General features: G+C 40.3%; 5 protein-coding genes and 1 pseudogene across 5 annotated transcripts; 1 reads left to right on the top strand and 5 right to left on the bottom strand.

Moving 5' to 3' along the window:
* Positions 1-19,542: 19,542 nt before the first annotated feature.
* Positions 19,543-20,367, top strand: LOC133742249 (uncharacterized). The gene is made up of 3 exons (XM_062169924.1): positions 19,543-19,699; positions 19,801-19,938; positions 20,054-20,367. Exons 1-3 carry the CDS (start codon positions 19,665-19,667, stop codon positions 20,217-20,219), a joined length of 339 nt encoding a protein of 112 aa, XP_062025908.1. The 5' UTR covers positions 19,543-19,664; the 3' UTR covers positions 20,220-20,367.
* Positions 20,368-21,393: 1,026 nt separating this feature from the next.
* LOC133742247 (putative RING-H2 finger protein ATL36) lies at positions 21,394-23,466 on the bottom strand. The gene has a single exon (XM_062169921.1). It carries the CDS (start codon positions 23,258-23,260, stop codon positions 22,379-22,381), a length of 882 nt encoding a protein of 293 aa, XP_062025905.1. The 5' UTR covers positions 23,261-23,466; the 3' UTR covers positions 21,394-22,378.
* Positions 23,467-33,675: 10,209 nt separating this feature from the next.
* LOC133744349 (uncharacterized) lies at positions 33,676-37,004 on the bottom strand (annotated as a pseudogene).
* LOC133742246 (uncharacterized) lies at positions 36,914-48,630 on the bottom strand. The gene is made up of 5 exons (XM_062169920.1): positions 47,059-48,630; positions 46,536-46,657; positions 45,670-46,387; positions 44,977-45,318; positions 36,914-42,947 (listed from the first exon to the last, which is right to left on the bottom strand). Exon 5 carries the CDS (start codon positions 38,507-38,509, stop codon positions 37,559-37,561), a length of 951 nt encoding a protein of 316 aa, XP_062025904.1. The 5' UTR covers positions 38,510-42,947; positions 44,977-45,318; positions 45,670-46,387; positions 46,536-46,657; positions 47,059-48,630; the 3' UTR covers positions 36,914-37,558.
* Positions 45,761-47,819, bottom strand: LOC133744348 (ABC transporter C family member 2-like). Its single transcript, XM_062172472.1, has 5 exons — positions 47,472-47,819; positions 47,059-47,404; positions 46,536-46,657; positions 46,147-46,387; positions 45,761-46,092 (listed from the first exon to the last, which is right to left on the bottom strand). The coding sequence occupies exons 1-5, from the start codon at positions 47,817-47,819 to the stop codon at positions 45,761-45,763; spliced, it is 1,389 nt and encodes a 462-aa protein (XP_062028456.1).
* A 59-nt stretch (positions 48,631-48,689) lies between the features above and the next one.
* LOC133744347 (uncharacterized) lies at positions 48,690-49,697 on the bottom strand. The gene is made up of 3 exons (XM_062172470.1): positions 49,634-49,697; positions 49,389-49,545; positions 48,690-49,312 (listed from the first exon to the last, which is right to left on the bottom strand). Exons 1-3 carry the CDS (start codon positions 49,695-49,697, stop codon positions 48,844-48,846), a joined length of 690 nt encoding a protein of 229 aa, XP_062028454.1. The 3' UTR covers positions 48,690-48,843.
* Between the last annotated feature and the right edge of the window lie 22,392 nt (positions 49,698-72,089).

Here is a 72,089-nt window from a genome sequence, read left to right as displayed (position 1 = left end):
ACCCTCAATCTGGGTATTCCAGGATCATGGTCTCTGCTTCAGGCTACAATCTCGATGAGAATCAGATCTTCGGTATCGATACTCGTGTTCCGGCGACCATTATCACCGGCTTTCTCGGTTCCATAAAGGTGGGTTTGGGTTTCTCTACTTCTCATTGTGTTTATTCAATCTGGGTTTTGTTATGAAAGCTTAAACCACTGGTCAGTAACTTCATATTGCTTCGTCTCACCATTAGGAATAAACATCTTCAGTAGATTTTTTTTTCTTTACTAAGCTTTGGTTTTGTTTACCTATAATCATTGATCATGTTATTGCTGATAGGAAACAAAAATTTGGACCAAAAAGAGCAATTTTTCATGTATTTCAATTAGGAGTGTTGATTATGTATGTATAAGTTGGCATCTAACTTTCATATGCACCCAAGAGTGGTTTAAGCTTTCATATATAAATAAATTGGACGAGTGCAGTAGCAAGATTAGGCGATGACGAGTGCAGTAGCAGAACACGAGTACGAGGGAGTAGCAGAACTGGACGAGTATGAGTGCAGCGAGTGCAGTTGTAGGATTAGGCGATGACGAGTGCAGCAGCAGAACACGAGTACAAGTGCAATAGCAGAACTGGAAGAGTATGAGTGCAGCGAGTGCAGTAGCAGGATTGGACGAGTGTAGTAGCAAGATTAGGCGATGACGAGTGTAGTAGCAGAACACGAGTACAAGTGCAGTAGCAGAACTGAAAGAGTATGAGTGCAGCGAGTGCAGTAGAAGGATTAGGCGATGACGAGTGCAGTAGCAGAACACGAGTACAAGTGCAGTAGCAGAATTGAAAGAGTATGAGTGCAGCGAGTGCAGTAGCAGGATTAGGCGATGACGAGTACAGTAGCAAAACACGAGTACAAGTGCAGTAGCAGAACTGGATGAGTATGAGTACAGCGAGTGCAGTAGCAGGATTAAACTAGTGAAGTAGTAGGATTAGGCGATGACGAGTGCAGCAGCAGAACACAAGTACAAGTGCAGTAGCAGAACTAGAAGAGTATGAGTGCAGCGAGTATAGTAGCAGGATTGGACGAGTGCAGTAACAAAACACGAGTACAAGTGCAGTAGTAGAACTGGACAAGTATGAGTGCAGCAAGTGTAGTAGCATGATTGAACTAATGCAGTAGCAGGATTAGTCGATGACGAGTATAGTATCAGAACACGAGTACAAGTACAGTTGCAGAACTAGACGAGTATGAGTGCAGCGAGTGCAGTAGCAGGATTAGGTGATGTCGAATGCAGTAGCAGAACACGAGTACAAGTGCAGTAGCAGAACTGGACGAGTATGAGTGCAGCGAGTGCAGTAGCAGGATTGAACTAGTGCAGTAGTAGGATTAGGCAACGACGAGTACGGTAGCAGAACATGAGTACAAGTGCAGTAGTAGAACTGGACGAGTATGAGTGCAGCGAGTGCAGTAGCAGGATTGAACTAGTGTTGTAGCAGGATTAGGCGATGAAGAGTGCAGTAGCAAGCAGCAATATTTGAACAAAAAAGAGTATGGATTAAAGAAAATAGTTAAGATTTAGTTATCCATGCATGAAGTTAGAATTGTAAATGTCTTATTGACACATGACAACAAAGTAACATAAAGAGATTATTCTCAGAAAAAAAAAAAAAAAAACAGTAATATAAAGGGATAGAAGTCAAAAGAAATAGTTAAGGGTAAAAAGGTAAATTAACTCATGACATGTGGCAAGTGGAGAGCAGATTGTCCTTGTTTGTAAGATTTAATCCTTATAAAGGAATTTATGAATCAAAAGAAGTAGTTAAGAGTAAAAAAGTAAATTAACTCATGACATATGACAAGTGGAGAGCAAATTGTCCTTATTTGTAAGATTTAGTCCTTATATGTTTAATTCAATTTTTAAAGGATGTATTTGTTAAGTCATCTTTTGTCAATAACTTATGTGTAATTTGTTATAAAAGTTTTTGTTATCCAAAATTGAAAAATTGTATCAAAATAACCCTGAAATATTAATAAGTTTTAATACTTACAAAATACATAGAGATAATATAGTCAAATTACAAGAGAAACAGCAAAATAAGAAAAGAAAAAAATAGAAAAGAAAAAAATAGGGAAAAAACTATCAACTTCATGAATAAACTACCCATTGAATCTATTTCTTTTGCAAACAACTACTCACTCTCTGTAGATAACTATTTTTTTTTTTACAACAATTTTTCTTTTTCTTTTATACTTACAGAGTATGTGATTGCATATTAGTATTGTTATATTTTATGTTGTTTATTAGTTTGCTCACAAGTACGAAGGGGCCAGTGAGAGAGTTGACATTTTAGATGATTAGGTTCCAGTTGGTTGGCATTCTCACAATATAATACTAGCCGGAGCACATGTCAATTGGCTTTTATTTTTTAATTTAAAAATTAAAAAAGTTACAGCAATTTATCTCCTAATTTTGGATAAGCTTCTCTGTTTTTCATGAGATATATATCTTGCAAAATTTTCAAATATGATATAGTATATTAACTATCTTATCCTCATATAGAAATAATTTATTTGTTAGGGAGAATTTTTCAAACAGTACCTGAACTAAAGGTCACTGTGAATTAACGTGCCTCACTTTACACTAACTACACTTTGGTACCTGGACTATAAAACCCGACTACATTTAAATACACACCGTTAATAACACCGTTAACCTCATGTTATTATTCAATTTTATAAAGGGTAGTTTGGTATTTTCACTCTCTCTCTCTCTCTCTCTCTCTCTCTCTGTCATGATCAAATCTCAACTCCAATCTCCTTTTGTGCTCATCCGATCTCCTAATTCAAGACTCACTTAATGATCTGATATCTTCTGGGCCGCCTTCACCTACTGCCTAGAAGCCTAGACAACCCGTAGCTGCCATTCCTCCAAGCCAGGTCGCCGTGAGCCGCCGTAGCCTCTCCGAGGTCCACCTTCTTTGTCAGATACGAAATCGAATCTAGAATGGCAGCAGAAGATCCTACACCTTCTCTATGTGGCCATAACTCAAACAAAGGGGAATCCCACCGATTTCTTCTATCTGGTGTCTCAAATCTCCTTACCAAATCTTCAAAAATGTTATCATCATAAGCATCTTCTCCCTTCTCCCTGTGCTCCTCATTCCATTTTCTACAATGGGTTTCATCAGCATCACAATATACCACACAATACCTTATTCCTGCAGCACAAGACGGACACCACAGCTCATACCTATAACTTTACTGACAAACCCTAACTTGGCGGCGTTGGGGGCGGGGCGGGAGGTGATGAGCTCGCCGTCGGAGCCGCAGAGGCCGATGGCCTTGACTCCTTCCCGGTTGATCAAGGAGACCAAATGCTTGTTGACTTTGCCGGCCAAGACCATGGAGACGATCTCCATGGTGGGCGCGTCGGTGACACGGAGGCCGTCGTGGAAGTTGACCTCGATATTGAGGCGCTTGAGCCAGAGGTTGATCTCGGGGCCGCCGCCGTGGACCAGAATGGGGCGGAGGCTGACGCAAGCGAGGAGGACGAGGTCTTTGATGACGGTGGCCTGGAGGGTCTCGTCTTTCATGGTGGCGCCGCCATACTTGACGACGATGGTTTTGCCTCTTAATTTCTGGATGAAGGGTAGGGATTCGGAGAGAATGTCGACCCGGAGCTGACCTGGAGTGGTATGAGCCGAGTGTTGGGCTTTGATTGAGAGTGAGTGCGAGTGCGAGTGCGAGTGCGGTGGATATTTGGGGCGGAAGAAGGTGAGGGTGTTGGGGAGGTTGCGGGGTTTTGGGGAAGGAGGGAATGAGATCAGGTTTAGACAAGGGTTTACCAGCTGGGTTTTAGAAGCCAACATTTTGAGTTTGATTCTAGGGTTGTTTGGGTCTTCTGATATCTTAGATTGAGAAAGAGAAAATCTAGAAATTGAGAGGGAAAATGGGATTTGGGTTGGTCTTGGAGAATTTGTGGATGATGATGATGGAGGCTTTCCTCCCGGTGGGTTTGTGACTTATTAAACCAGAGAAGAGAGTGAACTCGAGGGTAAAAAAAATTTGACTTTCTAAAGGTGAATAGTCAAGAGACAACTTTACCCTTAAAAGTATGCCAGGTGACATACTAACTAACAGAGTTATTGACGGCAGGTATCAAAAGTGTGTCGGGTTTTATAGTCCAGGTACCAAAGTGTAGTTAGTGTAAAGTGAGGCACGTTAATTCACAGTGACCTTTAGTTCAGGTACTGTTTGAAAAATTCTCCCTTATTTGTTAATATTTATATTATGTGAGGGCATATATGGTAGTTCAAAAATTTAACCATTCCCTTAAGAATTGGCTTAATTAGGGCATCTCCAACAGAATATATATAAGTATTTTTGAAGGAAAACTCAACTCCAACAGACTAGCTATAGCTAAGTTAAATTTAACTTTAGCTAAACTGGAGCTATATTTAGCTAGACAATCAAGAATAGAAAAAGCAAAAGTTAAATTTCTCTCTCTTCTTTTGTCCACATGTCAATTTACAATTCGATAAAATATAATATATGACTTACAAATAACTACTATTGCTAGAGCATCATTGTTAAATCAATAGCTATATTTCTTAATTTTAGCTAAATTTAACTAATAAGTATCTCCTACTATTGAAGATGCTCTTATATAAGATAAGATATAGAATAATATACATTGCCCCCTAAATACGTTTTCTTTTCTTTGGTGATAATATATATAAACCTCATTAACCAAAAGAAAGATAATATATATAAACCTCTCCCTCTCATAATTCAGCATTATGTAATCTGTTAATTTCCAGTCGAACTCCGAAATTTTTCTCGATCTCTAGCAAGTTAGGAGGCCTTCTATCTTTAGATTTTATGTAATTTGATTACAGTCGAACTCTGAAATTGTTCTCTCCAACAAGTTAGGAGGCCTTTATTCCAACAATCAAGATCCTCTTCTTTTGTTTCTGATGGCAGGGAGCAAACACTTGGGGCGGTTGGATGTTGATGTTATTCTCATCCGTAAGGTACATACTCAAAGATACAATATTTTGTTTTTTTGATACTCATCAAGAAGATAGATAAATACTGGAGTTACAGGTTGGTTTTTATTTTGACTTTTGTGTTTTTGATATTTTGTGTATCACTATCATATGCTTTATACATTAATACATATATGTAGAGTTTGAATTAACTTTGAGCATAATGGGTAGTTCAAAAGTTTAGCCATTCTTTCATAAAATTGGCTTGATTAATAAAGATATTAGTAAACGAAAAGATAAAAGTTTAACCATTCTTGGATGGGAAATTGGAGCTTCATCCTGATGGCTATGTTAAGAACAAGCCAGGAACGACGGCGACTAGTGTTCGTGGAGTTTTCGCTGCCGGAGATGCGCAGGACAACAAGTATAGGCAGGTTGTTACTGCTGCCGGTACTAGGTGCATGGCAGCTCTGGAAGCAGAACATTACATGCAAGAGATTGGAAGCAAAGTTTAATGAGTGTTAAGATGAAGAAAAGCTCTCTCTGTGGAAGGAGAGCCATTAAACATCTGTCATTTGGTTGCAAGAAGAGGATAGGAAATATAGAGATATATTTGCAGTCATTCTTTCTACCATTATTGCACTTAGCTTTACAATCCGGCCAAGTGTTGAATTGAACTCGTTCATAAATTTGCAGATGACTACTCATGTCATGGCATCCGCAACCTTATACATCGCGTAGGGCTGGGATTTTTGAATCGAAAACCGGAGGAACCGACTCGAAATGGTCGGTTCGGTGCGGTTCTGATCGGTTCTTGATCTGAGACTTTCGGTTCCATATAGAAACCGACCCGAGGAAGATGGTATCGGTTCGGTCCCGATGTTTGGTGTCTGTCATCCCATATAATCGAATATCCATTAATCGACACGTTGCCTAAATCGACTAAAACCCTAAAGGCCTAAAGTGCTAAACGCCTAAATAGGTCAGAACCCAAACACGCCTCCTCTCATGAGTTCTTCACTTCTTCGCCTCTTCCCCAAAATTCAATTAATCGATTCAAACCATTCCCACTCTCGTTGAGATCGCCATTTCCCATTTCGATTTCAAGTTCGATTTGAATACCCAAACATTTCTTTTTCATTCCCAACTTCCCATTCTTGTTGAGATCACCATTTCGATTTCGATTTGAATACCCAAACATTCCCAAACTCGGTACAAGGATGAAGGGAGCGAGCTTTGATATGTCCAAGGAGCCGCAGAGTGGGAAGAGGTTGAAGAGCTCGGGTGTTGAGAACTTGAGATCAAGTGAAAGCCCATCACTTGGTGCTCGTAGAAATTGATCACCATCTGCCCTATTAGCTTTGCAGGTTTGTAATCTTTGATTCTTTGTTATAAACTTCATTTGTGGTGGTCTAGGAGCCTGATTGCCTTGTTTGCTTTGCAGGTTTGGTGTTTCCTGCTTCCAAATTCATGCTTTGCGGCGACTTCTGAGCTTGGGGAGGAGTTTCCCGCTGATGATTGTTCTGAAGGTATTGTAACTGTTGATGATTCTCAAATTTAATGTAGGACGAAAGAGAGCAGACTCATACAATTCAATCGTGGATTTTGACATGCAAATTCTATACAGGCTCATTCTTTTCCATCATGCCCCAAACTTTCGGTGTCGGACAATCTGGGTCTAACAAGTCTGCTACTTCTGATTCTGAACAATCTGAGCCATCCTCTGCTTGCAATGAAATCATTATTATAAGCAACAACCTGGAAGCAAGCAAGGGTCGAAGCACTGCTCCTGTGAAAAGAAAACGAGGAGAGAAAGGCAAGCAGAGGTCAAATGTCTGGGATCATTTCACGAAGGTGGATCATCCATTAATCGACACTATTGATGGAGTTGAGAAGGTGGTTGGCAATACCAAACGAGCTCAATGTAAGTACTGTCCAATGCATTTGGCATGCAATCCTTATGAACATGGAACTTCCTCTCTTAGGAAACACATAGAGATAGTCTGCAAAGGGTACCCGAGTAGAGTTAAGATTGAATCTGGGCAACAAGTGTTAACCAGTGATGGTAAAAGAGGGCAGGGCAGTTTAGTTTCTGTACGTGAATTGGAGTCAGGATAATTGCATTGAAGATGCTACTCATATGATTGTTGTCGATGAACTTCCTTTTAGTTTCATCAAAAAACCTAGGTTTTAATTACTTTTGTAGTGTTGTTGTGCCTCTTTTTAAAGTCCCTTGTAGAGGAGTGATAATGAAAAACTTTCTTCGCATGTATGATGCGAAGGAGGAGTTGAGGAGGGAATTGAAGTCTCATTGTGTTAGTTTGACAACTGACACTTGGACTTCTTGTCTAAATATAAACTACATGGTAGTTACTACTCATTTTATTGATCGGGGATGGACAATGCATAAGAGAGTGCTTGCATTTTGTGTAGTTCCAAATCATCACGGTTTAACAATTGGTAAACTGTTAGAGTGTTGTCTCATTGATTGGTCAATTGATAAAGTTTTAACTGTTTCTGTTGACAATGCATCTACCAACAAGCATGCTATTGATTATATATCTTAGGAGGAAAATGTGTAGTTGGGATATTAAACCAGTTTGTGGAGGTAGGTTTATGCATGTGAGATGTTTAGCTCACATTGTAAACCTCATTGTGAGGTCTGGTTTGAAGTTGATGGAGAGGTCAGTGGCATGCATAAGGAATGCTGTGAGGTATGTTAGGAGCTCAGGTGCTAGGTTAGATGAATTTAAAAAGGCTGTGGAGAAGGAGAAAGTTGAATGCAATAAAATTTGCATTTTAGATGTTCCAACAAGGTAGAATTCCATATTTCTTATGTTGGACACATCTTTGGAGTTGAAAAAGGCTTTTGAGAGGTTGTCTGATGATGATAAAAGGTATCGTAGCTACTTTGATGAAGATGAAGAAGTTGCTGAAGATGAGGCAGAGACTACAAGTAGGAGGAAAGTGCCTACGAAAAGAGTTGGGCCACCAACTAAAACAGATTGGGACAATGCAGCCATTTTTGTGAAGTTCCTGAAGGTCTTTTATGATGTGACACTTAATGTATGTGCTTCACTTACCCCTACTACACACAAGGCCTTCCATGATGTTGTAACCATTAAAGCTGAGCTTGAAGAACTAAGCTCAATTGGTGTAGGGCCTGATTCAAGTGAATCTGACCTGGTATTATATGACATGGCAGTTCAAATGAAGACCAAGTATGACAAGTATTTTGGTTCCTTGGATGACATGAACCAACTTTTCCTAGTTGCTGTGGTCTTAGATCCTAGGTATAAGTTGAGAAACATTGGTAGAGTGTGTGAGGTGTGGCTGAATTTGCCTAGTGGGGAGATCAAGAAGAAATCGGAGGAAGTGAAGCAACTTATTATAGAACTTTGTGACTTGTACAGTCAGTCTAATGATGCATCAAGTGGAGGACAGAAGAAGAAAGCACCAATTACTAGTGAAACAATAACTAGTAATAGTAGAGGCAGATCGAGGGGGCAAGTGGGAAAAGAGATGTTATGATTGAAGATTGGAATAGGCAGCTGGAACAAAACAATGAAGTTGTTGTGGGACATGAAATGGATCGTTATTTGCTGGACCCTATAGAAAAATCTGAAGTGAAGCAAGGAGAAGAGAATGATTGGAAGATTTTGGATTGGTGGAAGTTGAATGGAGGTAAATATTCCAACTTGCAAGCATTGGCCAAAGATGTATTAGCAATACAAGTGTCTATAGTTGCAAGTGAGTCTAGTTTCAGCACTGGAAAAAGGGTGATAGATCCATATAGAAGCTCTTTAACTCCTAGGACAGTTGAAAAGTTAATATGTCTGCAAAATTGGTTAAAGTCTGATTCAATTATGGGGTTGGAATATGTACCAAGTGTAGAGGAAATGGAGACCTATGAACAACTTGAAGCTGGTATGTGTTTCTGACTTTCTGTGCTTAAAGAATTAAATTTTATTTATTTTTTCTTTGTTAAAATTCCCTTGAACCATACTGATTTGTTCTTTTTCTACAGAACATGAAAAGGAGGACAGAGAGAAGGCCAACAATGTTGGTGGATCTACAGAAGCACCAAATGTGAAAACAACCAAAACCAAAAGTAGTGAGGCTTCAGTTTCAGCGCCTACAACCAAGAAGAAGAAACATAAAACCAATGTTGCTTTGTTAGTTTGCAGTTTGCAGTTTTTTAATTTTTGAAGTTTGCAGTTTTTAATTTTTGGCACACTCCTAGTTTGCAGTTTGCAGTTTTTTAATTTTTGAAGGCTTCAATTGTTTTCTCACTTTTCTGTTTTCATTTAGTTAATGGCAGTTCAGCGAATGGCAGGTTTAGAATTGAACAATATGTCATAATCTTAATTTTTGAATAATGCAGAATTGCTTGTATGCCTATTTGCCTTGGTGATTGCTTATTTGATTCTTGGATTGGTGGAATGGTGTAATGAGGAAGCTGGGAGGAGTCTACATTGCAGCCATTGCTGATGGAGTTGTGCAGATGCTTATTGCTTTAAAATTTTAACCTATTGTGGAGTGTGTCAAACTGCTCATTCTGATTATGTTGGATACTTGGAATGTTGCAGACTTTTCAGAATTTCTGACTTTCTTGTTCTGTTTCATACTTTCAGTCGGAATGTTTAGTTGTTTCAATTGTTTATGCATTATTTTTTTTCCTTCAGATTTCCAGTTTGTAGTTTGTACTTTGCATTTGCAAGTTGGACAGTTTGTAACGTTGTAATGGCATAATGGCATGTGTTTATGACTTTGTATGGTCTTGCCAAGTTTCTGCGATGCTTTATTGAAAGTGATTATGCAAATGCATATTGCAATTTTGTAGAATTTCTGTAGCTTTTATTAATCAGGTCAGTTTTGAAACAGGAACCGAAAAAACCGAGAACCGAACCGTATGTGATCGGTTTGGTCCCATCTCGGTTCCTAAGATGAAAAAATGCAAACCCGAACCGAAAATATACTGATCGGTTCGGTCTCGATTCCAATGAAAAACTGCCAAAATGGGACCGATCCCAGCCCTAACATTGCGTGTATTTGTTTGACTTAATGGCTTGAGATTTCACTTAAAAAAAAAAAAGACACCATGAGCAGTGTATGAAATCACTATTTTCAATTTTAATTCTTGAGCTAGTTATCAACCTCTATCTCTACAGCCACATCTCGATCTACCTGCATAAATCCAAAATTCATGTTTTTAACTGATAAATGTGCAATATGATATAGATTGGAGCAGAGTTCGTTGGGACCTTCATCATGACATTTAGAGCAGTAGCAGCTCCAATTAATGTGAACCAAAAGTACGACCATGGAGTCAAGACACTGATAGGCAATGCGGTATCTACGGGTTTAGTCGTGATGGTAGGGATTTTGTCTACTGGACATATCTCCGGGGCACACCTCAACCCTTCTGTTACCATTGCATTCGCAGCTTTCTGACACTTCCCGTGGTCACAAGTTCCCCTCTACATAACAGCACAAGTTTCAGCGTCCATTTCTACAAGTTTTTTTCTCTCAAGGCTGTCTTTCATCCCTTCATGTCTGGAGGAGTTACGGTTCCTTCAGTAGACCTAAGGCATGGCCAAGCTTTTGCACTCGAGTTCATTGTCACTTTTATTCTCATGTTTATTATCACTGCCGTGTCCACTGATACCCGAGCGGTATGGCTGTGTTTATTACTATCGATTACTTGTTTAGTTTTGACGAAAATCTTTTTTTTTGTTTTTTTTATTTATTTCATGAGGTTTGATTCCTATGCTTCTAACAGGTAGGGGAATTGGCAGCTGTAGCTATTGGAGCCACAGTTTTGCTTGACAACCTTGTGGTAGGGTGAGTAATTGACTTGTTGTTTTATGTTTCAATTAAGGGCTAAATACTGTTTAGTACCCTGTGGTATGGGTCCAACATCAATTCAGTCTTTCATCAAAAACACCCCCACACTGTTTAGTACCCTGTGGTATGGGTCCAACATCAATTCAGTCTTTCATCAAAAACACCCCCACACTGTTTAGTACCTTGTGGTATGGGTCCAACATCAATTCAGTCTTTCATCAAAAACACCCCCACACTAGTATTTCTCGTCTAATAGGTCCCTCCGTCGGGATTCTGTCAATTTCCGACATTAAGCTGCTGACGTGGCATTTTCCAACTCAGCAAAGTGGGGCCCACATGGAAGCCAATTTCCCAAACTGACCCTGGCTTCCAACACACACACACACTCTCTCTCTCTCTCTAACTCCAACCCGCTTCCCTTCGATTCTGAGAAAATCCCACCAAAAATCTTCAACAAAGAATCAACCAAACAACGAAACAGAGCAAAAAATTCAAGAACGTACTCGAATGTTTATCTGGGTCTTTCTCTAAAACCCTAAAAGCTCCGAACCCAGAAAGAATTAGAGAGAGAGAGAGAGAATCGACCCCGGCAAGCTTCGACAACTCTGACGATTATCTAGGTCTTTATCTAAAACCCTAAAAGCTCCGAACCCAGAAAGAATTAATTAGTGAGAGAGAAGAGAGAGAGAGAGAATCGACGCCGGCAAGCTTCGACAGCTCCAGCGATTCTCCAACATTTTCCGGCCATTGTTCGAGGTGCATAAGGTACAAAACATGATCATCTCGTGGAGTTCTACGTCTTTGTATATCTAGTTTCTGATTTTGATCAAGATTTGAACGGCTTGATATTTTGAGTGTATCATCGAGTTCACGGCATCGATGCTGATGTTTCTGGGTCTATTCTCGATGGTGTTTCCATCCTAGATAACGAACTAAGGATGGGTCGAGCTTCAATCATTGATTAGGCTGAGTTGAAGAGCTTGGAATTGAGAAATTGGTTAGGCTGGTTTTGCTTGCTGTGTTCTTCGTCGGAGGTGCAGACCTGCAATTTGGAGCTCTGATTTGATATAGCTTGATTTGAGTTGGGTTCTCTGTTAAAACTTTGAGAATCAGATTGTGTAGTCAATATCTAGAAATTGGTTGCCCTGTTTGTATGCTTACTGTGAAATCATGTTTTGAGGGAGGTGAATTGAATTTGTGTGAATTAAGAAGGAATTTGGATTAGTTAGAGGCGAATAGGAAGGGAGCGAAAGAGGGAGTGGAAGAGGGTTGGAGTTATAGAGAGAGAGAGAGAGAGAGTGTGTGTGTGGTGGTGGTGGGAGAGAGAGAAGGTGGTTTGGGTCGAGGACGTCTTGGAAGGGGGAGGAGAGGTGTTGGAAGCCAGGGTCAGTTTGGGAAATTGGCTTCCATGTGGGCCCCACTTTGCTGAGTTGGAAATGCCACGTCAGCAGCTTAATGTCGGAAATTGACGGAATCCCGATGGAGGGACCTATTAGACGAGAAATACTAGTGTGGGGGTATTTTTGATGAAATTGAAAGTCAAGGGACTGAATTGATGTTTGACCCATACCACAGGGTACTAAACAGTATTTAGCCCTTCAATTAATTAATTTGGTCATGTTATAATTTATAAATACAATTTTGATCGTAATCGTATGCAAATTGAACTAGTAGCTAGAAAATAGGAAGCCAAAGATTTCTTTAGACATACAACACAATGATTCTGTTCTTTAAACGACTAAACATGGTGAGTTTTGTACAATGAAACACTTCTGTTCACTTTAAAATACAATAATACTAATGTTTAGAGTAAACTCAGTTGTTATAATTAGCTTTTGTTTTTCTTTGGTCTACGTACATATTCGAGTTAATGTTAACGTGCTTGGTTTCACTCTTTCCAGGCCAGTAACTGGTGGTTCAATGAATCCGATTCGAACTTTGGGTCCAGCTATTGCTTTTGGAAATTATAAGGGACTCTAGATTTACTTGATTGCACCAACATTTGGTGCCTTAGCTGGTGCTGGTGTATACACAGGGGCAGAACTAGGATTTAGAGTTTGGGGGTCAAGATTTATATATAATAATTTACCATTATCATACTTAAAAATAGGGAGTGAAATTCACACTCCTTTACAATCCTTACATCATATTTCTTTTTTGGTGACTTAAAATTTTGTTTTTAATAACTCAAATTTTGTCTTTTGTATAAATTTCTACCCAAAAAAGGAATGAATGAGGGTGGATTGTAAAATAAGAAATGTGAATTTCACTCTCCCTAAAATATAATCAATAAAGTAATAAATGAACATATGTAGTTAAGTTTGGAAAATGTTTGGGGGATCTTCTTTACTAAATGCACATATGTAACTAAGTTTGGGAAATGTTTGGGGATCTAGCCCCATCAAGCCTGATGATAGTTCTGCCAAAGTCAAGCTCCCAATCCAAGATAGACTAACCAACTAGGTAAAGGTCTAAGGAGAGAGCGCTTTCTCAATCGTTTATCGATTGAATGATCATTGTTTTTCATCACAGGGTAATTAACATGCGTTTTTTTTTAATAGATTCATGACCTCTCTATTGGTGAGGAGATGAATGAAGCTTCAAAGGAGGACATAACTTAAACTATCTCATATCACATTTATCATAGTTGGTATCCGTAGCTACTCGTAGTCAGCTTATTTTCATTCAAAAACTGTTGGGAAAAGTTATAGAATAGAAGTAACAACTCCAACCACAAAAGGATAATATGCAAAGAAATAAAAGAGTAATGGAAAGGGAACAGCGGATATAACGTGGTTCGATCGGCAAGGTGCTTACATCCATGGGGCAGCAACAACAAGAACTTCCACTATGATAAGGTGAGTACAAGAGATACACAACTTCAAGAAACTATTTGAAGGAAACTCTCTCTCACACTTGTTTTGCTACCTAACAACTACAACACTCTCTACTTGGAGTGGACACTCTTCACCCTCTCTATTTGGATGAAGATGTTTCTCTTAGATGAGATTGGATAAGATGACTAGAATGAGCAAATCACCTCTCCTTATATTGACCAAGGAGGAAACCTCTAGATGACTTCATTAATGCTCCATTCAACCACCTCAATAAATACTCCTTGATGAGTTGATTGATTCGTTTGATCTTTGGATGGATAAAGTGACTGATAATGAGACTCCTCTCAATGTGGCTGTGATTAAGGTTAAGTATCAATGGCGTCCGAAGCGGTGCTCTCGTTGTAATGTGTTTGGTCATTCGAAGCCCCAATGCCCCAAGACAATGCCTAGGCTTGTTCTGGCAGAGCAACCTCTTCATGAAAGTCTTAGTAAGAACAAAATGGCTGGTCTCCAATATGTTAGAAAAAGGTCTGCTGAGTTGCCTTCAGGAACTTTTGTTTTTTTTGTTTTTATTTTTTTTAAGGAAGCGGTGTAAGAGCTAGCTCAACACTCTTACCCGAATTTATTAAAAAACAAGTAAAAAAAGATACATAGCAAGGGGGGCTAGACCAAATCTTGCCGAGAGAGAATACAAAATTGCAAAATACAGAAGATACAAAAAAACCATTGAGAAGCGGGGGACTAGGCCAAGACCGCCTCCAAACAAACATAAAACTAGGGGTGGCTGAAAATGCCGGACCTGCCGAAACCGGCCGGAAACCGGCCGAACCACCGCTGTCGGCGCCGACGGAAGTGGTAGCCGGAGGTGCGGTACGGCTGAACCGAACCGTATGGACATTTTCGGCTCGGTAGCGGTTCAAGCAAACCAAATCTTCGGTTCAAACCGAACCGGCCGAGAGAAGGAGAGTTATTCAAAAAATGGATTATATCTCTTCATTTGCAAGACTCGAACCCTCAACCTTTCAAGCACAGATTGTAAGTTACGCCACTTTCCATTGGGCTACAACGTTACATATTGTCTTACCCTTAGAATTTTATTTTTATACTAGTTTAACTGAAAAGAATACTTTGAGATGCCTCCTCAAGAACCACAATTCCTTTACTTTTTCTTTTTCTCTTTCCTTGTTGACTCATTGCCTTCTTCTTCGACTGGGTCTCAAGTCTCCAGCTCCTCTTCTCCTCTGTCTCACTCTCTCTCATCTCCTCCACCCACTGCCCCCCCCCCCACCCTCTTCTCCGCCTCCTCCTTTCTCTGCTCCTCCGCCCACTGCTCTCCCCCTCTCTCATATCCCAGCTCCTCTTCTCTGCCTCCCTCTCTCATCTCCAAATTGTTTTGGTCTAATGGAGGACAGAGGAACTAGATCTGTTTTCTCTCTCCTTCGACACCCACTTCCGGTCACCACCGTGACTCACCTCCACCATCACGGACCTCACCGACCTCCGACGATTGGTGTGCCAAAATACCAACCGATACCGACTGTTTACCTCGGTAAACCGAGGTTTCGGTAACCGAACTTGCGGCACGGTACCGGTTTCAATTCTGACGAAACCGAAGATCTTCGGTCGGTATTCGGCTGACCCCAAAAATGTCGGCAACCGTGCCGCAGCCAGCCCTACATAAAACTAAAAGACAAAATTTTTTCTGTTTTTTCCATCCATAAAAATAAAACAACCCTTCCACTATGAAAAACGATAATTTGGAAAACCCAAATAATCAGCTTGTAGAAACCTGTGGAGCTCACTAGGAGGATTATCATACCAAGTAAACGTTGCATTTGAGATTCCCATATTTGCCATCTTGTCAGCTACAACATTACCTTCTCTAAAAATATGACTACATCGAAAATTCATTTGGTGTACTTTAGAGAGACAATTGCCCCAACGAACTCTTAAATTCCATGGAAGAGAAAAGGACCTAGAAGAGAAGCAAGCTACCACACTAATAGAATCACTTTCCAACCATAAATGGAACCACCCTTTAGCAAAGGCAATTTCGATCGCCAAGATAACAGCATAAAGTTCAGAATAGAAGGAAGAATTCCAGCCAAGGGACTGACAAAAACTCCCTAAAAAACCACATGAGGCGTCTCGAAACACACCCCCACAAGCTGCCGGGCCTGGATTGCCTTTCGCCAAGCCATCAGTGTTTACTTTGACCCAAGGAAAAATTGGCCAGTTCCAAAAAACATGGTGAACTTTGGGAGCCTTATCGCGTTTAGGAGCAACTCCAAGAGAAGACAATAATTGGGCATCCAGAACACCCTTATTGGGACCAGGAGCAAACAAACTAATTTGACGAATCGATGCCATAATAGAACAACACATATTAGAAAAGATAGGGGGACGATTATCAAACCTTAGCCTATTCCGAGCATTCCATATTTCCATAAAAGTAAACATGACAGCCGCTAGCCATAAATTAAAGAGCTGAGAGGAGAAAGGCTTTCGACAGTAGCTCACCCAAAAGTCCAGCAGAGAGTCAAAAGAAGAAAAAGAAGTACCAAATTGAGCAGCCAACCATCTTTTGTTGCTTCATCTCCTATTATCTGTTCTGATGCAACACCCTCTATTCCCTCTTCTGGTGCAACTCCCTGTATTCCCCTGTTAGATGCAACAATCTCCACTGCTCCTGTAATTGTGGAGGATCTTGTTGTTTCTGGTATTAGTACCGTTTCAAGCTCTCGCCCCACTTTTGATTGTGTTGGGCAGCAAGATGCTCAACTTGTATCTCGTAATGCCTTCTCTGCCTTAGCGGAAGTGGATGAGGACATTGTGCCTGCTCCACCTAATATTGCAACTCCTGATGTGTCTCGCCTTGTTGCTTGTGTCAAGATAAAAAATATTGATGCTTGCTAGCAAAGAAACCTGCCAATTCACCATTAACAGCCACTGAAAATCTTGGGGAAGAAATGCAGCTCTTGATCAAGCTAATCAAAGTGGGAGGAATATTAAAAGCTTCAAGGGTCGAAGAATGAAATCCCATTCAACAGTGTCATAAGCTTCCATAATGTCCACCATAAGAGTACATCTAGGATGACCAGTAGCTTTATGGTAATCACGAAGGAGTTCTTGAGCAAGAAGGATATTGTCTCCAATTTTGCGCCCAGGAATGAAGGCAGATTGGGAAGGCCCAACAATAAGATGAAGAACGCCCTTTAGCCTGTTTGCCAACAACTTGGCAATAATTTTATATAAAGTGTTACAGCAGGATATAGGTCTGAAATCACTCATAGTAGTGGGGTTAGCCATTTTAGGAACAAGAGTAATGATGGTGGAATTTAACTCCTTTAAGAAGAGACCTGAAGAAAAAAATTCCTTAACAGCAGCAACAACATCTTCACCAATAATCGACCATCTGGGCCCGGAGCCTTATTAGGATTCATAGAAAAACAGACTGCCTTAATATCATCATACGTGAACTCGTGGCATAGAGAATTTGCAAGATCAAGACTAATAGGACTAAACCCCAATAAATGCAAATTATCCAAAGAGAACCTTGACCGATGAAAACTTTGACCAAGGAGATTCTGAAAGAAGTCTATAGCTTCATCTTTGATCTCAATATCCGAAGAAGCAATAGACCCATCACTGTGATTAATAGAAACAATCTGATTCCTGTTTCTATGCTTTGTCAAGGTCTTGAAGCTAAAAGCAGAGTTTTTGTTTCCATGCTTGAGCCATTGCACTCTAGACTTTTTTTTCAACAACTTTTCTTCAGTAGCAAGAGCACTAGCATAAGATTTAGAGAGAGTTTTTTCTTGGATTTGCAAAGAGCCATCAAAAGGATCAGCATCAAGCAAACGCTGGCAGTTATAAGGTTGCTTTGGAATTAGAAACTAAGGTCGAAACATTGCCAATAGAGTTGCGGTTGAGGAGCTTAAATTGGTCCTTTACAAGTTTAAGCTTCCAACAGACTTGGAATTGTTTAGATCCCCGAACATTGTTGGTAGCCCACACACCGAAGACAATTGTAAGGAAATCTTCCCTATCAGCTAAGAAGTTAAAGAACTTAAAAGGAGCTCTGCAGGTTCTGATAGGTAAACCAAATTTAACCACCAAAGCAGCATGGTCAGAAATACCAGGGGGCAAGAACACAATACTACAATTGGGAAAAGAGTTCATCCAATACTGATTAACCAAAGCACGGTCCAACTTTCTGGAAATAAAATTACCATCAACCTGCTTGTTACTCCAAGAATAGTAAATACCAGAGTAGTTAAGATCATCAAGCTCAGAATTATGAAGACAAGAGTTGAACTCATTCATAGCATTACTAAAACGATTATTGCCACCAACAGTACTTTCCTCACATCTTCTAGTAACATTAAAGTCACCAATAACTAACCAAGGAGAACTAGTACAAACACCAGCAAAGTTTTCCATGCTATGCCAAAGCTCTCTCCTAGTTAAGTCATAATTTGAACCATAGACAAAAGAGGCAAAGACATCGACCTGAAGGTCTAAAAGTCTAAGCTTGCAGTGAACAACCTGACTAGAAGCATCCAATTTGTTAAGAGAAATTTTGGTGAAGTTCCAAAAAATCCAGATTCTTCCATTAGGATGACTGCAAAAGTTATTAATAAAGCTCCAATTAGGAAAAATAGATCTTGATAAGGAGTCAGCATTTACCTCCCTTACACGCGTTTCCACTAGACAGAAAAGATCAAGGTGATGCATAGAAACAAGATTTAACACTTCCAGATGCTTTGAAGGGTCATTGAGACCACGAACATTCCAACAACCAAAATTAATCATTGGGAAATAGAAGCAGTGGGAGATGCCTGGGCATTAACAATCTTGCTCCCAGAAGAGTTCTTAATCTCAAGTTATAACTTTATTCTCAAATGATAATACTACCATATTGAATTCAAGGCCCAAAGGCCTAAAATCTTAGTATATAATCGCTACAATTTTTTTTATCCTCTCACGTACATCACATCTCTGATCTCTCAATCTCTCATTCTTTGACCTTTAATACTATTATATTAAGCTAGTACTGATGGCTAAGTCGTTAAATAAGTGAATCACTTTGAATCTAATTTAGATTTTAGTTTTTGACTGTATGTTTTGGATTTTAATTATTGAATTTTAAATTTAGATAAATTAACATAATTTCAATTATTGAGATTAAATTTTTACTAAGAATTTTTTCATAAATAGCGTGTTAATATTATATAGGTGAAAACCGCCTAACCGACCGAACAAAATCATATTTAATTGGATTGGATTGAGTCGGATTAAGCTTTTTTTTTTTTGATGATCGGTTCTCCAAAATGCCTAAACCACTTTGGCATAGAGACGGTTTGGAGTTAAAACCGATCCAATCCAATCCGTGTGCAGCCCTAGACATAATGACTAAAGTGATGGACGATTTCTAAGTTCAGTGACTAAAGTGATATTTTCAAAAGTTGAGTGACCAAAGTATTGAGCAAGTCATAGTTTAGTGATCATTTGTGATATTTACCCAAAACAGAGAAATAGAGATGTGATCTTTGCCAGAATGGAGAGAGAAAGAGAAACAATAAATGAGGGAGTAGGTCAACACCCAACAACGGCGACGCTATGAATAATGACCATAATGTGACAAAAGAGGTAAATATCCGACGTCATAATATCATAAATAAAATAGAGATTAGAGAGATAGCGCAGCTCCATGTTTTGAATGGCAGGCCCACGCACCGAAATGAATCGAACCGAACACTTGATTAGTACATAGAAATGAAAGAAGTCTCTGGAATTCCTTATCTCGCTCGAGTGCGTGTTGATAAACTTTCACAAATGAATTCTGAGCCAAACACTGAATCTTAGTGCGTGGACAATCCTATCCTCCTGATGCAGATACTGACGAAGGGTGTCTTTGTCATTCTACGTTCTCTGGCGCTACCATAAAGGGGTTTCTGTAGCTAATAGCTTCTACCTTAGCTGCAAGCAAAAGCACAGAAGAGAAGGAAGATGGAAATCCAGAGCCCCGTCGAGCAATCCGTGAGGTTGCTCATTCTCGATCTCAGAGTTCATCGTTTAGATTACTTTTTAGTTCATTAAATCATTCATTTGTTGATAGATGGAACAAATGATCATATATGTACAGGTCCCTCGCCGTTGGAGGAGGCAGCAGCAAGGCGTTTTGCAAGTGCGGCCAAGGGTGGAAATGCGTCATCACGAGGACCGAGGGATCTGAAGCCGGCAAGGCCTTCTTCAAATGTGGCGAAAGTTGCACTTGTGTCATGTATTACTCCTTCCAATTCAGATGAAATCAGGGTTGATTTGATTACAAAATATGTCGATCCACACACACACATATGACATGATATTGCTTGCTGGTTTTGACTTTTGACACGCAGAGACGGAGAAGGAACGGTGAAGGAGCTGGAAAAACTGGGTCCAAACGAAGCATACTGCGAGTGTGGGGAGGGATGGAGTTGTGTCGTCACCAAGGTTGAAGGGTCTGAAGCTGACAAGGCTTTCATCGAATGTGCTGATGGCTGTACCTGTGTTACTAAAGCCTGAAAACTGAAAGGCTCGTGCTTTTCCAATCTGCATGCTTATTAAGACTCTTATCTAGCTAGGAATAATTTGCTGTGACATAATTATATGCAATCACATAGTTTGTTTTCTAGTTGTTATAAACATAAAGGGTAGTACGTTACCATGATTATATATATATATATATATATATATATATATATATTTTTTTTTTTTTTTTTAATGCAGAAGAGATGGTAGATCTGATGGAGAGAAATTAGAAAAGAAAATAATCCTAGCAGAGCCCTCCTATTTTCTCTCCTGTCTAATTGATTTATATCTATGTATGTTACACTTAAAAGACAGCTAAGGTGGAAGGAGATTCTAAAGTTCTTATTGATGCTCTCAACGGCCGGATTTCCCCATACAGAATCAAGTTTCTGCTCCAGGATATTCGCTTTTTGGCCTCTTATTTCTAAGCAGTTTCCTCCTCCCATATATGGAAGGAAGCCAAATTCTTGGCTGATCATTTAGCTTCCTTAGGCCATTATTCGGTCTAATCAGCTTCCTCTCTCCGCGAATTCCGCGCGCCTTCCAGTTTGATTAGTTTGGGGCGGTTGTGCTCGTGGCTTTTGTTTGTAACTTGCTTTAGTAACAAAAAAAATACACTTGAAAGACTCGAAGCAAATTAAAATCCTCAACAAAAAAAAAAAATCAAAATTTTTGTGCGGATTTTTTTTTTTTTTTGACTTTGTCAAGGGGAACCCAAAGGCTTCCTAGGCCCAAGATAAACCCCTTCGGCGCATGTGAAATGCTCCAACTGTGCATTGCAGCACAGTGCCTAACCACTTTGACAGCTTCGGAGTTCGAACCTAGGTTGGGGAGCACATCCAACAAGGCAAGAACCACTAGGCCACTTACAGTGGTTAATTTTTTTTTTTTTTTTTTTGTGCGGATTTAGTTTGTGCTATAAAATTTCAATTATTCCTCAGTCTCTTAAAAATTGTCTCTTATTTGATAAGGTGGCCTATAACTTTGGTGAACAGCTGTTATAACTTGTATGTTGGTTATATGTTGGTTTTTTCTGTCTCTTGCCAAAGACAATCCCACGAAGGCACGAAGGGGATGGAATGGTGGTTCTCTCCGCCTCTGTTTTATGATATAAAAACAATCAGTTGAGCTGAGACCCCACCCTTTTTTTTAAGCTTTTTCATCAACGAATTGAATGATGTAGATTCAAAATGAAGGAGTCAGAGAGACCCTGTTGTAGGCAAGGAAAGGTTCCATCTCTCTCTCTCTCTCTTTCTTGAAATACTACAAGGAAAGGATCACCCGGTCCAGGTGGTACTGGGCTGTGTTGGGGTTGAGCTATTACTCACCTCATTTGATCCACGCTTGCTGCCTTGTTATGCAACTGCTCTTTATAACTCCAATCAGGTACGTTGCCTTGATCAGCTTCTTAGATCAGTTTGATGATCTTTATCTCCTGTACTCAATCACACACATACACTAATATATATTTGATATAGAAGTGATGGTATAATAGCAAAGATATATACAAGAAGAAGATTTTGTTGAAAGAAGGCTGTAGCACACTCTGTTGCTCAATCCTCTGTTTTTTTATTTATATTTTCAGATTCTCTCTCTTCTTCTAGAGTTGCAGCTGCCATATTAAGTACAAAAGTCAAGGAGCATTAAATGTCTTACAACAACTTATTTAACTAGAGTTAAAAACTAACTAGCATAAGGTTAAAAGTAACTAAGCATTAACTTTAACAGGCCGGCGCAGACTTTGTATGAAAACTAGATATTGAAGTTCAAATGCTGCGTTCCAGCCTTCCGGGTTACTATCTTCGAGGTGTTACTGGGCTCCAAGTTACTGTCGAAGAAGGCGCAAGCTTCTCTCTGGCGCTTTCAATCCCACCGGTACAATTTGGAAGAGAAATCATTTCCAAGGAAATCATGGAAGACTCCCTGTCCATCTCAACGCGTCTGCTCCTTCACCACCGGACGGCCGATCATGGCTCTCTACCACTTCCACGTCGCCGGACTAGGTGGCGGCGGACATGAAGATCCTCCGCACTCTCGCCAGTTACTTGTGGATCGATGAAAGATAACAATGAGTTTCGTGTCAGGGTCCTTGCTTTCTTGGCCTCTTGGTCACTGCTAAGCTTCTCAATGTTCAGGTCCCCTTCCTCTTCAAGTCAAACAGGAAGCCGACATATGGATTCATGAGGCGCTAACAGCGTCTTCATCTCACCTGCACCACCACTACTAGCTATAACCGGCGGTAACATGGTGGTTAAATCCCACTGGCCCAATTGATGACCATCCTCATCTTGGCTACTACTACTCCCTTCACTACCGTACCTGTATCCCTTCCTGCAACTCCCAAGCCTCGTAAAGACGACCTCGACGTAGTTACTTGAACGCAGCTGCCTCCCCAGCTCTTCCGGCAGTCTCAACCTATAGCTCTCCGTGTTCTGTCCAAGCGGAGTAGGTGACTGACCCGCCGACTGCGACTCGATCACTATCTCATCCAAATCCGCAATTACAAAGGCACCATTTTCTGGTGCTGGCTTGTTGGACTCGGGCGCGAGGTTGGCGCGGCAAACAGGGCACGTGAGGTGAGAAGCCAACCAAGGGTCGATGCATTGGGGGTGGAAGACGTGGTAGCATTTCGGCAGCAAACGCAGGGTTTCGTAGTCCTCGAATTGGCTTAAGCACACTGCACATTCCAATGCTCCCTTGCCGATCTTGAGGTGCTTGACGGCGGCGTAGGACAAGATAGGGAACGTTTCGATGACAGCCGCCTCCAGACCTCGATGATGAAAATGATGTTGCCGTGGACGGTGCGAGGAATCAATGCCGGCGCCGGCTATATCTATGTGCGCCTCCACAAAACGGCTGTTGCAGATGGAGAACAAGCCAACCGAGATACACAAGGCGCACACTAGCAGCACAATCACAATTGACACTGTGGAGTCGAGGTTCTGCTGTGATTCAGTGGTTTCCTGCGCAACGACGTGACTGCGTGGCTGTAGCAGCAAGTGCAGCAGCAGAAGATGGAAGGGCTTTAAATTCATAATTCGAAACCCACCAAACAGTTGGTAATTCTGTTTTGAGAAAAGAGTTGGTCAGGACGTACCACATGCATGAATATCTATATATGTGAGAGATCGAAAGAAGAAGCAAAGTGGGAATTCGCATCGAATTTTTATAACATTTGTTATTATAACTTATACAAGGAAGGGGACTTGGAACTTATCCAATTTATAATGACAATATTATATAGATGGTTCTATTCTTTACGACTTTTGAATTGATAATGACAATATTACATAGGTGATAGTAAAGCTAACCCACAGAATGTACCCACAGGGGCCGCACACTCCCTACCCCCAGTAAGCAGTGGCGGAACCAGGATTAAAATTAGGGGTGGGCTACTTTAAAGAGCTTACAAGATTTTTTTTTTTTTTGTCAACGATAATTTCAAGATTTTTGGGACTTAAGTTTAGAAGAAATACTAATGGAGCATGTTGGAACTAAAGAAAAAAAAAAAAGGAGAACAAAAAGGGGAAGAGCAAAAAAAAATTAACAGGCAAGATTTGCCTTTAAGAGAAGAAATTTTTAAGAAACTAGGAATAGAAAATGTCATAAGAAAACAAAAGAAAAGAAAAGAGAAAGGGAGAAGAAAATGGGAAAAGGACAAAAAAAAAAAAACAGGAACAAAAGGGGAAAAAAAGGCCAAAAAGGGAGAAGGAAATGGGAAACTGCAAGTTGAGGAGACTCGAACCAAGGTGAGACCTTAGGAAAAAAGAAAACAACTCCACAATTTGCCAACTGAACCAATGTCGGACAACAATTATAGAGGCACACTTATACTATATAAAATATTCCAGTAATTCTGGGTTGGGCTATAGCCCAAACAGCCTTTCATGTAGTTCCGCCACTGCCAGTAAGTAATCTGGTATTAATTTGGTTTGAGATGAAAGAGGGAGATAATTGTTGTTTAGGCTGGAGTTAATTAATTACTGTATAATCAGGATTTATTCTATGTCGGAAAATGTACTAATTAATAGAGGAAAACCAGATGAAAAAGTGAAAAACTGCATCTGGGTATTATACCCCATATTTGGGTTTTTGGTTTACCGTGGCAGATGGTCTAAAAGAAAGCTAGTCAACGCAAAAATAACATGTAAAATAAATTGGTGATGTCAGTTGAGCAACAAAATTTGTAGCCGTTGATATGGAGAACTATGTAAGAGCCAACGGAAAAATTGATTTACATATCAATTATATGCTCCACGGAGGCAGATCAATGACGGAGCTAGCAAATATTATTTTTTATTTTTTTGGTTACAAGGGGCCTAAAAGGCAAAAACAAAGAGCAAAGGGAGCAAATTAACTAGAAGACCTATCAGCAGGTCTGTTCCTGGACTTTCTAACTCTAGCAACAGAGTCCATATCATCTAAATAAGCTTGCAAGGCATGAGAGGGCGGATCTTCAAATTCAACAGTTCCATAGTCATGGGTCTGTTCTTTGCAAGACAATCAGCAACAACATTGCATTCTCTATAAATGTGTTTCAGAGACACAGATTGAAACTGAGCAAGCAGATTTTTGCAGCAAGAGATAAGAGAGCCAAGGGGATGCAACGATATATCACTGTCAGTAATAAGTCTAACCAAGATAGCAGAATCAGTTTTGATCTCCAACATACTAATTCCACAGTTATGAGCTTGCTTTAGACCGTAGTACAGACCCCATGATTTGGCATGAAGAACTTCCCCAATACCCAAATTGGCTTGGAAACCTTTAATCCAGCTCCCATCAGAGTTTCGAATGACACCACCTGCACCAATTTTTCCAGAGTTGCCACTTCTAGAGCCATCAACGTTAAGTTTAAAAGCACCAACAGATGGTTTAGACCAATTTAGCATATTTAAACAATAATCTGAGGTCAAAGATAGCTTAGCTTGAGCTGAACACCATTCCTTTGCAGCAATGGTTTTGAGAATATCAGGAGAATGAGGATAATGAAAACCTAGATCAAATATGTGCTTGTTTCTCCATTTCCAGATAAACCAACAGCTAAACACAAAGAAGGAACTCCACTGAATATCCATGTCAAAATTAGTATTGCGAAGAAGATGAGCTTTAATCCATCCAATCCAACTCATGGAGAACGTATTTGCAACAACAGGAGGAAGATTAAAGGAGTTCCAGATAAACTGAATGGCAGGGCAATCTCTAAAAAGATGAACTAAAGATTCAGTTCCAGTATGACAGATGGGACAAGAATCATCTCTAGTAAGATTTCTTTTTGCTCTCTGGACATTGGTTAAAAGTTTGCCATGACAAAGAGTCCAAACAAAGGTTTTCAATTTAGGGGGTAAATGCATTTTCCATATGAATTTCCATGGAGAAGTAGTATGACAATGAGAATCAAAGAACATAACATAAGCAGATTTGACACTAAAAGAACCACAAGAAGTGTGCCCCCAAATCTGGACATCTTCACCGCAGCCATCAAAGCTGGGAGGAATATGAATAATTTGATCAATGACAGTCTGAGGGAGACAAGTAGAGAGTTTGGTGAGGTTCCAGCCATGATCATCCCAAAAACTCTCAATCTTATCATCCAAGTTGAAAGATGCAGAAGGAAGAACATGGTTAATAAGAGGCTCTGGAGGTAACCAAACATCAGACCAAAAGTTAATTTTCTTTACATTTCCCACCCTCCAAACAAGGCCACGTTTCAGCAAAGCAGCACCATGAACAATGCTCCTCCAGGTATTAGAACAATCCTTGGGGATTTGATAGTTAGTCGCAGTCAAAGTGCATTTACAAATATATTTTTCTTTGTATATGTTGGCCCATAACCCAGAATCATTATTGAGAATTCTCCAGCTAGACTTTGCTAGCATAACTTGATTCATATCAGTTGTTTTCTTGATTCCCAGCCCACCAAGAAGCTTAGGTAAACAGATAGTCTCCCAATTAACAAGGTGAATTTTCTTTCTGTCCTCAGTATCTCCCCACAGAAAATTACGATTCAGCTTATCAAGCTCCTCACAAATATGCAAAGGTAATTTAGCCGTCTGCATTGCATAGTTAGGAATAGCAAAATTCACAGACTGAATGAGGGTCAATCTCCCTGCCATGTTAAGTGTTTTGCATTTCCAGCTAGAAAGTCTACTCTGAACTTTATCAAGAATGGAGTCATAAGTGTATCTATTAACTCTTGAGTGTAGTAAAGGCATGCCAAGTTCCCAAGTCAGAAGTAAGAGGAGAACCACAAATGTGACTTATATTACCTGCAAGCTCATTCTTAGTGTTAGGAGAACAAAAAATAAGAGACTTTTCATAACTTACAGATTGTCCAGGGAGGGAGCAAAACATGTCCAAGCAACGTTTGAGAACATAAGCTTGATTATGAGTAGCTTCAGCAAAGAGCATGAGATCATCGGCAAAGAAGAGATGAGATATTTTTGGGCCAGATTGTGAAGCTCTAACAGCTTTCCAATTACCAATATTAACTATAGACTGAATTAAGTGCGAGAGCTTTTCCATACATAAAACAAAGATGTATGGCGATAGAGGATCCCCTTGTCGTATGCCTCTTTGAGCTTGAAATGAGTCAGTTAGTTCTCCATTAAAACATATTTGAAAACTGGCTGTAGTAATGCAGCTCATGATGAGTTTAACCAAAGTAGCAGGAAGAAGAGCTTCATAAAGAACAGTCTCTATAAAACTCCAACTCAACCTATCATAAGCTTTGGAAAGGTCAACCTTCCAAGCAAAGAAACCTTTTTGACCATTGGATTTTCGAAACTTATAGAGCAACTCTTGAGCAACCATAATGTTATCAGATATATGTCTCCCAGGAACATAACTAACTTGGTTAGGACTGATTAAATTTTGCATTAAAGGCCTGAGTCTAGCAACAATTACCTTTGATATCACTTTGTAGATCGTAGTACACAAGCTAATAGGCCTGAACTGAGTCATATTTTGAGGACCAGGAACTTTTGGAATGAGAGAAATGATGGTGTGATTCATACCTGCAGGAATACTACCAGAGGAGAAAGCATTAGACACTGTAGAAAAGATGTCGGAAGCATAAATGTGCCAAAACTTTTGATAAATTAAGGCTGGAAATCCATCATATCCAGGAGACTTGAGCCCCCCGATGGAAAACATAGCATTCTTAACTTTAACCATGGATATAGGACTGCATAAAGATTCAAGATGAATAGGATCAATTGTTGGAAAAAGCCAAGGAATGACAAATCTGACATCTTCGAGCCTGGAAAGGGAGAAAAGATTATGGAAAAAGATCACTGCAATACTCTTCATCTTATCAATATCAGTTTGCCAGTGACCATGCTCATCAAAAAGACCCTCAATTTTATTTTTCCTCCTTCTCACAAGAGTTGTAAGATAAAAAAACCTGGTATTTTTGTCTCCATCTTGCAGCCATTTGTCTTTGGATTTTTGCTTCCAAAATAAATTTTCTTGATCCCTCAGATTTTCGTAATCTTTGATTAACTCAGTTTCAAGTTTGACAAGAAAGGGGTTCTCATATCTATCTCTTGCCTTTTGAATACCCTCAATTCTAGCCAAAAGTCTTTTTTTCCTTTGAAAGATATTTCCAAAAGTATGCATATTCCATTGCTTCAAATCATTCGCCAAATTAGTCGTCTTATCCATCAAGCTTCTAGAGTAAGAATTCCAGGTAGTAGAGATAAAATCAGAAAATTCATGATGTGTCAACCACATAGCCTGAAATCTGAAAGGGGTAGCTTTTCTGTTGACTGAGTTATTGGAATGAAGTTGAAGGAGAATAGGGCAATGATCAGACTTCATCTTTGGGAGGTGTCTAATGAAGGCTTCAGGGAAAGGAGTCCTCCAATCACAAGTACAAAAAGCACGATCAAGTCTCTCTTTGATACTATTATTCGACCAGGTGTAACACGAGCCAAGGAATCCCAAGTCAATGAGTGCATTTCTATCCACCCAGTTTCTCATACCACTGAATCTACCGGCGGTATTTCCAAAGTTTTTATCAGCAATAAAATATAATTCGTTGAAATCCCCAATGAAAATCCAAGGCAGCTGATAAAGATTAACCAAGTGTTCAAGATAATTACTCCAAAGTTTGCATCTGACAGAGTTCGTAGGGGCTAGCAAATATTATTTGAATCAGCTAAATTTTAAGGTTTTATTTTTCAGTGTTACTAACTTAACTATGCAGTTGTTCTGGTGGTGGTAGTAGGCTAGTAGCCTGAGCTTGAATGTCAACATCCGTAAAAGATCGACCCACTAACAGCATGAACGACCAGATCGATCTGCTTTCCGGGAGATCTACGAGCCACCTTTGCCAGAAATTGAAAAGGCCAAGAACAGTCAAAGGGGTCAACAGGCACGCAAGGATGACATACATGCCCAACATTCCTAATGAGGGTTCCTTTCAGAATTGAACAAAGACGAGGCCAGCTGCAAATCAACCTAATAGCTTGGACGTTCATACTGACACCTGATTAGGAAAGGGGAGTGGAAGTTGCACTTGTGTCGACATGTACGTCGTACCACCTCATTATTCCATCAGATGAAGATTATCGAATGAAATCGGGGTTGATTTGATAAGAAAGGGATGGAAATGATTGCTTGATGCTTCTGACACACAGATGGAGAAGGCCAGTGAAGGAGCTGGAAAAACTGGGTAGAAAACGAAGCATAGTACTGCGTGCGGGTGTGGCAAATAATGGTTGTGTCGTCACCAAGGTTAGAGGGCCTGAAGCTGACAAGGCTTTCATCGAATTTGCTGATGGCTGCACCTGTGTCACTAAAGCCGTAAAACTGAAAGGTTCATACATGCCTGACCAATATGCTTGTAGGAATTGTATGAGCCAAGTTTGCTCCAGCAACTCGGTAATAATATGGTACATCCGTACATGTAAAATAGTGCAAGACATGTTGGTTGAATTTCTGATCAAATAACTCAACTGGTATATATATATATATATATATATATATATATATATATATATATATATATATATATATATATATGTAAATGTATTTCTGATAAGATCCATGTACCAATTTGAAAGTTATGTTACTTGCTGACACTGCATATCAAAGTCAAACACCAACAGTGGGAGAATACAAAGATGAAAAGGAAAACAAAAGGCCAGCGAAGAAAAACATATAAACAGAAGGATTTAACTTCGATCAATGATATTGATGAAACAGGTAATAACGAAAACAGAGCTTCCCTCTCCGATTGTCCAACTTCATCTATAAGTAAACCAAAACTACTTTCTGATGGTATCAAGCTCATAATGAACTGAAGTCGTTTATTAAGAAAAGGGAAGTGACATCCAGGCATGAAATTACTTCAGTACTAAACCAGAAAGAGAGGTTTCTTACATGTCAGCATGGTCCCAATCAATTGATCCGTCTTTAAAACCATATTCTGATTGCTGAACCCTGCTCCTAGCCAACCTGCTCATCACAGCAAGACCTGGAGCAGAATCTTTTGTTAACATGATCAGATTTCAAAAAAATAAGATATTCTAATTAACCACTGTTTAAGGACAAGCATAAATTAATAGAGAGAGGGAGAGAGTTTAGATGCAGAGAATGGAGAGTAATCTATATTTATTCTTCTCTCAATGGAGGGTTTATATAGGAATACAAAGCTAGTGTGAATGCTCTAAGAGAAGATCAATTTGGTAACTATGATCATCATCAAACAGCTCCACATGGCTGCTTCAATGATGATATTTTCCATGCTTGTTGCCTCTCTACATGCTTTATGTCACACAAGTCTTCATACCTACATTTATACACTCAAGTACCTTATCTATACACTCAAGTACCTATTACATGATATAGACATTTATACTATAATACATTTATACTACAACACTCCCCCTTGGATATTTCATGTCAATAGTATTGTCTTGGTGGTGCGCTTCTAAGTTGCCTCGTTAAAAACCTTGCCAAGTAATAAAACCCTGTGGGAAAAAACAACCTTGGTCGAAGGAGAAAAAGAGCACAACGCGTGTTGAGTGTGGAGTATGTTTCTGGATACTCCCCCTGATTTAGACTCCCCCTGAAGATCATGGGAGTTCGGATAACCTTCTCAATCCGATGCTCTTCACATGTTTCTCGAAAGGGGATTTTGGTAACGACTTAGTAAATAAGTGCACTACAATATCCTCTTATCGGATTTGATTTACTTCAATATTCAAAAGTGTTTGTTGTTGCTGACTGTAGAAGAATTTCGGCGATATATGCTTGGTATTGTCGCCCTTGATGAAACCTAATTTCATTTGCTCAATACAAGTTGCATTATCCTCGTAAATTATGTAGGTTCATTTGTGGTAGACTTCAAACCACAAGTTCCTCGAATGTGTCTATTTACAGACCTTAGCCATATGCACTCACGCACAGCCATGTAGAGCAATAATCTTTGCATGATTTGAGGAAGTAGCAACAAGGGTCTGTTTTGTGGATCTCCAAGATATCGCGGTGCTTCCCATGGTAAAGACATAACCTGTTTGGGAGCGACCTTTGTGAGGGTCAGAGAGATACCCTGCATCAGCAAAGCCCATCAAAACATCATTATCATTTTGATGGAGGGGAGGAGGAGAACGTTGGCCACCATGGATGGTGTCGCCGGCGTTTATATTACGGAAGGTGGCTTTTTGCCTTGTGGGGTCCGATCCCATGTTTCCGTCTTTTCTTTTCTCTCTGTAGGGATAAAACAAGCCCATATCAATTGTACCTTTCAAGTATCGAAAGATTGTCTTTATACCAATCCAATGGCGGCCTGTTGGCGCAAAACTATGTCGAGCTAACAAGTTCACTGCGAATGAGATATCCAGTCTTGTGCATTGAGCTAAGTACAATAATACACCTATTGCACTTAGATAGGGCACTTCAGCCTCTAATAAGCGTTCGTCCTCTTCCTTTGGACGAAACGGATCTTTTCTGGGCTCAAGACTACGGCCGATCATGAGAGTACTCACAGGCTTTGCTTTATTTTCATTAAAGCGTCTTAGTAATTTTTGAGTATATGCTGACTGATGGATCATAATTCCATCACTACGGTGCTCGAGTTCTATTCCGAGACAAAACTGTGTTTTCCCAAGATCTTTCATCTCAAATTCGGATTTCAAGTATTTAGCAGTTCCCTTTAACTCATCTTGAGTTCCAATTAGGTTCATGTCATCGACATAAACTGCTACAATTGCAAATCCGGAACTTGTCCTTTTAATGAACATGCATGGGCATATTTCATTGTTAACATATCCCTTCCCAATCAAGTAGTCACTTAGACGGTTATACCACATCCGTCCGGATTGTTTCAATCCATATAGTGAGCGTCTTAATCTTATTGAAAACGCGCTCCGCAGTTTAGAGCCACTTGATTTGGGTAATTGAAGTCCATCTGGAACCTTCATATATATCTCTGAATCTAGATCCCCATAGAGATATGCTGTAACCACATCCATAAGCTGCATGTCAAGTTTTTCGGAAACTACCAAACTGACAAGGTAGCGGAACGTTATAACGTCCATTATGAGAGAATATGTCTCCTCGTAGTCGATTCCAGGGCGTTGTGAGAAACCTTGCGCCACAAGGCAGGCTTTGTATCTAACAACCTCATTTTTCTCATTACGCTTTCTAACAAAAACCCATTTATGGCCAACAGGCTTTATATTTGGTGGTGTCAGCGTTATAGACCCAAATGCCTGTCTCTTTGTTAGTGAATCCAATTTAGTCTGGATCGCATCTTTCCATTTAGGCCAATCTGCTCTTCGTTGACATTCTTCAACGGAGCGAGGTTCGATATCGTCGTATTCTATAATTCCTTTTGCAATATGATATGCAAATGCATCATCAATAGTCATAGAATTTCTATCCATCATCACATGTATACTAGTGGAATTCATGGAGATCTCTCTATTCTCTGGAATTGGTTTTGTCATTAGAGCGTCCCCCAATGATGTCTCTTGGACATAACCATAATCCGAAATATTCTCATGAGATGGATTATTTGTATGGATGATTAATGGATTATTTTGTGCCAAACTCGCTTTCTTTCTTGGGCGAGAATCCATCGAACCTATGGGCCTCTTGCGTTTCCTGGCAGGACCCGTGGGCTTAGCTACTGCGTCACCCATATAGGGGACGTTGGCGCCATTCTCATGTACTCTTGAAATGGCATCATGTCCTCTAGTTTTAGGGACATCAATCCTTGCAGGCACATTTGCAGCAAGTATGTGTGATCTCGTCACTTTAGCGATATCAGAAAAAGCATCAGGCATCGATTCTGCTACGTTCTGAAGATCGAGAATTCTCCGCACTTCTATTTCAGACTGTGCGGTTCGGGGACAAAGTGGGGACAGACCACGACAATTCCTGTCTTTTCTGTTAAACATTAGTGTTCATGTCTCCCCCTAATGACGGGAAGACTGTCTCATCAAAGTGACAATCCGCAAATCTAGCGGTAAATAGATTACCTGTCAAGGGTTCTATGTAGCGGATAATGGTTGGAAAGTCATATCCAACATAAAGGCCTAATCGTCTTTGAGGACCCATTTTGGTGCGCTGTGGCGGCGCAATTGGCACATAGACTGCACACCCAAAAATGCGTAAGTGTGAGACATCAGGCTTATACCCAGTCACCATCTGGCATGCAGACACTACTAGAATTTTGTTCATAGACATCGATTTCGGACCGATGTTAAACTAATTTTCGACCGATGTCTTAGTGGGTGTAGAGAAAAGTATAGACATCAGTATAAGCGCGTTTCCAACCGATGTCCAGACAACAACCAACATCGATTCTAAAAAACAAATCGATGTATAATCGTTATAATCATCATATTTTTGTATGTTAGGTATGTCTAATTCTTCATATTTTCAGATTTTATGCTTTAAAAAGTATATGTCGAACAATACCTACTTGAACATTTGCATCGATTTCTATTCCAGAAGCGATGTCCAGTACACTTGTAGACATCAGTTCCCATGAGTATTGTTTGTTCGTGGCCATTTTTACATGTAGGTTGCTACATTATTTTCCTAGGAACGATGTCTGTATCTTTATTCTACATCGTGTTTTATTCAGAAATGATGTTTGTTTTGAGACTGAACATCGTTTTCAATTAAGTAAACCGATGTTCAACGGTATTATGTACGTCGACTATGTTTATTCAAACTGATGTGTTAGTTCATTGAATATTACGGTTTGGTGATTAGAAATCGATGTGCAGTAGTTTTGATTACATCGATTTTGAGTTACAATTCGATATATTGATAATCATAGGACATCGATTTCATTTTTGATACTGATTTCTAATCTCTCAACAGACTTCGTTTTCCCTGGCATTACTGTTTTATTATGCTTTAATACACTTCACTTCATTTTGACAAGCATGATGTGAAAAGTTTGCATTTAGCTATTGCTGGGAAAAAAATTGCATTTCTCATCATCCAAAATTAGGGGCTTTCCATTAATGTTCTTTCCAAATTCATGATTCAACATAATGGGCCAAAATAAACCCCTAAACTTACAAAACAAAGCTTGGAAAAATATGAGCAACAATGTACAAAAGTTCCACACCAAGCTTTGCTTCAAAGCCAAAACTAGCTAGCCTTACTCAAAAAACATCTTGGCAGTCACAGTCCTACATCAAACTCTGTATATAATCAGCCACTTCAATGCGCACCTCGTCAATTTGATTTTGGCTATATGACTTCCGCGTCTTTACCGCCCACTAGTAATATATAAACAACACATAAGGCACAGTGATTGGGTAAACAAGCTCATATCACTACTAGAATTCTGTTCATTTACTAGAATATGCATGCTATAGTATCTGTTTCTTGAAGAATTTATCATGATTGCATAAGATACAATGTATAGGCTTTACCATGATTGCTTTTGTGTTGTCTACCAATTCGCTCACAGTATCTGTTTCTTGACATGCTGTCATGGTTGAGTCCAAACTCTGAGAACCAATACCAGTTGCGAATTTTACCTAGAATTGCAGCAAGTTATATATTTGACAGAAGAACAAATATTTCTAAAGCAGGCTACAAGTTAGCACCTGAGACATTTCCAATTGTAGCAACAAATTCTACAAATGCATCCAAAGCTGGAAATGGAGATTTCCCCAGGAAGTATGTTGCTGAAGCATCACTGGTGCAACCATTCAATGCAAATTCTTGGGGCCAACTGTAAGATTTTCCAAAACTAGGGTTGACCTGCATAAAAAAGAATTTATCTAGTCAATACGATATATTGCGACTTAAAGAAGTATAAAAATGCTATAGATTGTCCTCAAACTAAATGTCAAGACTCGAGAAGTTTGGCATGTAATCAAACTAAAAAGTAAACGTCTGAACTCTAATATACCTCTGTATCAAAATGCAGGGTCTTTATACAATCAAGATCAAATTTGCAGACTAGAAGCTTCTCACAATCAACTTCCAAATTGCAGATCAAAGACGCCATGAACATCTCCTCTTTAGACTGCTGTTGGAAACCATAACTTTGATCATAAGATATATCATAGTTAAAGAAGCACTAGATATCAAAACATTGGTAAGAAAAGGCCAGGTGTCAGATACCATTTAGAAGGGTGGGTAGCATACCATCATGTCCTTAGCTTTGAAGCGCCCAGTAGGTAGAAGCACTGAATTCTTCCCTGCCTTTTATGATAGAGCTAAACGAAAACAACGATTCCTGGTATACACAGCAGTGTCCACAAATAGGTGACTAAAGTCTGCAGAGCTTGAATCTTTTCTAATAAACAAATTCTCAAATCTTCCATCCCTCTCTTTTGCACTTGATATCTGTGAGCATATCTGATAATATGTCATCATATAGTGACAAGAGTTGGTATTTCTATAGGGAAAAGTAAATGAAAGAACCATAGTAAATGAAGTAGCTATCTGTTCATCACTAGAAAAGGAGGCTATATGCAATGTAGAATTTGCTTCTTGCTTATAATCTCTGTTATATTTTTACTTGGCAAATATAAATTAAAAAAAAAGGAAAGAATGAGAATTAATGATCATAATATAATGATAAATTACAGACTCAATTAATTTCCATTAATGAAGAGAAGTGGCACAAAATTTTGGTCATCTTCATCAACACATACCTCGGTGACAAATGCACCTACATGTGAGTTGTCCTTAAAAGCAGTCTTCTGAATGTGAATAATTAAATGACGAGAGAACTTTGCTGCACAGGGGCATGGTAAACCCTAACAACAATGCATACAAAATTTTAGGAACCACAGCCTAAAAAAGCATCTAATGTTGATGACTATGGTACTCACACTTTCTTTTATTAATGAAAATAAAGAAAAATTGTCACCTCCTGAATGACTTCGTAATGGTGACGAAACTTGGACTCCATAATTTTGTACCTGAAATTAAAGACAAACAGTACAAATACATCAAGAAGAGAATACCTCAGATAACGATAAAGTACATATATTTGTAGAAGAACACATAGAAAGGGCAAACCTTCTCCAAAACTCATCATAACTTGAAACAAGGAACCTTCTTTGTCCACTAAAGTGATCTTGATAACTAAAAACGTGAACATTCTCCTGCCGTTTGGCAAACTGCATTGCTTCCTCCTGCCTTGGAAATGTAGCCCATACTTCCTTCCTAAACAGACTAAAAACAAGGGTCAATTGTAAAAGCCAGAAGAAAATGTCTTAAAGCAGTAAAAGCTGGAAGAACAACTACACACATACCTTGAGCTCAATCGTTTCTGTGCAGTGAGATCAACAGTTCAACACGTATCTCACGTAACACTCGCAGCAACAACCTTGATGGTTGCTTTGGAGGTACACCATGTGGAGACCCGTAAAATACAACTGGAGATAACTGCTTCCTACGATTAAAGCTTTTTGCTTCGACTGTTGTAGAACCACCCTGAACAAGCTATAATACATATTTTAGGTAACCAAATCATGCAAGAAAAGGACATTCCATGAAGTAAGCATACTCAAACATAGAACTACTCAGCTGACTAAAACACAAATTCTTCTGAGTTAATTGCATACAAACACCACTGAACTAATGCAACATTGTTTATTTTCCGATCAATTTTCTGATTCAACTGCAGAATCCCCAATTACTATCCAAAAACAAAAACCATTAAAGCATGAAATGCAACAAATTCGGAGTATATACTTTTTCTGCAGAAACCTGTAAATCTGATGCGATTTTCTTTATCTGCTCCGGCGATCGCGGAGAATCGACTTCCTGGGCTTTACTCCTATGAATCGATTGGCTCTTGATTCTCTTTCTCTCTCTCAAAGCAGATGCTGAAACACAAGAAAAGAAAAGATTGTAACTTTTTGGAAAACCTTTCAGAGACTCTAAAAAGAAATAAAAATCAAAAGAGACGGAGAGAGAGCAGGAAGAACCCGGAATCTGCAAACCCAGAAACAAAGAACAAAGTGTGGAGGTCGGTTGGACCAGTTGGGGTTCCACTAATTAGATCCAATTCCTAACATTGTATTCTGCTGAATTTGGTAGATCTAGAGAGGAAAATAGCTCAAGGAGGTGATGGAAAGAGGAGACGAGGAGGAGATCTGAGTAATCATCGGGGTATCAGATCGAGATGGAGTTATGGGCTCAAAGAACTGAAAGACGAAAGAGGGCAGAGCAGAGAGGTAATTAGGATAACGCGGCGGAGCAGAGAGTTAATTAGGATAACGCCGCGAAGGTTGCAGATGAGCTTGAGCGTGGTGAGGGCGTCTTGGTCGGCGTCGACATTCTTGGTTTGGCAGGGGGAGGGCAGCAGCGACAGTTGACGAAGGGCAGCAGCGGACGTCGTCGTAGTGGGAGGCGCGTAAGATGAAGGACTGGATGAAGGAGGCGATCGACGAGGGTAATAATGGCCGCGAGTTCGACTGAGTCGAGTTTTGGGAGGAGCTCGAGTATGGGTCCAGAATGGAGGTTAATTCAGAGTCGAGTTTTGGGAGGAGCTCGAGTATGGCCGCCTAGGGTTTGTGTTTTGGTTTTGGGGTCGGGCCAGGTGCTTTTTTTTTTTCTAAGTGTGAAAATTTTAAGTTTTCGTCCCCACGCCTTTGAATTCATTAAAACACTTGGCGCTTTTTGCAAAAATAGGTCCCCGCAAATTTTCGAACTAAATTTTTAACACCGGTCATTTTAAGAACTGATGTTAATGACATACATTTAAATCGGTATTTTCGTAAAACGATGTTAGATTTCTTTTTTACATCGTGGGCAAGTATGACCGATTTAAATGATGTGATGTAAATGAACATATTTCTAGTAGTGAGAAAATGGTTGGCTGGCAGTGGGCCTCAGACGAATAAGCACAGCTGCGTGCAATATTGCATAGCCCCAAGCAGAAATAGGGAGATTGGTGCGCATAACCAATGCTCTAGCAACCATTTGAAGTCTTTTAATGGCAGCTTCTGCGAGACCATTTTGGGTGTGTACATGAGGGATAGGGTGTTCAACCTCGATCCCAATGGACATGCAATAATCATCAAAAGTTTTTGATGTAAACTCTCCAGCGCTAGCATTGTCTTAATAGGATGATCAGGGTGGTGAGCCCTTAATTTAATGATTTGTGCTAGGAGTTTAGCAAATGCAGCATTTCTTGTGGATAAGAGCATGACATGTGACCAACGTGTCGATGCATCAACCAACACCATAAAATATCTAAATGGTCCGCAAGAAGTAACTCTTTGGACCAATCTTTGGTTCGTACTTCTTTTCGTTTTGAAGAATGGATGTCCGTGTAAAGTTTTTAATATACGGAGCATCATATCACGACCTGGATGTCCCAAACGGTCGTGCCAAAGTCTGTATGTTTTAGAATCCCATAAATTTTCATTCATGACATGGTTGGATTCAATGACTCTAATAGTGGTTGCATACAATCCACTAGAGCGACACATAAGTTTCTCTAATACTCGTGTACTTCCGTAGTTATTAGAGGTGATGCAAAGGAACTCTTGTCCATTCTCACAATGTGTTTCCACATGAAAATCATTGGCTCTTATATCTTTAAAACTCAATAGGGTTCTTCCAGCCCTAGGAGCATATAGAGCTTCGGCGATATTAATATTTGTGCCATTCGGCAACAAAAATTGAGCTGGTCCTCCACCATGAATCAATTGTGATGGTCCTGCCATCGTAGTTACTGAAGATCTACTAGGCGTCATCCATAAAAATAATTGCTTATGTCGCAATATAGTATGTGTGGTGCCACTATCAAGAAGGCATTCCAATTCTCCAGAAAACATACTGAAAAATAATAAAGTTATTAATAATGCGATACTTTATTAATAAGGAAAATAGCCAATGATTACATCAAAGTTTTCCAAAGTCTATTCCAAAATAAAATCAAACTGAGACAAATTGTAGTCACTCAATCCGTTTGGTAACTCCAATGAAACATGACCAGGAAAGTAGAGAGAGATGTTGGTGGAGCGAGGCTCGCTTAAGTACCGCTATCTCGATTACTTTCCTAGACATCATACTTCATTTGATTCCTAGACATGAGAAAGAGTTAATACAGTTGTTATTTATTGACTAAGGCACATTTGCCATTCTTGGAAAATAGAAAAAGGACTAGTCTAATCAAAGTCTGCAGCTTCCTCGTGCGCTTTATTTTTAGCTTTGAAGTCCTTTATGGTGAGATTGACATCTTCACCATCTTCATCTTCGGCAAGGTTGGTTTCTTCTCTTGTCCATTCTCACAATGTGTTTCCACATGAAAATCATTGGCTCTTATATCTTTAAAACTTAATAGGGTACTTCCAGCCCTATGAGCATATAGAGCTTCGGCGATATTAATATTTGTGCCATTCGGCAACAAAAATTGAGCTGGTCCTCGACCATGAATCAATTATGATGGTCCTGTCATCGTAGTTACTGAAGATCTACTAGGCGTTATCCATAAAAATAATTGCTTATGTCGCAATATAGTATGTGTGGTGCCACTATCAAGAAGGCATTCCAATTCTCCAGAAAAAATACTGAAAAATAATAAAGTTTGGAATATTAACACATGTCCATGACATTGAATGATAATGCGATACGCTGTGCCGGCGCAATTGGCACATAGACTGCACACCCAAAGATGCGTAAGTGTGAGACATCAGGCTCATACCCAGTCACCATCTGGCATGCAGAAAAGGGTTGGTTGGCAGTGGGCCTCAGACGAATAAGCACAGCTGCGTGCAATATTGCATAGCCCCAAGCAGAAATAGGGAGATTGGTGCGCATAATCAATGCTCTAGCAACCATTTGAAGTTTAGGAATTGTCGTGGTCTGTCCCCACTTTGTCTCATCTTGATCCCCGAACCGCACAGTCTAAAATAGAAGTGCGGAGAATTCTCGATCTTCAGAACGTAGCAGAATCGATGCCTGATGCGTTTTTGATATCGCTAAAGTGACGAGATCACACATACCTGCTGCAAATGTGCCTGCAATGATTGATGTCCCTAAAACTAGAGGACATGATGCCATTTCTAGAGGACATGATGCCATCTCAAGAGTACATGAGAATGGCGCCAACGTCCCCTATATGGGTGACGCAGTAGCTAGGCCCACGGCTCCTGCCAGGAAGCGCGGGAGGCCCATAGGTTCGATGGATTCTCGCCCAAGAAAGAAAGCGAGTTTGGCACAAAATAATCCATTAATCATCCATACAAATAATCCATCTCATGAGAATATTTTGGATTATGGTTATGTCCAAGAGACATCATAGGGGGACGCTCCAATGACAGAACCAATTCCAGAGAATAGAGAGATCTCCATGAATTACACTAGTATACATGTGATGATGGATAGAAATTCTATGACTATTGATGTTGCATTTGCATATCATATTGCAAAAGGAATTATAGAATACGACGATATCGAACCTCGCTCCGTTGAAGAATGTCAATGAAGAGCAGATTTGCCTAAATGGAAAGATGCGATCCAGACTGAATTGGATTCACTAACAAAGAGACAGGCATTTGGGTCTATAACGCTGACACCACCAAATATACAGCCTGTTGGCCATAAATGGGTTTTTGTTAGAAAGCGTAATGAGAAAAATGAGGTTGTTAGATACAAAGCCCGCCTTGTGGCGCAAGGTTTCTCACAACGCCCTGGAATCGACTACGAGGAGACATATTCTCCCGTAATGGACGTTATAACGTTCCGCTACCTTGTCAGTTTGGTAGTTTCCGAAAAACTTGACATGCAGCTTATGGATGTGGTTACAGCATATCTCTATGCTGTAAACCACGGAGCGCGTTTTCAAAAAGATTAAGACGCTCACTATATGGATTGAAACAATCCGGACGGATGTGGTATAACCGTCTAAGTGACTACTTGATTGGGAAGGGATATGTTAACAATGAAATATGCCCATGCATGTTCATTAAAATGACAAGTTCCGGATTTGCAATTGTAGCAGTTTATGTCGATGACATGAACCTAATTGGAACTCAAGATGAGTTAAAGGGAACTGCTAAATACTTGAAATCCGAATTTGAGATGAAAGATCTTGGGAAAACACGGTTTTGTCTCGGAATAGAACTCGAGCACCGTAGTGATGGAATTATGATCCATCAGTCAGCATATACTCAAAAATTACTAAGACACTTTAATGAAAATAAAGCAAAGCCTGTGAGTACTCTCATGATCGGCCGTAGTCTTGAGCCCAGAAAAGATCCGCTTCATCCAAAGGATGAGGACGAACGCTTATTAGAGGCTGAAGTGCCCTATCTAAGTGCAATAGGTGCATTATTGTACTTAGCTCAATGCACAAGACTAGATATCTCATTCGCAGTGAACTTGTTAGCTCGACATAGTTCTGCGCCAACAGGCCGCCATTGGATTGGTATAAAGACAATCTTTCGATACTTGAAAGGTACAATTGATATGGGCTTGTTTTATCCCTAAAGAGAGAAAAGAAAAGACGGAAACATAGGATCGGACCCCACAAGGTAAAAAGCCACCTTCCGTAATATAGACGCCAGCAACACCATCCATGGTGGCCGACGTTCTCCTCCTCCCCTCCATCAAAATGATAATGATGTTTTGATGGGCTTTGCTGATGCTTGGTATCTCTCTGACCCTCACAAAGGTCGCTCCCAAACAGGTTATGTCTTTACCATGGGAAGCACCGCGATATCTTGGAGATCCACAAAACAGACCCTTGTTGCTACTTCCTCAAATCATGCATAGATTATTGCTCTACATGAAGCTGTGCGTGAGTGCATATGGCTAAGGTTTGTAAATAGACACATTCGAGAAACTTGTGGTTTGAAGTCTACCACAAATGAACCTACATGCATTTACGAGGATAATGCAGCTTGTATTGGGCAAATGAAATTAGGTTTCATCAAGGGCGACAATACCAAGCATATATCGCCGAAATTCTTCTACAGTCAGCAACAACAAACACTTTTGAATATTGAAGTAAATCAAATCTGATCAGAGGATAATGTAGCGGACTAATTTACTAAGTCGTTACTAAAATCCCCTTTCGAGAAACATGTGAAGAGCATCGGATTGAGAATGTTATCCGAACTCTCATGATCTTCAGGGGGAGTCTAAATCAGGGGGAGTATCCAGAAACATACTTCACACTCAACACGCGTTGTGCTCTTTTTCTCCTTCGATCAAGGTTGTTTTTTCCCACATGGTTTTATTACTTGGCAAGGTTTTTAACGAGGCAACTTAGAAGCGCACCACCAAGACAATACTATTGACATGAAATATCCAAGGGGGAATGTTGTAGTATAAATGTATTATAGTATAAATGTCTATATCATGTAATAGGTACTTGAGTGTATAAATGTAGGTATGAAGACTTGTGTGACATAAAGCATGTAGAGAGGCAACAAGCATGGCAAATATCATCATTGAAGCAGCCATGTGGAGCTGTTTGATGATGATCTTAGTTACCAAATTGATCTTCTCTTAGAGCATTCACACTAGCTTTGTATTCCTATATAAACCCTCCATTGAGAGAAGAATAAATATAGATTACTCTTCATTCTCTGCATCTAAACTCTCTCCCTCTCTGTTAATTTATGATTGTCCTTAAACACGTTATCAGCACGATATTGCTCTAGGATTCGAATTACAAATTGACAAGAGAAGAGGAAGTTCATCATTCAAAGTGGAGCTGTTCAGCACGCTCGTTCCTGTGCAGATCAGCCTACTTGCACGCTGAGAAACGTCTTTTTTGGGACCTCTGATCAAAATCCTTCCTTCATCAAAGTTGTTCATCTCTGTCTCTTCTATCTGACCTCCAAATTTCAGCCCTGTTGGAGTCGTTTTGTGACCTGTACACCATTCGAAATGGGAGCTGTTCATAAGCGAATCTGCTCCGAATTTCAACAAGTTTTAAAGATTAAAGTACCTACTTTCTTGTTTCTTTCAATTTCTTTATTCAGGTACTTGCAACCTCCCTTCTTCTACCCCCCTATCTTCTTCATAAGGGAGACCAAAAAGCGGAATTGTAGGGATTCACACTAAACGAACTAAGAGCGTTCGTAATCAATGAACTAAGAGTGTTCATAATATTCGGACTAAGAGTGTCCGCAAGCATCAATTTATGACCATATTAAACATCATTGTTTTGGTTTAATCTAAATATTATTGGAAATTGATTTCTTGGTAGCATAGCTCGGAAATCTTATTATTTTAGCTTTCGTGGAAGTTTAAACTCCGAAACTAATGTATCTTCAGGATGTCGAATGAACCTAGACTTGACTTTCAAATGCTTGACTCAACAGGTTCGGAATATCATAGCTGGATAACCGACGTTGAGAACCATCTCACTTCGAGAGGGATATTGCCCATAATCCAGGCACCTGACCAGGGCCTTGTGTTCCAACGAACACCCACAAAGCATGCACAAGCTCTTATCTTGATGCGACGCCATATAGACAAAGCACTCAGATTAGAGTACATGTCAATCAAAGATGCAAGAGACCTATGGGTAGCGCTAGAAGAGCGTTTTGGTAATATCCAAGATACCCTCCTCCCTGACTTGAAGATTCAGTGGAACAATATACCCTTCTCCGATTTCAAGTTTGTTGCTGAATACAATTCAGAAGCTCTTCGCCTCAAAGCCATGTTGAGGTTCTGTGAAAAACCTCTCACAGAAGAAGAACTAATTAAGAAGACTCTCTCCACCATCCCCGTCGCAGCACTTGTGATATCAAAGCAATATCGCACTGAAGTCAATGTTGGACGAATTACGAGGTTTAATGAGCTGATCAATGTTATGTCGGTTGCTGAAAAGAACGACAACATCCTCGTAAAGAATTATAATTCAAGGCCCATTGGAACCAAGAGCGTTCGGGAGGCGAATTATAATGCAACCAAAAGAGGGCGCAATGAGCGGTACCCTAATAACAGGGGACATAGAGGACGAATGGGTCCATACAACCGCCCCAATAAAGAAGAAAACCGCAATTTTAGAGAGGACACACGTGGTGGCAACTCCACACGTGGGAGAGGTGGATACGGTAGCACCATGGGCCGAGGATATGCTAGCACCATGGGCCGTATGATAGCACCATGGGCCGTATGGCCCATGGTGCTACCGTATCCACCTCTCCCACGTGTGGAGTTGCCACCACGTGTGTCCTCTCTAAAATTGCGGTTTCCTTCTTTATTGGGGCGGTTGTATGGACCCATTCGTCCTCTATGTCCCCTGTTATTAGGGTACCGCTCCTTGCGCCCTCTTTTGGTTGCATTATAATTCGCCTCCCGAACGCTCTTGGTTCCAATGGGCCTTGAATTATAATTCTTTACGAGGATGTTGTCGTTCTTTTCAGCTACCGACATAACATTGATGAGCTCATTAAACCTCGTAATTCGTCCAACATTGACTTCAGTGCGATATTGCTTTGATATCACAAGTGCTGCGACGGGGATGGTGGAGAGAGTCTTCTCAATTAGTTCTTCTGTGAGAGGTTTTTCACAGAACCTCAACATGGCTTTGAGGCGAAGAGCTTCTGAATTGTATTCAGCAACAGACTTGAAATCGGAGAAGCGTATATTGTTCCACTGAATCTTCAAGTCAGGGAGGAGGGTATCTTGGATATTACCAAAACGCTCTTCTAGCGCTACCCATAGGTCTCTTGCATCTTTGATTGACATGAACTCTAATCTGAGTGCTTTGTCCATATGGCGTCGCATCAAGATAAGATAAGAGCTTGTGCATGCTTTGCGGGTGTTCGTTGGAACACAAGGCCCTGGTCAGGTGCCTGGATTATGGGCAATATCCATCTCGAAGTGAGATGGTTCTCAACGTCGGTTATCCAGCTATGATATTCCGAACCTGTTGAGTCAAGCATTTGAAAGTCGAGTCTAGGTTCATTCGACATCCTGAAGATAAGAAGAGAAGATACATTAGTTTCGGAGTTTAAACTTCCACGAAAGCTAAAATAATAAGATTTCCGAGCTATGCTACCAAGAAATCAATTTCTAATAATATTTAGATTAGACCAAAACAATGATGTTTAATATGGTCATAAATTGATGCTTGCGGACACTCTTAGTCCGAATATTATGAACACTCTTAGTTCATTGATTACGAACGCTCTTAGTTCGTTTAGTGTGAATCCCTACAATTCCGCTTTTTGGTCTCCCTTATGAAGAAGATAGGGGGGTAGAAGAAGGGAGGTTGCAAGTCCCTGAATAAAGAAATTGAAAAAAAAAGAAAGTAGGAACTTTAATCTTTAAAACTTACTTGTTGAAATTCGGAGCAGATTCGCTTATGAACAGCTCCCACTTCGAATGGTGTACATGTCTCAAAACGACTCCAACAAGGCTGAAATTTGGAGGTCAGATAGAAGAGACAGAGATGAACAACTTTGATGAAGGAAGGATTTTGATCAGAGGTCCCGAAAAAGACGTTTCTCAGCGTGCAAGCAGGCTGATCTGCACAGGAACGAGCGTGTTGAACAGCTCCACTTTGAATGATGAACTTCCTCTTCTCTTGTCAATTTGTAATTCGAATCCTAGAGTCAATGATGATATTTGCCATGCTTGTTGCCTCTCTACATGCTTTATGTCACACAAGTCTTCATACCTACATTTATACACTCAAGTACCTTATCTATACACTCAAGTACCTATTACATGATATAGACATTTATACTATAATACATTTATACTACAACAACCACAACATTTTTTTGGGATAAGAAAATGAGAAGCTGATGAATGAGATGATGGTTCAAGGAAAAAAAATTTATAGTCACAACCAGCGTTGCAATAGTCAAGTTTGGGGAAAGAAAAATTACACCAAACAAAGGAATGCAAAGATTGGAAACAAAACGGCTTCAGATTTCATTTTCTTCATCCAACAAAATAGACAGATTATATATATGAATGAATGGTGGATATGTAATGTAATGTAGCAAATGGAGTCAGACAATACCTTCAACCATTCTGTATAGAGCTGACCACCACCCATCTCTTGAGATCTGGTATTGCTCAAGAGATTCCTCAATAACTTTATCATGCTTCCCTTACAGAACTCCTTGGAGAGTTATCACTGCATCCTTGGTCTTCCTGAGGATATTGTTCTCATCTTCAATTTCCAGCAGTTGAAGATCCTTCTGTGAAGAAGTCAGGCTAACAGTTAAGGCAAGCTGGGTAGCTGCAGCCCAGGGAGAAGAGGAAGAGGTCGCCCATCTCCTCTGTCCATAGAGTTGTTTGTTCAGATCTTCTCTCCCAAACTTGTTTTTACCTTCCCCTACCAAGCTTCGTAAATATTGAGCATTTGCAGATCCTGTACTTTGGACCATTTTAAAGAAAGCGCTTCCTTCATTTGACAGCAGGTGCTCTGGAGAATCATATTCTAAAAAAGAATTGTAATAAAGTACTTATTAGTGTTGAACAAAGCATACCCGACCAGCATCAAGCAGAAGGATTCGGTCAGAGTTAATAATAGTATTTAGACGATGAGCAATTATCAGCATTGTACACGACTTAAACTCTTCACCAATAGCCTTTTGAATAAGAGCATCAGTTCTGACATCAACAGCTGCAGTTGCTTCATCCACAACAATAACTTTTGTTCTCCGCAACAGCGCTCGAGCAAGACTTACTAATTGCCTCTGTCCAACACTAAAATTCTCTCCTGCCTCCGAGACCTTGACATATATAGAACAAGAAAGGTTTCTTTACAAATGAAGAGCATATTGCACTTACAATATAATGATGCCCAAATCAAATGGGTTGCTAAAATAGAAAGAGCCTATTCTCAATAATAACACTAAGTAAAGTGGACCAAGCATGTACCTCAGCATCTAACCCCAAAGAATTCCTCCTGATGGTATCCTTTAAATGTGCTCTCTCTAAAGCTTCCCAGATGTCAGCATCATTATGCTCATGAAAAGGATCGAGATTAAATCTCACAGTTCCTAGGAAAATTAAACCAACAGGATGATGTCCATATAATGGAATTCATATTTACACGCTGAGAACTGGGAATATCAACTTTGAAAAAAGGGTAAGGTGATACTTTTTAAAGAAAGCACAAACTCTAGATATGTATTTTATTGGCCAATTTGCATATGCATATAATGTTGCAAGAGCATCTAGAATGCCATTCAAGTAGTTTGATCAGTCCAGTAATTTTTATCAGGCCAGTTACTGTTGAGTGCTCAGAACTCAAGCTCTTGTCTGCGGAGATCTATAATTTAGTGATTCTATATTACTTTCCTGCTACTACAATTATTTGTGCATTTATGAATAAATCTAATCAATCAACAGCATCAACTATCTACTCACAACTAGAGAAGTTATGACTTGAATTGTGTACCTGAAAACAGAACCGGTGGCTGAGGTATAATACCAAGAACTTTCCTTAGATCTGTCAGTCCAAACTTAGCAATATCACAATTGTCAATCAAGATTCTTCCTCTTTCTAATTCAACAATTCGAAACAAAGCATTCAGCATGCTGGATTTCCCTGCCCCAATCCTTCCAACAATTCCAACCTTCTCACCTGGAGAAACTGTGAAAGACAACTCATGCAAAACTGGAGGAAGCTCAGGCCTATAACGTAACAAAGCATCCTCAAATTTTATTGATCCAGATGAAGGCCATGCAGGAGGGGGTTGGTTGCTCTCAATGACAGCAGGAGCCTCTGAACGCAAATCTACCATCTACGTATGTACCAACCCGCTCAACAGCATTTAAGCTATTTTCAGCAAGACTTGCAAGTCTCAGTACAGCGGTCATTAAAGTTGTAATATTAAGCGCATAACTAAGGAGGAGACCCATAGTGGATGCAAACTCCTGCTGATTCTCTGCTCTTCCATTCTGCATAACAGCAAAGGTAGCTGTTAACCATATCATGAAGCCTCCTAATGTTTCCAAACGAATTCCAAGCCAACGGTTGCCACTCATGTTCACCAGTGTGAATCTGATATTATTGTCTACAGATTTTCCATTAATGTCCGCCATCCAATCATATGCCTTGTATGCACGAATAGTTGATAAACCATTCAATGCTTCACTAAATTGTGCATATACAGGGGATCTGCTGATAGAATCCAATCGCTTCACCTCACGGGCCATGCTCTACCTCAGGAAGAAAAAGAAAAGAATAAAGATATTAGAAAACGATTCCACCCTGCCCAGATCAGGTCGTCTGTTCCTTTCAAGGTTGACTTCACCTTTCTACATCAGCTTCACTTTCAAGACCGGCCTCGTCTCTCCAGACCGCCTTCGTCTTCCTCCGGCGCCAAAGATCAGCTTGTCCAGTTCGTCTTTTTCGGCGCCGTCCAGCCAACTGAGCTAACTGCAGTTCCATCTCAGTTTCAAACATAATCCATCTGCAGTTCCCGACCGTGCCCCGATTTGATCTTCCGTTCAGATCACGCCAGACCGTGCGTCGACCGGATTCTTCAGTTCGCAGCCCAGACTTCGCTGCTCAACCCGACTTCCCTGCTCTGCCCAGACGTCGCTCTTCGTAGATCTTCAGTTCATCGCTCTCCAAAGATCGACCAGATTTTGGATTTCATCGCAACCCACAGATCTCCCAGTTAGACTCAGTCCGGCGTCACGAACTCCCAGTCAACCCGCCTCAATCCAACAAAGTTCGCAGCCCACAGCTGCCGGCGTCCACCGCTTGTGCTCCCAGAGCCGCGAGCACTCGACTCGCCTCCCCTTTTAGCACTCTGTCTTTCTTTTCTTATTGTTTCAACCCACACCCTTTTCTCTACTTTTTCTCCATTCCCATTTCTCTTTCTCTCTGTCGGCCCTCTACCTCCCTTTCTCTATTCTCTTTTTGACTTTTTCTCTATTCCCTCTCTCTATTATGTTCCTTGTCGATCAGTAGCACTTCACTCCAATTCCCTAGTTTCAACCCACATGCTTCTGCCCACCTTTTCTTTTTAAATCTACCCATATTCACCTTTTGGGAAAAAAATACAAACAGTACCCAACCTATGGCCGACTCCGAATTTCTGTACCCAAGTTTCCAAAACTATCACAATGGTACCCCAAATATCTCGCCCGACCCAACATATGTACCTGCCGTCCATGACAGCGTTAACCTGTGTGCCACGTGGCTTATTTGATGGGTATTTGCGTCATTTACTTACCCAGTCCTTTTTTTTGGAAATAATCTGCAGCTTGGTCCCATTTTCTTCTTCTTCTCCCTCTCCTCCCTCTTCCTCCTCTTCTCCTCCTTGTTCCTCTTAATCTCCCCCTTCAGCTCCGCCATTCTCTCCTTGTACGCCTTCTTCACCGAGTTGTTCTTCTCCCTCTCCTCGAACGTCGTCCCCTTCCGGCTCACCTGAACCGCCGACGACCTCTGCTTCCGCGGCTGCTTCCACTTCCGCCCGGAGACCTTCCGGGCGATCACGACGTCGTAGCTCGGTCGGCTAAAGACTGGTTTGTCCGGATTGTCCGAGGAGGACACCGCGGATCGCTTCGCCGGAGGTGGGTAGGCGGCGTCGATTTTCATGGCGGCATCTTCGTAGTCAGCGGCGGCTTCGGGGTTCCGCTTGCGCTTGTAGGTTTTGCCACCGAAGCCTTCGTCTAGGCAGCGGAAGTCAATTATGCAGGCCAGTGAAGAGCATTGATAACATTTAAGGCATCAGATTCCACTTCTAATTTCGTGAACCTTCCATGAGACAGTACCTCATTCCAAAAAGCACCACCAACGCCTCACCATAATGAGCAGACAGCCCTCCTTCGATGGTGTGCATCAGTGCTCCTTTCATACTACCCTTCTCATCTCTTACAACAGCTCCAGGCCTGCCTTGTGGGGGACCATCGTTCCGACGAACTTTGCCTCCTAGAAGAAATAGAAGAATCTGATGAAACACGAGATGAGACAGCAGGGAGTACGTGGCCTCAAATTGGCTTTACCGAAACTGTTTTGCCATTCAAGTGCTTGACTGACAAGCTGCTCCCCACCACATACTCTTTCCCCGAATCTGCATGCATTTCGATTTTTCCAGATTAACCAAGCAATATCCCCACACATAGGCAAAGAGGTGGAGCAAGCATCATCACACGTGCAGAAGTGGGGTTTAGATGCCAACACCGAGACCTGCCTTATTTTCTGTTTGTTGATCCATTTCTCAATGTGTTGGTGGTCATGGATTTTTCCTTTAATTTGTGCGATGGTTGCCAGGTGAACCACAATACCCACTGCTCTCAATGAAGGAATAATGATTTCGAATTTGGTAGAGGTGTTCAGCTAGCTTGCCACAAGCCCACTAAATTGCTAGAAAGTTCCTGCAGTTTTGCATTTGTATGGTTTTCAACTTTTCATTGCTGTACCTCTCTCTTCTTTGTATCATAGGCGGGAACCTTCTAGAATGTTCTGCTGGCTTGTATTAGTATGTATGGTTCCATGATTCCTTGGCTGGCTTTTGGTCTAATCCTCCAGTTGGTTGTAATTTTTGTTCTTCATTCAATTAAAAAAAAAAATCCACATCGGCCTGCTCCTCCACAGAAAACTTTGAAGGGATTTTCTTTTTTGGCGGGAAATGGCTATGTAACTGAGTTGTTAGTTAGAGTTGGCGCCAAATACCACCTCGGTCGGATTTACCCCTAAAAATACACCACGTGGCACATGGGTTAACGCCGTCATGGACGGCAGGTACATATATTGGGTCGGGCTAGGTATTTTGGGTACCATTGTGATAGTTTCGGAAACTTAGGTACAGAAATTCGGAGTGGCCCATAGGTTGGGTACTGTTTGTATTTTTTTCCCTCACCTTTTATTAATCTTCCCGTTTTTACCCAACAGTTTACACTCTCTTCTTATTCAATAGCCTTTCTTTATTAAAGAGAGAAGAAGGCACGTGAAAAAAAAAAAAAAAATCAAAATTCCAATTTAACACCTTTTTTCCAACAGCAAAGATCAATCCCACTTCATCAGCAAGGACCTCCACTAGGCTTTCTCAATCGCCCTCGTCTGCAATGTTCTTATTGCAATTATGTCGGGCATGTTTGACAGACTTGTTGGATGTTGAACCCGCATCTTAAACCTACAAGGCAAGGTCATCGTCCTAAGGCGAAAACAGCTACTGTTCAATTGGTCCAAGAACCAGATTTCTATGGAGTGGCTGGACAAGATCATCATACAGTAGGTAGGGCTACAACATCTATTGCTGATCATGGTAAGATAGGCATGGCTTTAAAGGTTTCTAACTTTGTTGGTTCTGATACATGGATTATTGATTCTGGTGCCTCCGATCATATGACTTATGATAAATCATATTTTACTGACTTGTCTTCCCCACCAGTGTCCTATGTCACCAATGTCAATGGTGAGGCTTTTCCTGTGTTAGGGTCAGGGTCAGTGCGTATTACTCCCACTTTAGAGCTTCATAATGTGTTATATGTACCTGACTTGTCTCATCACTTGATATCTGTTCCACAGATGAATACTAAGTCTAAATGCTCCGTATCCTTTTATCCTATATATGTGATTTTTCAGGATCTTCTCACCAGGGAGATAGTCGGTCGGGGCTATCTGAGGGGCAGGTTGTTCCATCTGGATCAGACATACGCAGGAGAGAAACCAGGAGCACAGTCCCGAGTCGCTTTGACTTCAAATTCTGATAAGATAAGTGAAATTTGGTTGTGGCATCGCCGTTTAAGGCATCCTTCATTTACTCTTATGAAAACAACTATGCCTACTCTGTTTATTGGTGTGAATGAGTCTGCTTTACGTTGTGAAACATGTGTTTTGGCCAAGAGTCATCGTGCTACTTATTCTCCTAGAGTGTCTCATAAAAGTGTTATTCCTTTTGAGTTAATTCATTCTGATGTTTGGGGACCTTCTAGAGAGCTCACTGTATCGGGTATGAGATATTTTGTGTTGTTTATTGATGATTGTACGAGATTGTCATGGATTGCCCTTCTTAAAAGCAAAGATGAAGTCTTTCCAGCTTTCCAAACTTTTCGTACTCTTGTTCAAACACAGTACCATAGCACCATTAAAGTCCTTCGTTCTGACAATGGGGGGAGAATATGTTAATCATGTTTTCCAAGAGTTTTTTAACACCCATGGGATTGTTCACCAAACCACATGTCCACAAACACCTGAACAAAATGGAGTGTCTGAAAGGAAAAACCGTCATTTACTTGATATGGCTTGTGCCCTTCTCTTTAGTGCCCATATGCCTAAGTATCTTTGGGGCGATGCTGTATATGCTTCCTCCCATCTTATCAATCGTCTTCCCTCTAGTGTCCTTCAGGGCAAAATTCCATTTGAGGTTCTTGCATCTCATGTCTCCTTACCTTCATTTCATAATGTTCCAGCTCGTGTCTTTGGTTGTGTTACTTTTGTCCATGTTCCTAAGAACCAGAGGTCTAAATTGGATGCTCAGGCACTTAAGTGTGTGTTTGTTGGCTACAGAGGGTATCAGAAAGGGTACAAGTGCTTTCATCCACCTACCAGGAAGTACTATGTCACTATGGATGTTACTTTATTTAAGGACATGAGTTATTTTTCCTCTTCAGATACAGCTCTTCAGGGGGAGAATTCATTTTTTGAAGAGCTGTATCATGGAGATGGGGAGGAATCAGAAGGAGGAGAAGAAGTAGGTGGTATTTTGACGGATCCAGTTGAGACCATTAGCTCGCCGTCTCCAGAAGCAGAAGCTCCAAATATCCAAGCACCAGTTTCTATGGCCGAAAATGATGTTGAAGACACAATTGTCCCTCCTACCATTGCTTCTACCCCTGACCCACAACTTCCTGGTACTGAAGATCACTCATTTGAGGTATGTCCACCCACTAGTACTAGTATTAATGAGTCTAATGTTGGGCAATATGTGTTACCAAATAGGACCACTCGGGGTCAATCAGCCAAAAGATATGAACCTACTCTTACTGCCAAATCAAAATACCCAGTAGCCAATTATATGTCCACTAGGAGGTTGTCTAAGTCATATGAATCTTTTGTGAATCAAATATCTGCTGTATCAGTACCTAACAAAGTGCAGGATGCATTGGGGGATCCAAAGTGGAGGAAGGCAATGGAGGAAGAGATGGAGGTGTTGCAGAAGAGCAATACTTGGCAACTTGTGCCTCCACCACAAGGCAAGAAGGCTGTAGGTTGTCGTTGGGTGTTTACCGTGAAGCATAATGCAGATGGATCAGTGAATCGGTACAAAGCACGCCTTGTAGCAAAGGGGTTTACTCAGACGTATGGTATAGACTACGATGAAACGTTTGCTCCTGTTGCCAACATGAACACTATTCTGGTTCTGCTTTCGTTTGCTGCTAGTTTAAACTGGCCACTCAGACAGTTTGATGTCAAGAATGCATTTCTTCATGGAAAGTTAACCGAGGAAGTGTACATGAGCCTTCCACTTGGGTATGTAGCTGCTTCTCCTGGTGATTTTGTATGCAAATTGAGAAAGTCTCTGTATGGTCTCAAACAATCGCCTCGTGCTTGGTTTGGGAGATTTTCACAATTCATGCGAAAGGTTGGTTACAAACAGAGCAACTCATATCATACCTTGTTTCTCAAGCATCAACAAGGGAAGGTAACAGCTCTAATTATTTATGTGGATGATATGGTAATCACCGGCAATGATACTGTTGAGATGGATAGACTGCAGAGACAGCTAGCCTCTGAGTTTGAGATGAAGGACTTGGGTGAACTTAAGTACTTCTTAGGAATTGAGGTAGCTAGGGGGAGAGAAGAGATCTACCTGTGCCAGAGGAAGTATGTTCTTGACTTGCTAACAGAAACAAGTTTGTTGGATTGTAGACCTATAGATACTCCTATTGAGCAGAATCATTGTTTAGCTGAGTATCCAGATCAGGTACCTACTGATCGAGCTTGCTATCAGAGGTTAGTCGGGCGCTTGATTTATTTGGCTCATACTAGACCAAATATTGCATATGCAGTGAGTGTGGTGAGTCAGTTCATGCATAACCCAAGTGAGAGTCACATGGATGCTGTTATGAGAATTTTAAAGTACCTGAAGTCAGCTCCAGGAAGGGGAGTATTGTTTTCTAAACACAACAACATCCTTGAGGTTTGTGGCTTTACAGATGCAGATTGGGCTAGAAATATTACAGACAGGAGGTCAACATCAGGTTACTTTACATTTGTGGGAGGTAATTTGGTTACATGGAAGAGTAAGAAACAGAAAGTTGTGGCACGATCTAGTGCTGAGGCCGAGTATAGAGGTATGGCTCACGGAGTGTGTGAATTGTTGTGGCTGAGAAATCTATTACGTGATCTGGGTTTCAAACTCGAAAGTACTATGCAGTTGTATTGTGACAACAAGGCAACCATTGACATATCACAGAATCCAGTACAACATGATCGTACTAAGCATGTGGAGGTTGATCGTCACTTTATAAAGGAGAAGCTAGATGCCAAAATTATTAGCTTTCCTTTTGTTCAAACTGAAGAGCAACTTGCAGATATACTTACCAAAGGAGTTTCCAGGAAGGCATTTTATGACTCACTAAGCAAGTTGGGCATGGTTGATGTGTATGCGCCAACTTGAGGAGGAGTGTTAGCGTGAGTTGTTAGGAAAATGCAAGGAACCACAAAACATGGAAAAGGAACCACAAAACATGGAAAAGCATGTCTGCATGTTATGTGGATCTTTATCAGATTTGTCTCTTAGGATCAGTGTATATATATTTACATCTTCTGTGTAAGAATTTGTAATTAGATTTGTATACCATCTTCTTCTGTTAAACATCAATACAAACTATTCATTCTCTCATTCAAGTTGACTAACTCCTGCTGATTCTCTGCTCTTCCATTCTGCATAACAGCAAAGGTAGCTGTTAACCATATCATGAAGCCTCCTAATGTTTCCAAACGAATTCCAAGCCAACGGTTGCCACTCATGTTCACCAGTGTGAATATGATATTATTGTCTACAGATTTTCCATTAATGTCCGCCATCCAATCATATGCCTTGTATGCACGAATAGTTGATAAACCATTCAATGCTTCACTAAATTGTGCATATACAGGGGAACTGCTGATAGAGTCCAATCGCTTCACCTCAGGAAGAAAAAGAAAAGATTAAAGATATTAGAAAACGATACAGCATTAACCAACAAGAATATTATTAATTGTCGCAATAACTTTTAGCTAAGGGGTGACTCAAGTAAACATGGTGAGCCCATTAAGGAATTGATTAAACAGTTCCTTGCTAGAAGATAAGATATTGGGAGACAACAATTTCTCCAGATGATTTTGAACAATAAACTTTGGAGATGGCAGAATTGTTTGGATTTACTTTTTGAAAAAATAAAAATAAAAGAAATAAATCCTTAGCGCAAGTATACACATCTAATTTGAGAAGCCACGCTTCTAGAAATAGATGATAATCAGCCCAGATATCATCAAGGATGTGATTGTGATAGTGTGATACATAGATCATAACTTTAAGAAAGCACTCATATAGGCACTGAAGATTATGCAGAATGCCAAACGGTCAAGTTACTTTATGGCCTAGCATAATAAACTTCCAAAACAGCAATGTTTTTTTTAGAAGCATATGGACTGGAGTTACCATAGATTTCTACTTGACAGTAAACATGAACCTTTTGGGTCTAAACACAATGAAATTGATCCATCTCATGAGCTATGGAGAAAATAAGTTACACGAGGCACTTTCATCACAAAATTAGTGGATATTTTCACATACCTGATAGTATAAATAGGCTGCATAAAAGAAAGAGTAATTCATGCGTAGGGGCTGCCGCACCATGTGGCGGTGTGGCCCTCCAATCAGAAAAAAGAAATTTTTCTCTCTTTTCCGAAACTGCCCCTGATTTTTAATGTGAAATATCCAAAATACCCCCCTGCTTGGACACTGATTGGGCTGCCGCACTGCCACGTGGTGCGGGTGCCGTACGGAAGTCTCTCTCATTATTGTTAGTGATTCATCAAGCATTATAGTTATTTTATTTTTCTTGCCATTTTTATCTTCGATAGCAATCGGTGCTTCTATGGCTTGTATTTTTTCATAGTTGAATGAAAGGTTGTCAAACTCGAAATAAAGAAGATATTAGATATGTACAACTATACCCACAGACGCATATGCGTGAGAGAGAGAGAGAGAGAGAGAGAGAGAGGTCGATCAAACCTGCGCTACAGCTTCACTGATGTATAAATATAATAGAGATTTGCAAGGTTAATAGGATTAATGTGAGTTCATCTTGTCAGTACTAGTAGTACTAGTACTATCATGTTTCAAAATGATGAAAGAACTAAATCAATTAGTTAAACAGGGATACACAAACCTGATGTAGAAATCTGTGGCTGAAAGAATGAGTTTGAGCTTGACAGCATTCCCTATTAAAGTATAAACAACTCCAAATCTAACAAACCATCGAACTTCACGGATATAGATCTTAGTTTCCAAACCAGTCAAGTGGGAGATTGTTAGAAAATATGGACTTAACATTATCTGATTTACATTAAGAATAAAACCAATTGATTTATCTTTACATAAATAACAAGAAGTATATAATCATAACTCTAATTCTGGTTATCTATTGAGGAGTATGTCTCTTGATAGAAGTAGGAAGCTCATTAGTAATTAACCTGAATTACATCGAGTGTTTGTGATAAACAACAAGTCTCCTATCAAGATAAACATGAAGCAAGTATTGGACTCCTTATGGGATGAGTCCAGCTCGGGTTTATTGGCCAATATAAATAGGGAGCAAAGTCCCTGTATTCATCACCAATTTTTGCATATTGTTCAGCCCCATTCTGAAGCTTTTGGTGTTGACATACAGAAGACTTTCTTCTCGAGTTCTGCTACTGCTATTCATCCTCATTCCAGTTGCTCAAGATGTCTAACCTTGGTCAAGTTGTTTCTGCAGGGATCCAGAGCGTCAATGATCCAGGTGGAGTCCTAGTTCCACTAGGAAAGCTATTCTGCAGTTTCTGTGTGGATGTTGTGCAGCTGGTTTAATTGATATTGTATATGTGTTGTATGATATGATCTTGTGTTTGATGTGTTGGTTGTTGCATCATGTAGATTTAACACAGCTAGCGTAGAGCACCAAGCTAGCAAGAGCCTCTATGGTGAGAGACGTTATCTGCATGCATGCCAAGAAATTAAACTCATGTATGAAACTATATTTCTATATAGGTGACAATAAGCTACTTGTGTCTAACTCCAACAACCAAGTTATAGAATTTCAGTATATAGCTAGCTATATATTGATACCTAAATTGTTATAAATAAGCCACTGAGCTTAGTAAATGTGGCTAAAAATCCACTTGTTTCTTATCGGCTTAAAAAACTATCCCATGTAAGATGTATTACTCTAATTTATATTAGCATTGTGATTTTTGGTATTAGAATTTAATAATGCATTTGTATGTGTATTTGCATAAAACAAGTCTCCATGTAAACTATCAACTCAATAAGCTCTAGCTGTACAAATAAACATAATGGAGAATTTCAAGAGAGAGAGAGAGAACAAAAACAGAGAAAGAGATCATGAGACCACGAGCCTAATATGAAGTAGTTCAGTCATGTTCACCTACTATCCTACTTAATAAATTTCCTACTTAATTGTGCTCAATTGTTGTTGGATATATGTCACACAATGGAGAATAGTGAAGGAAAAAAATAAACTCAACTACCTTATTATTGACCACCATGTGATTTAAACCTAATGATAGTTGAACACAACTGAGCATGAAATTCACTGATTAGGTGAACATGTTATACCCCGTACATAAACTAACCTATTTACCGATCATTTGGACGATAAACAATTAGGCCCCCGTTTGGATGGCAGGAAATCATGGTATGGAACGAATTAATTTCATTTTCCATTTAGATGTGTCATTTGGTTGTAATTAGAGATAGGAAAGGAAATAAAAAATGAGATTTGATTGAGAATTGACTCCCTCATAAAGTCTGAATAGAATTACCTAGTCAGGGGTGATATTCTATTTCCATTTCCGGATCCCACTGTCAAAGGCAAAATTACATTAATTATCCCTCTAAAAAATTTATATTCCCCCACCAATATTCATTATAAGTTGATGTCATATATGTACTGTAATTAGTAAAAGGCGTTATTGAAAATTATAATTTTATATTTCATTCTTATGATTTACTAAACACTATAATAGGTGTAGTACCCCGGAAATTCGTTATTATTTTCCGAGGATTTTCCAGAATTTAATTTGTGGTTATCGGACGGTTTCGTGGCTTGTGGATGGAGCGGAAGTGTTTCGGGCGAATAATTATTCAAGAAGCGTCATTTTAGGGGGGGGGGGGGGGGGGCGCAAGGGTTGACTTTTTATTCGTTGGGTTTCTCCGAAAAATTCCTTTACAGAAGTCGTAGAGCGCGTCGATATAAGTTCGTGGACATGCGGAACGCAGAAATCGAAGTTCGTATGAGGAAGTTATGGTCATTGGAAAAAGTTTCCATTTTGGTTAAATAGGGAAATTTCCGAAAAAATATCAGATTTCCATTTTGGGAAACCCAGCTCTGTTTCTCTCTCCCCGAGCCCGAGTCTCCTCTCCACTTGGCCGGCGTCGTTCTCCCTCCTCCGGCTACCATAGGACGTGAAACCAAGTGGGCTTTCTTCGCCTCAACCTCCTCTACAATTCTGTGGAAGTGGTTCTTCACGATTCAAGCCGTAGAAGGAGCAGCAAGGCCGAGAAGAAGTCGCGGCGGAGCTGAAATCACCTTGATCGGAGTCGGCGATTCAGACCACCTTTGCCGGTGATTCTTGAGAGATTTTGGAGCCTACAGGACGTAGATGCTTCTCCCCAAGGTGGCTTGCAACGATTCAAATTGTGGAGATCGAATTTGGAATTTGGGATTCTAGGGTTCATCGGAATTCAAAGCTTTCGAGGTAAATTCTGGCCAAATGGCTTTGATTCAGACTTTGTGCTAGTTATGAAAGTTGTAATTAGAGTTGAGATGAAGAACTTTTGTGTAGGAAGTTTTGTCAAATTCCGACTTTGGGCGGCAGCGCCTCCATTGTGGTGGTGTTTTCCGGCGGTTTCCGGCCACCTCAGGTATAGTTTCTGTTCCTGATTGTGATCTACTCGTCAATACGAGCATTTCGATATGTAGATTGTAATTTTTGGAGATCTTATGAGCATGTTAGGATTTTGACGGTTTTGAACCGTTCAATTATTTGATCCGTGAGGATTCGAGTGTTCGATCGACTTGTGGATTTGGCATATCGATTGTAGAAGTATTCCAGAGACTTTGGGTGGTCTCGGATGTGGTTTCGCCTCGATTGGCGTCACTTTTGTGGTTTTAGTTCAAAACGGGGGTTCGGACTTTAATCACTTTGTGATTCGTGCACTGAATCGAGACCGTATGTGTTTAGGTACTTGAAAGGCTTGTGTTGAGCAGATTGTAGCGATTTGTGCTTGTCTTGGTTAGCGTGTGAAGACGCAGTGGGATTCAAAGGTGAGTAAATCTCACGATCTTCGTTATGAGCATAATTACCATATTGTCTTGGAGTTATTAGGTTAACTATGACTATAGTTGGTAGTAGTGGCATTCCTGAGTGGATGACTATGTATATATTTATCTACGTGAAATATATATGTATTGGTGGCTTCGTTGTGATGTGAACAATATTTGAAAATGAGTTCATTATTGCTCGAGAATGGTGAAATTGTGTATTGAGTTGTGATTGTAGAATTTCATGTGTTGAGATACCATGAGTCTAGTATGACCGTCTTAATTGAGATTCAAGCTATAGGAATATCTGTGTGATGATTTGATGACATCAGTGTGATGAATCTTTGTGATGATTGTCATGTAAAGCTTGTGTAGGAACATCTGTGTGATGAATCAATGACATCAGTGTGATGAATCTTTGTGATGATTGTCATGTAAATCTTGTGTAGGAATATCTGTGCATTGAATCGATGACATCAGTGCGATGAATCTTTGTGATGATTGCTATCTGTGTGATGACTGGCGAAATCTGTGTGATGATCAGTTGGATGATTGCTATCTTGTGATGACCGGCAAAATCTGTGTGATGATTAGTTTGACGATTGCTATCTGTGTAATGACCAGCGAAATCAGTGTGATGATCAGTTGGATGATTTCTATCTGTGTGATGATTAGTTTGACGATTGCTATCTGTGTAATGACCAGCGAAATCTGTGTGATGATCAGTAGGATGATGGCTATCTGTGTGATGACCGGTGAAATCTGTGTGATGACTTCTCGGTAGCGAAGTTGAATTGTTAATAAGTTAACAAAGATCGAGAGGACTGCTGTGATGGTCGGAGCTACCTACGGATGTCAGTGTGAGGTTATGATTATTACTATGGCTTGAGTTGCTTGTCTTAATGTGATCTCCTAAACTATAACTGTATGCAGGGGTTACTATGAATTGTTTGCTTGTTTTAAATTGTGTTTGCCTTGTTTTCTTCTTGATTTTATTGATTTATGGTTTGATTGATCTTAAAGGCCATAGTGGTGACGATTGTGCTCTGTGTGAGGATAGGAAGGTGATTCATTGTTTTCTCCTTTGATGTCATGTTGATGACAAAGGCTTCCGGTGGGAAGGAAATGAGTGTGATCTTGGTGACTCGCTGTTGTGCGTCAAAGGATTTCCAAACATTACTTGAGGAGGTTTTGTTTGACTGGAATTTGTGTAATTGGATGCTAGGTTGAGAATCTGAGCATGTGGTTTTAGTGACGAGTTGACCTACGTAAGCACGTTATGGAATGTTATGAAACAGATGGTTGTAGTTGTGAGTTATGTGCTTATCGTTGTTTAGGTTGAGGTGACTTAAGAATGTGTTTTTGCTTTGTGGTTTTGAGTTTACTCATACGAGCTTTCATAAGCTTACCGGGTTTGTTGTGTGACAACCCGATGCACTATTCAATGGTGTATGGGTTAATCCTGCAGGTCAGGACAATCGTGGCGGAAGCTGAGATCGCATGCTTACAGCTATATGGTAGGAAGCCAATTTTGTGACTTTACCGTTGGAAGGACTTCCGTTGTAGTAGCTCTGAGGAGCATTTACGTTTTATTTTGTTGTGACAATTTAATTCGTAAGCATATGTAATATATGACTATGTGGAGCGGATCTGTATTGACATAGTGGGTTCAGGGCATCAGTATGTACTTGGTTTAAAAGGAAAAAGTTTTCCAAGTATTTTGTATTGATGGCTGAATCATCATGCTTGTATAATTATGGGATTATATATCGATTTTTATTTGTGTTAAAAATCAGGGGCGTGACAATAGGAATGGAAAATTAGTTCCAAAATTTAATTTTCTGTTGAAGGAATATCGATTTAGTGTGTCTTATCAAACTAGGAGTAGCAATAGGAGAGAAGGTTCTAGATTTCCCAATCCTACACGGATTGGTATTCCTTGTAACATTAGAACTAGTACTTTGTAATCCCTATATATAGGGCTCCTATTCTCAATAATATTATTACAATTCTCTGTACGATCTCTCTCAAACATCATATTCTTAAACACGTTATCAGCACGACTCTAGCCACAAAACAGAAAACCAAAAACCAAAACCAACTCATTCACAAAGCAGCCCCTAGCCCGAGCTAGCCGAGCCTTCGCTGCCCCCTGCGCTCCTTCGCTGCGCGCCCGTGCACCTGCAACCTTGCACCGCAGCCCCTGTTGCCCTGCGAGCTGCTCCTGCAGCCACACGCCCCTGCGTAGCTGCTTGCTGTCCCCTCCCTGCAGCTCTGTGTTCCAGCCTGCTGCCACCGAAGCATCCCTATACCACATCCCCGTGTCCTGCTGCGCAAACAAGCCAACCGCCCTGCCATCTCTCGACCTACACCACTGCAACACTCGGCAGCAACCAAAACACCTTGCTGCCACCAACACCGAGCCATCCAAAACTGCCTCCATCAATCAACAAATAATCCAAGCTTCCAAAAGTTCAAGAATCCAAGAACCAAGGTTTCAAGCTTCAATTAACAAGTAAGTGTTTATAATTAAAGTTCCCGCTTTCCGAATTTAATTCCTCCTTCTTTTCTTCTACATCCCACCTTTCTTATAACGTGGGTTCGATCATTGAAAAGCGGAATCGTGGGGATTCACGCAATTAACAAACTAAGAGCATTCGTAAGACTTCGGACTAAGAGCTTCCGTAAGCATCGATTAAACAACCATATAAACATCATTGTTTCGGTCTAATCCAATCATTCTTGGAAATCGATTTCTTGGTAGCATAGCTCGGAAATCTTGTTATCTATTAGTTGTCGTGGAAGTCTTACTCCGAGACTAATATATTTCTTCTTCTTATTTCAGGATGTCAAGACTTGACTTTCCTATCCTTGACTCAACTGGCTCGGAATATCATAGTTGGGTCACGGATGTTGAGAACCATCTCACTTCAAAAGGGATCCTACCCGTAATTCAGGCACCAAATCCAGATCTCGTATTCGAGCGTACGGCTACGAATAATGCCACCGCCCTTATCTTGATTAGGCGCCACATGGATAAATCACTCCGATTGGAGTACATGGCAATCAAGGATGCTAGAGAATTATGGGTTGCGCTAGAAGAGCGTTTTGGTAATGTAAAGGATACCCTCCTCCCTGACTTGAAAGTTCAATGGAGCAATCTACGATTTGCTGACTTCAAGTCTGTAGCTGAATATAATTTGGAAGTTCTTCGCCTCAAAACCATATTGGGGTTCTGTGGACAACCTGTCACAGAGCAAGAACTAATTGAGAAAACTCTCTCCACCTTCCCCGTCTCAGCTATTTTGCTATCAAAGCAATACCGAACTGAATTCAATACTGGACGGCTCACGAGGTTTCATCAGCTAATTAATATTATGTCTGTAGCTGAAAAACATGATAATATCCTCGTGAAGAATTATAATTCAAGGCCCATCGGGACTAAGGGTGTTCATGAGGCGAATTATAATAATGCACCCAAAGGAGGGCGCAAGGAGCGGAACCCTAAAAATAAGGGACACAGCGGACATTTTGGTCCATATAACCGCCCTACAAAGGAAGGTAATCGTCAGAATGAAGGACGAACACATGGCAATACTTGGCAACGTGGGAGAGGAGGCCGTGGCGCTCCAGGACGTGGTGGAGCCGTCCAAGGCCGTGGGAATGGCACCAGCTCCTCTAGGGGACGCCACCCAAGTGCAAACAATGCACCTCAATTAAAGGGAGGAAATCACAATGACATGTGTCATCGATGTGGATCAAGTGAGCATTGGTTCAAGCAATGCAATGCAAGCAAGCAATTAGCTGCACATTACAAGGCATATAGGGACTTTAGAGAGCATGAAGCCAATTTTGCCGAAGAAGAAGAAGAAGGAGAAGATGGTGATGATGCCAACGTCAATCTCACCATAGCGGACTTCAAATCTGACAAGGAATTGCACAAGGATGCTGCAGATTTTGATTATATGTTTCTCGGAGAGCTAGAATGCCTCGTGGATAGTGCAACTACACATACTATCCTTCGAAATAGGCAGCTTTTTCTATGGATGACACCATCTCGATCTTCCGTGACTACGATGGCTGGATCATCTCAATTGATTCATGGTAGAGGACCAGCCCAATTTATGTTGCCAAATGGCACAATTTTAAATGTCACCGAAGCTCTTTATGCTCCTAGGGCAGGAAGAACCCTATTGAGTTTTAAAGATATAAGAGCCAATGGTTTTCATGCGGAAACGCATTGTGAGAATGGACAAAAGTTCCTTTGCATCACCTCTAATGACTACGGACATAAACGAGTCTTAGAGAAACTTATGTGTCGCTCTAATGGGTTGTATGCAACCACTATTCGAGTCATTGAATCCAACCATGTCATGAGAGATGATTTATGGGATTCCGACACATATAGGCTTTGGCACGATCGTTTGGGACACCCAGGTCGTGACATGATGATCCGTATATTAAAGACTTCGCACGGACATCCCTTTTTCAGAACGAAAGGAAGTAAAACCCGAAATTTGGATCAAGGAGGAGCACCTGCGCCTCACGGCGCCTTCCCCCTTCAAGTCCGGCCACCACTAGCCGGCGCCGCCATCCCCCTGTGGCTCAAGGGTGGCTTTGATTCCACCTCTGCTCCCCTGACTCAAATTTCTACTTCTAAAGTCAATTGTGACTTCATGGCTCAACCAAAATCCTCATTGGTTGTTTCTAAAGCCCATTATTCGTTCTGCAAAGCCTGCTCTTTAGCAAAGTTAGGATCGAGACCATCCTATGCAAAGGACACCAAAGAAAATATACCATTCTTGCAAAGAATCCAAGGTGATATTTGTGGACCTATCCAACCATTATGCGGACCATTTCGATATTTTATGGTGTTGGTTGATGCATCGACACGCTGGTCACATGTCATGCTATTGTCCACAAGGAACGCTGCATTTGCTAAACTCCTAGCACAAATAATTAAGTTACGGGCTCACCACCCTGATCATCCTATTAAGTCTATAAGATTAGACAATGCTGGGGAGTTTACATAAAAAACTTTTGATGATTATTGCATGTCCATTGGGATAGAAGTTGAACATCCAGTTCCTCATGTTCACACCCAAAATGGTCTCGCTGAAGCCGCCATTAAACGACTACAAATGGTCGCTAGGGCATTGGTAATGCGCACCAATCTCCCTATTTCTGCTTGGGGCTATGCAATATTGCATGCAGCTGTGCTTATTCGTCTGCGGTCCACTGCCACTCAACCCTTTTCTACGTCCCAGATGGTGACTGGGTATGAGCCTAATGTCTCACACTTACGCATATTTGGGTGTGCAGTTTATGTGCCAATTGCGCCGCCACAGCGCACCAAAATGGGTCCTCAACGACGATTAGGCATTTATGTTGGATATGATTCTCCAACGATTATCCGCTACATAGAACCCTTGACAGGCGATCTCTTTACCGCTAGATTTACGGATTGTCACTTCGATGAGACAGTCTTCCCGTCGTTAGGGGGAGATAAGAACACCAATGTTCAACAGGAACGACAGGAATTGTCGTGGTCTGTCCCCACTCTGTCTCATCTTGATCCCCGAACCGCACAGTCCGAAATTGAAGTGCGGAGAATTATCGATCTTCAGAACGTAGCAGAATCGATGCCTGATGCGTTTTCTGATATCGCTAAAGTGACGAGATCACACATACCTGCTGCAAACGTGCCTGCAAGGATTGATGTCCCTAAAATTAGAGGACATGACGCCATCTCAAGGGCAATTGAGCATGGCGCCAACGTCCCCTCTCACAGTGATGGTGACGTTGTGGCTAGGCCCATGGCCCTTGCCAGGAAGCGCGGGAGGCCCATAGGTTCGATGGATTCTCGCCCAAGAAAGAAAGCGAGTTTGGCACAGAATAATCCATTAATCATCGATGTAAATAATCCATCTTATGAGAATATTCTGGATTATGGTTATGTCCAAGAGACATCATTGGGGGACGCTCCAATGACAGAACCAACTCCAGAGAATAGAGAGATCTCCATAAATTACACTAGTGTACATGAGATGATGGATAGAAGTTCTATGGCGATTGATGATGCATTTGCATATCATATTGCAAAAGGAATTATAGAATATGATGATATCGAACCTCGCTCTGTTGAAGAATGTCAACGAAGAGCAGATTGGCCTAAATGGAAAAATGCGATCCAGGTTGAATTGGATTCACTAACAAAGAGACAGGTATTTGGGCCTGGAACGCAGACACCCCCAAATGTAAAGCCTGTTGGCCATAAATGGGTCTTTGTTAGAAAGCGTAATGAGAAAAATGAGGTGGTAAGATATAAAGCCCGCCTTGTGGCGCAAGGTTTCTCACAACGCCCTGGAATCGACTACGAGGAGACATATTCTCCCGTAATGGACGTTATAACGTTCCGCTACCTTGTCAGTTTGGTAGTTTCCGAAAAACTTGACATGCAGCTTATGGATGTGGTTACAGCATATCTCTATGGGGATCTAGATTCAGAGATATATATGAAGGTTCCAGATGGACTTCAATTACCCAAATCAAGTGGCTCTAAACCACGGAGCGCGTTTTCAATAAGATTAAGACGCTCACTATATGGATTAAAACAATCCGGACGGATGTGGTATAACCGTCTAAGTGACTACTTGATTGGGAAGGGATATATTAATAATAAAATATGCCCATGCGTGTTCATTAAGAGAACAAGTTCCGGATTTGCAATCGTAGCAGTTTATGTCGATGACATGAACCTAATTGGAACTCTAGATGAGTTGAAGGAAACTGCTAAATACTTGAAATCCGAATTTGAGATGAAAGATCTTGGGAAAACATGGTTTTGTCTCGGTTTAGAACTCGAGCGTAGTGATGGAATTTTGATCCATCAGTCTGCATATACTCAGAAAATTCTAAGGCGCTTTCATGAAGATAAAGCAAAGCCTGTGAGTACTCCCATGATTGGTCGTAGTCTTGAGCCAGGAAAAGATCCGTTTCGTCCAAAGGATGAGGACGAAGAACCATTAGAGGCCGAAGTGCCCTATTTAAGTGCAATAGGCGCATTATTGTACTTAGCTCAATGCACAAGACCAAACATCTCATTCGCAGTGAACTTGTTAGCTCGACATAGCTCTGCGCCAACACGCCGCCATTGGATTGGTGTAAAGACAATCTTTCGATACCTAAGAGGTACGATTGATATGGGCCTATTTTATCCCTACAGAGAGAAGAGGAATGACGGAACAGTGGGATCGGACCCCATTAGGCATGGAGCCGCCGTCCATAACATGACCGTCGGCCATGTTGTCACCGCCAGCGCCGCCGCCGCCCATGGTGGCCGGCCTCACCCTATTCCCCTCCATCAAAACGACAACAGTGTTTTGATGGGTGTTGCTGATGCAGGGTACCTCTCTGACCCTCACAAAGGTCGCTCCCAAACAGGTTATGTCTTTACCATGGGAAGCACTGCGATATCTTGGAGGTCTACGAAACAGACCCTTGTTGCTACTTCCTCGAATCATGCAGAGATTATTGCTCTACATGAGGCCGTTCGTGAATGTATATGGCTCAGGTCTGTAATTAGACATATTCAAGGAAGTTGTGGTTTGAAGTCTACCACCGATGAACCTACATGCATTTATGAGGATAATGCAGCTTGTATTGAACAAATGAAGTTAGGTTTCATCAAGGGCGACAACACCAAGCATATATCGCCCAAGTTCTTTTATAATCAGCAACAACAATCACTTCTAAAGATTGAAGTGAATCAAATCCGATTAGAGGATAATGTAGCGGACTTATTCACTAAGTCGTTACCTAAATCCACCTTCGAGAAGCATGTGAAGAGCATCGGATTGAGAAAGTTATCCGAACTCCCACGATTGTAGCAATCAGGGGGAGATATCAACATCAGAGGGAGTTATGACGTCTACATGTTCGATCTCGAAGAGTGAAGGACGTGTTGTGCTCTTTTTGTCCTTCGACCAGGATTATTTTTGTCCCACAGGGTTTTTGTTACCTGGCAAGGTTTTTAACGAGGCAACGAATGAAGCGTCACCACCAAGTTTGAGCGGCACAAGGGGGAGTGTTGAAGGAATATCGATTTAGTGTGCCTTATCAAACTAGGAGTAGCAATATGAGAGAATGTTCTAGATTTCCCAATCCTACACGGATTGAGTTTCCTTGTAACATTAGAACTAGTACTTTGTAATCCCTATATATAGGGCTCCTATTCTCAATAATATTATTACAATTCTCTCTACGATCTCTCTCAAACATCATATTCTTAAACATTTTCAGTAATGTTCCCAAACACCCACATGAAAATACTAAAACATATTTCATTCCATATTGGTCTGGAAAGGGAAAGTACGTAGAATAAATCCTTTTCCTATTTTGCCATTCTTGCTAATCAAACGGGCCTTAAGAATCTTACTTTTTACCTTCATTTCGAACATCTAGGGAGACCAACTGGGCTTTTTGGTTTTTCAAAATGTTTTTCCTTGGGCTTTTCGATTTTTCGTGTCCAATCTGCAGATTAATTGAGGTTGGGCGTGCGTAGGAGTTGAGGCATAGTTTCTACCACCTTCATCTTTGTTGTAGGTTACATGTTTATCCTACTCAAAAATGGCTAGCATTGCTAAAGATATAAGAGCATCTTTAGCAATGCTAGCCATTTTAGAGTCAAATTTTAGCCAAAGTAGCTAAAAAGTCATTTTAGCTAGCCATTTTAGAAATACGTCTGCATTAGTGCTATCTGTTTTAACTAGTTTTAAATTTATTTAATTTTTTGAATGAAGATTCGATAGTTTAAATATATTTATAAATTACATAAAATAACTTAACATGAATGTTTTAAATTATAGAGAGCCTCATCTCGCTCTTTATATTTAGGAGCGAGATAGCTAAAAGTTATAATGGAGAGCCACTTAGGAGTCTAGTGCAGCTACTAAAATAGATAAAAAAAACTAAACATCCTCTCCAAAATAGCTAAGAAGCCAAAATAGAGAGTCTGCTAAAGATACTCTAAGGCCACTATATTAAAAAGAGAAAATTAGAAAAAAACCCAAAAAATGAAGCTCATTTTAAGAGAAACCCAATCATATGTTTTCTTTTAATCTACACCCATTCATATAATTAAACCTACCGTATAGGTTTTAAGTCTATAATTAAGTCTTTTTCTCATTTTTTTAGTTTGACTATTTTACCATTCTCGTCGAAAAAGGAAAATATTCCTCAAATATAGGTGTTTTTTTAAATTTAAATATGGCATCAGTTATAAACACAAATTAGAATTTAATACCATCAATTTATTTTTCCTGATTTAAAAACGATTAATTGCCTTAATTATTGTATATCTCTTCCTTTCTGATTTGACCTATATATTTTCCATTTTTTAGTAGATATGTTTGTGTTGATAATCCTACCATTAAATATGTCAACGTGATTAATTGCCTTAATTATTGTATGTAACTAATGTCATATTTTAGGAGATATGTTTGTGTAGATATTCCTTAGTTAAAAAGATTAATTGCCTTAATTATTGTATATCTCTTCCTTTCAGATTTGATCTTTATATTTGCCATTTTTAAGTAGATGTGGTTGTGTAGATATTCCTATTAGATTTCGTAGATAATTTCTCAATCAGATTAAACATCCTTTTGTGGAGGTATTCTTATCATGTAGTGATTAAACATCCTCTCATCAAGGTATGTCATTTTGCTTTTCTTTTTTTTCCCTTTTTTTGAATGAAATTTGATTCCCCATTCCTAGGCGTAGGTATAGAATCAATATTCCATGTTCATTAATTTTCCATAATAGGGTCCATGTTATTCATCTAGAGGGTGCAATCATTGCAAGGACAGCTTTGATTCAAAAACATTAGCATTTCCAATTTATAGTCACACTACATATAAGGATATATGTGAGGAAATATGGTTACATGCTTCTATAACACAGGAAAATAAATATGGTAACATGCTTCTATAACACAGGCAAATAAATCAATCGCAGCTTCAGTAGATAACTATGCACACAACAACCTGCACACCGACAGCTTCCTCATTCAAGATGGCTAGTACATCCTTAACAAATACTCCTAACTTTCACTCCATGCCACAGGGGCGACCTACATGCATACATACCAACTTTCACCGGTTACAGCACAACATAATGCAAACATATACAGCAACCTTCTCATGAAGAGGTACAAACCCTATGTGATACGGAGACACCAACTTGAATAGGAACTCATAAAAAGGGTATCCCATTTTTATCCATAATTGTACCACTTACTTGTTCTCTCTTTTCGCCAAATAAACCTTAAGCCTCTTTGCATCAGGAATCGTCATGCACTTACCAACCCGTAGTCTCCAAACACCTATGTTTTGATCTACTGTTGGGTCTTCTTTTTCTTGGAAGGCGATTGTACGACAAAATCATCATCGTCCTTCTTAACAATTTCAGCTTTTGCTTTTCCTTTCTTGGTCCTCTCAGTGATGAAGTCGGCTAAAATAAGGGGTTTTTTGCATTTAGACCTCGACCTCAGGTTCATTGAAATTTGATTCTCATTCTCAACCACTTTGTTACTCGGAGCATATTAATCATACCTGCAATCAAGAACTTGTATAGTCTATCATACCTACTCAATATCAAAAACCTAGAACCATCACAAAACAAATACCTCTTCGTCAGGAGCACACACACCTTTTGAATAGGTAGCAACCACAATACTCATGAACCGTACCAATCGGATATGCTGTTGAACACAGGCAACCCACCAACATCTGATTGTGCAATCCATTTATATCACAAGCTTGTAGAGATATTGACACCAGCTTTGAATGTACAGATTAGACTTTTTAATGTGAAGATTACGTAACCTCCAACCCAGAGGAGAATTTTCAATTGCTGAAATCAAGGGTTAAGTAATTCTGGGGCGACGTCTATGGGCAACCGTTTCATGATCGACTTCCATCGGCAACATTATTGGATTTTATTATCAATCCTATTTAATAGGTGAATGGGAAATTTGATAGTGGCAGCTTTAGTAATTCTTAACAACATTGGGTTTTATTATTTATTCTATTTAATAGGTTTTTTTTATTTTGCATAAACCTAATTAATTGGTTTGGGTGTATATTAAAACACTCTTATGGATGGGTTTATTCTAAAAGAGGTGTGTCAATTTGGGTGTATAATCAAATTCCCCTATTAAAAATCGTGTTATATTTTGGATATAGAAACACCCATGTGAGAAACTAATTTTGATCTTCCACTTTTCAAAAAAAAATAATAAATGACAAAAGGTTGGCGTAGAATAGATTATGACTGAGGCAATCTGCTCCAAAAAGTTTGGTTGTGCTAGAGATGTCATTCATTGAGAGTGAGGAACTAGTGAACTACTTTAATGTGGAGATGCATCTAATCAACCAGAATACCACTATCTAATCAGCTAAATTGACACGTTTTGTTGATTTTTTTTTTTTTGAATCAAACCTTGCAATAGCGAAGTAAGAGTTTTACTAAAATAAATAAGAGGAAATGATCATTTACCCAATTTCAGCTTAAAATTGCCCACTTACCCAAACACTCTAAGAGATTGCCCACTTACCCAAACACTCTAAGAGATTATTTCCCTAATACCCAATTAAGTATTTTTTAATTCATTTTTATTTATTTTTGGACAATTTTGCCCTCTCCTTTTTTGTCACTTAGAGAAATAAGTCATTGGAGACCTTGCTTGACTCCGGTGGCGGACTCCAGCGACTAGTGACCCGACTCCGGCGACCGGTGACCGGAATCCGGCAACAGATAACCGGAATCCGGTCACCGGAATCCGGAATCCAGCTACCGAGCTGGTGACCGGATTCCGGCGTCTGAATTTATTGCCCCTAATAATACCCAGTAACCATATTATTGCTCCTCAGTAATCATACTATTGCCCTCCAATACTCATATTATTGCCTCCAATAATCATATTATTGCCCTCTAGTGAATTGCATAAACTCCCAAAACTAAAATGAATACACTACATGCACAATTGATCAATTTATATGCATATTATTGCCCCCCAATACTCATATTATTGCCTCCCAATAATCATATTATTGCCTCCAATAATTTTATTATTGCCCCGCAATAGACATGTATAACTACTCAATAAAACTTTTTTTTTCATTCTTCTTTCTTCTTTCCTTATAAGCCTTCTGCCAAATTTACCAAAAAAAAAAAAAAAACAGAACGACGTCGTCCAACAGAGTGACGTCATCCGAGCCCTTCCGGTGTGGAGCTTCGGAGCTTCCCGGGCATCTGACGAACAAAACCGGCGAAGCCCAGACCCGAACTTGGAGCGTGGAGCTTCGGAGCTTCCCGGACGTCTGACAAACAAAATATGTGGGTCAGAGAGGTACCCAGCATCAGCAAAACCAACCTAAACGTCATTTGGCGTTTCGGTGTAGTGAGTGGCGCTTTCGCCATCAACATTTTCCTTTAGGGATTGCAGTTCCATCTGCGGTCCCTCTTGTCTCTCTGAAGGAAAAGAACAGTCCCAAGTCAATGGTTCCTTTTAGGTATCAGAAAATGTTCTTGATACCATTTCAGTGACGCTGAGCTAAATCTAGCTAACAAGTTCACTGAGAATGCAATGTCTGGTCGAGTACATTGTGCTAAGTACAATAATGCGCCTATTGCACTTAGATAGGGAATTTCAGCTCCCAACATCTCTTCGTCATCTTCCTTTGGACGAAATGGATCTTTCCTTGCATCCAAACTTCGACCGATCATGAGAGTGCTAGCAAGATGCGCTTTGTCCATGTTAAATCGCCTAACTTTTGGACATACGCAGACTGGTGGATTAGTATTCCACAAACTCGGTGTTCTAGTTCAAGGCCTAGATAGAATCGAGTTTTCCCAAGATCCTTCATCTCAAATTCA

Source organism: Rosa rugosa, chromosome 4 (assembly GCF_958449725.1).
Source record: "Rosa rugosa chromosome 4, drRosRugo1.1, whole genome shotgun sequence".
Lineage (NCBI taxonomy): Eukaryota > Viridiplantae > Streptophyta > Magnoliopsida > Rosales > Rosaceae > Rosa > Rosa rugosa.
Note: the sequence above shows the minus strand (reverse complement) of the source record. Positions and strands in the feature narration are given on the sequence as shown.

Coding starts and splice junctions, on each gene's coding strand:
- LOC133742247 (XM_062169921.1), bottom strand. CDS start 23,260: ATGAATTTAAAGCCCTTCCATCTTCTGCTGCTGCACTTGCTGCTACAG.
- LOC133742249 (XM_062169924.1), top strand. CDS start 19,665: ATGGAAATCCAGAGCCCCGTCGAGCAATCCGTGAG. Junction 19,700..19,800: donor CCCGTCGAGCAATCCGTGAG/GTTGCTCATTCT, acceptor ATATATGTACAG/GTCCCTCGCCGTTGGAGGAG. Junction 19,939..20,053: donor GAAAGTTGCACTTGTGTCAT/GTATTACTCCTT, acceptor TTTGACACGCAG/AGACGGAGAAGGAACGGTGA.
- LOC133744348 (XM_062172472.1), bottom strand. CDS start 47,819: ATGGCCCGTGAGGTGAAGCGATTGGATTCTATCAGCAGATCCCCTGTA. Junction 46,658..47,058: donor GCCACCGGTTCTGTTTTCAG/GTACACAATTCA, acceptor TAATTTTCCTAG/GAACTGTGAGATTTAATCTC. Junction 46,388..46,535: donor CTTTGGGGTTAGATGCTGAG/GTACATGCTTGG, acceptor ATATATGTCAAG/GTCTCGGAGGCAGGAGAGAA.
- LOC133744347 (XM_062172470.1), bottom strand. CDS start 49,697: ATGCATGCAGATTCGGGGAAAGAGTATGTGGTGGGGAGCAGCTTGTCA. Junction 49,546..49,633: donor GTCAGTCAAGCACTTGAATG/GCAAAACAGTTT, acceptor TATTTCTTCTAG/GAGGCAAAGTTCGTCGGAAC. Junction 49,313..49,388: donor GTGGTGCTTTTTGGAATGAG/GTACTGTCTCAT, acceptor CTCTTCACTGGC/CTGCATAATTGACTTCCGCT.
- LOC133742246 (XM_062169920.1), bottom strand. CDS start 38,509: ATGTTTTCTGGAGAATTGGAATGCCTTCTTGATAGTGGCACCACACAT.